The following is a 72,089-nucleotide window of genomic DNA, read 5'->3' as shown; positions in this document are numbered from 1 at the left end:
GATGTCCCATATTTTAGACTCATGGAAAGACTTAACTATTAATAAGCCTTGGTTGAAAGGCTTAATTTGTATAGCATATCTTTGTTTGGGTTAGATTTCAGTAATACCAAAGCCCATATTTCTTTCTTGCTATCATTTTTTGGGGGGATATAGATTTTATGTATGTGGGGATGGGTATGCTTAGAGCTTCTCGGGAGGGGTTAGGGAGACCAGATCTTCATATCTGCAGGCTAATTGCTGAGAGGTTTGCCTGGTCCTCCAGTAAGATCACCTGGATCTAGATTCTCTGTACTCACTTCTGAACAGTTGGGCTGAGGATTAAAATGATGAATGTCCAATTGCCAGACTGTCTCCATGCTTTTAAGGAATCTTGATATTTTATCTTTGCATTCCTTTTTGTGAAACCACTTTAGTCCTCCCGAAAGCCATGAGTGGACTAGTGGGCTTATTTGCTCAGATAACTGTTGTGGGGTTATTTGCATTAAAGTGGAAGGCACAATAGTTCAGGAGAGGAAAAGGGTTTTAGAATATAAAACAAAATGAGATGGCAAGTTACTTTTGCAAAAAAAGAGCTAGCAGTTTAAGGTCAGTTGTAATAGATTGTTGAACAGGTTTCTGTCATTCAGTTTGGGGGGAGATAAATCAAATCAGTGCAAGATAACTGAGTCAGAAAGACCTAGCCCCTGGGAACCCCAGGCCTGTGGATCAGGGAAGGGCAGTGAGATATAGATTGAGGTTAGATCAGAGTGTGCTACTAAATTTTGCTGTGCTCTGACATGGAGTTATCCTTGGTAACGTTAGAGTTATATAACTCTGTATGAGGGAATGAGATTAATAAAACCTTGATGTTCTTAGAATTTAGTATAGTAATTAAAGGTTGCTTATTGTCTAAGTCAACGAAGATACTCTATAGACACCTCATAGAGGCATGACTACCCTAGAGGAAGGGTCTTGTTTCCAACCAAGGACAAAACGATCTTGCTCTGGAACTTGAAGCAGAAGGATTACGACCAGACATTATTCCCAAGTATGCTTTTTCCTCTCCCCCCACCCCCTGCCACCTCCAGCCCCCAGGACTTCCAGAAATTAAGAGCTATTGCTCTTTGTCACAACAGGGTGGTGCTGTCCTCTCTAGGTGATAACTTCTAGTTTGTAATCATAGACTATTAAAATTGGAAGGGATAGTTCAGTCTTATATTTCTGCAGCTGGGGTTGGTAATTCCTGATTGGGGGTATGATGTTGGTTTGCACTGACTGTTTTCCTGAAGAAATCATTTTTTCCTGAAGTATCTTTTCCTTTTGGGGTGTCAGATAATGGGGGCTAGCAAGTAGATTTATTCTAAAGAGGGAGGGATTGGTGCTATGGAAAATGTCAACTGGCTTTCTTGCCCTCTGAACCAGCTGAGTGGTGGTGGGGCATTTGTTTCCTACCTCCCATTTATGGTTATTCCTCTATTACTTACAGCATATTTATACAGAAATCTATGTGAAATGAATGGTTATATATAAATCAAAATGTTTGCTCTTTTTTGCCATAGGTGTTTTTGATATTTTTTTCATGTATTTCTTTTCCTTTGATTTCAACCTCTCCCAAAGGTTTCCAGTTGGCCTCCTTTCTAATCACAGGGGTATCAATAAACATGGTTGTTTGATCTGGTTCTTGTCTTTCTTTTGTGATGATACCATTATGTGCAGCCAACCTGTTTTTACCTGGAGTCAGCTGATTTGAAGGTCAGACTTCATTGACTTTCCTCCTGTTCTCAAAGCAAACGCTTTTGTTTCTTTTTTTCTCTGGTGGTTGCCCCATCCTGTGACCACTGGCCTATGCAACCATGAAGAATAGCCACAAATGGGAGAAATCAGCACCATGTGGTTCTGCCTCTCCATCTGGCAACTCTTCCTTGATGCACTGTCCCTGTGCTGGTGTGTTAGCCCCTGCCCCTGGAGATCCTCAGCGTGACAGTACTCTGCCCTGATTAAAAGATTGGGAGAAGGTACAGTGAGTGCTTATGGATACTCTTGATTCTGCGCTGTGATTATAAACTTCCCTCTAGTCTACAATGGAGATGTATAAGGGGGTGGGGAGGGTCAACCTTGGAGAAAAGGAAACCTAGCATAGTAGTTTTAAGAGCTCAGGCCTTAGAATTAAGTAGACTTAGGTTTAAATCCAAACTCTACCATGTACTACTGTGTGACCACTGACATCTGTGTCATTATTATTGTATCTGTCCGTCACACCTTGGCCCTAACCCACCTTTCCAGCCTCATCTCCTGCCACTTCCCTTCTCATTGTCTACTCTCCCCCACCCCCCAACACTTGTGTTTTAACCAGGAACTACCTGGGAGCTTGTTGGAAAGGTAAAATCTCTGGATCCATCCCAGATCTAATGTATTGGAGTCTGCACTTCATGAAGTAAGTGTACATTCAAGTTTAAGAAGCACTGGTCTAAGCAACTTCCTGGAACTTTGATTCCTGGAAGAAACAATGCCACAGTCTAGCCTATGACTGCAGATTATATGTGAATGTTCTCTGGGAGAGTATGATATGCTTTGCAACTTGAGGTATTCTTTGAATTATTCCCAGCTAAACTGTGTCCAAAATAAGAGGTCCTCACCAGCAAGGAACTTAAGCAGACTCAATCAAATGCCTGCTATATATAATGAAGGATAGTGTTAGGTACAGCATGGGGCATAGAAATTCAAAGACTGTCTGACTCTCAGGGACCTTTTTATTTAGTTGGAAAGACATTAACATTCAGAGTAAAATAATTTTATGCTAATTTTATGCTTTATATTTGAGTAGCCCTTTTTTATCTACCATCACCTCTTTTGAATCTTTGCAATAATTCTGTGATATTGGTAGGAAGGGATTATTAAGCCTTTTTATTTTATTTTTTTAGATAGACAAATAGGATTCAAGAATATTAAGGGATTATTAATGTCATATGGCTATTAAAGAGCTAGGATATGTATCCATATTTTCCAGCTCCAGGTCCAGGTTTTTTTATTTTTTAAATATTGTGCCACATTGTACCATCTAATACCAAATTAATTTAAAATAAAGAAAAAACAGTATAGGATTGCAGAAGTAATTGTGGGAGTTAAAAGGAGAGAAATTATTTGACTGAAAGAGTCTGAGGAGGCTTCAGTGAAGGAAGCACTTAGTAGGACTTTGAAAGATGAGCAGGATTTATCTGGACAGGGAAGGGATAGGCAGTCAGGACAAGAAGCAGAAAAGCACAAAGTCTGTTCAGAGAATAATGATTAGACCAATGTTCTTAGGCTATTTGGAGTCTGGATTGTTCCAATCCAATTGAACGAAGCATCTGAACTTCCTAGGTGTGGGGATTATGTTTAGGATAGAGGGACCACAGTGGGTTCTTCCTTTGTTTCATACTCTTGCAAAAAATCGACCGTGCAGAGAGTCAGGGAGATATGACTGCATATATCTATCTGGTGGGACCTAAAAGTGGGAGTTTCTCGGCCGGGTTGTGTTTTATAGACTACTACACCTACTTTCTAAAGGCATCGTATTACTTGTGGATGGTTGGGAGCAACTTCTCTCACTTTGGAGAATGTGGGTAGATGGCGTGCAGGACCACAGGAAAAATAGTGACCTTCAGAAAGCGGCTGAGATCAAGATCAATGAGAAGTATGAACATAAGAGCAGGAAACAAAACCCTGGACATTATGGTGATTCTTTAGGTCTGCATAGGCTCTGAAAATCCGGATTGGTTTAGACCTAGAAGGAAGTGGCGTCTGATTGGCTATTCAAAGTGAGAAAGACCCGCTACCTGGGTGGAATCTGCCGCCCTCTTACTAGGACGTGACTTACTTGCCTTTGTGACGTGGCCCAGCCAGCCTCAGCCTTAGCTCACACCTTGGTGAGTGAGGTCCAAAGCCAGCGGCCCCGCGGAAGTGGGAGCGGGGCCATGGCTGAGGGGGCCGAGACCACGGGCGAATCCCAAGGTGCTGATGTTAAAACCCAGCAGACCACGGAAAACGTCCTCGGGGGACCGCCGAGGCGGGGCCCGCTCTCCGTGCTCAAAGTGTCCCAGCTGTTGCTCCAAGCCATCGCTGCACACAAAGGGCTGACTCTGGCAGCTCTCAAAAAGGTGCTCAGAAATGCCGGCTACAGAGTGCGCAGGAACTACGGCCACCACTTGCACGAAGGGTCCAGGTCTCGTGTGAAGGGCACCCTCCTCCGGATCAGCGGCAGCGACGCCGCCGGCTGCTTCAGGGTCTGGAAGATTATGAAGTCGAAGAGAAAGCCGGGACGCCAGAGTTTGGAGGAGGGTGTCCGCTCGCCCAGGAGAAGCCCTCTCTGGACGCAAAGCCCACGCAGGCGCTGCGGGAGACGCAGGGCGGCCAAGAAGGCCCAGGAAGTGTGGAGACAGAGCTTGAGGGCAGACATGAGGATGAGGAGGATAAGGCCAAGGGCCAGGGAACCGGTGAGTTCCAGAGCCAAGGAGGAAGGGAGGGCCAAGGCAGTGGACAAGGGGAGAGGACGGACCGAGGAGGAAGACATCAGGCCCAGGACCCCAGACGAGAAGAGGCCACGCTCGAAGCCCAGGGAAGCGAAGAAACAGGCCCCGGAGAAGCCGGTGAAATGTACCATCCAGAAGCCAACCTCCGTTAAAACCGACAGGGCTTCGAATAGGCAGGGGAGGACTCATGACCCAAGGGCTGCTCGCACAAAGACTTCCATTAAATCTGAAGGTCCTCAGAATGCAGCCAGGAATCCATAGTGCGGGAGCAACTTCCCTTCCTCTGGGCACAGATGCCTTTCCCCACAGGCTCCAATGAGAGCAGCTCCACACTCACTGAAATGGGCAAAACTATTTACAAGACCTTTCCACCACATTGTGTCTGTTTCCTCTCTGCCACACCTGGAAGGGAAAGGGTGGGTATTGAGGTGAGACCTGTAGCAGAAGCATGACGGGTGAAGAGAGAAAAAGGAGTTGAGATTCGGTTCCTGTTGCAGGAGCCAAGAAAATGCCTTTCAGAAGGAAAGAAAACAGGTAGAAGAAAGCCAGCAACTTCATGGGATTAGACGAAGTGTTGAATTAATGTTAGATACCCTAGTAAATACATATTGAGTTCTGGGGGGACGGGCATGTAAGGAGAGAAGTGTGGGCATCACTGGGGCAAGAGAAGAAGACAGCCTTTAGGCTAAGTGGTCCCACTGATCCAAAGTGTTCTTACCTGAAATTCCTTTTAGGAAAAAATCCCTTCTCCCAAAATTGATTGTAATGGGTTTGTAGTTTTTGCCCTGATTTGATAATTGTTTTAACTTAGAAAATATGTCTCATATGTTAATCCTTAGTTAAGTAACAGTGTGTGTGAAAGCTAGCACAAGGCTTGACACATGGTAGGTGCTTATCACAGAGAGTTAAATATGAGTATAACTAATTTGTGATGGAGTGATAATGTGCTACAGCAGAAAACTACACTGGATCAGTACTTAATGAGACCAGGATTCTAGTCAGAGTTCTGCCACTCTGACCTTAGCTGAGTTATTCACTTAATCATTCATGGTCTTGGTTTCCTTCTCTGTAAAAAAAAGTTGGAATTGGACTAGGATTATTTTAGGTGGTATTCAGTGTCAGTAAAATGATAAGAGGGACTTAGACATCATGGTATATGCTTTGATTGACAAAATTCATTAAGGGAATTATCAACTGGGAAAGTAATAGCTCCTAGAGAGGAAACTATTAAGATATACAGAATGCATATCAGAAATATAAGACGGAGAAGGCTAAATAATGAATAGCTAGGTCTTTGCTCTTCTTAAAAAAACAACATGTACTAAGCTTTATATACCAAATTGGAGCAAATGTATGATTTCTTTGGGTTCTGAAAGCAGGGGTTAAGCACAGTGTGAGAGTCGTTCTCAGGGCATAGGCCATGACAGGACACAGAAATGATGCCTAGGGAAGTAAACATCAGTGTTTTTTTAGAGTATACCTGACCAATCTTTCCCCAGGAAAGTCTGATATCTTCTACAAGGGGGAACAGGATTTGTATTTAAAACAAACAGACTTAAGTGATGCTGATATTCACTCTCACACCCTTAAATGGGAATCACTGCTTTAAGCCTATACAGTGTAACAGCAAAATGCTTGCAGTGTATCTCATCAATAGATGATTTGAACTTTGAAGTCTGCCCCTGCTGTAGTTAGGTTTATTGTGTACTTGAATTGTCTGTGAGTGGCAGAATGAAGCAAACGGTCAGAAAATAGACACCTGAAAAGAGGCAATGAGAAACATTGTCTATTGAACAGAGAACAAAATTAATCAAATGCTCTTATGATAGCCAGATGTATTGCTCCTTCATAGTCCCAGGATGTTTTTACCTAAAGAACAAGATGGTCTGGAATTGGAAATCCTTTTCCCCTAAGTTAGGATGGGAAGGACACTGACAACAATTTGTTTTCTAGATTTCCTAAGAATCTTCATGCTTCTGTTTGTATTATGATGATTTCTTCATTTAAGCAAACTTCATTCACTCAGTAAACTTATCAAATTTATTAAGTGCCAGACTTATATAACTTACATAGCTAACAATAGTCATTTCAGATTATTTTTCATTGATAAGCTTTAGGGTGGTTCTGATGAAATATGAGAAATGACCTTAACTCATAGGTAGGCTATCCAGATTATCTAGACCATACTTCTGTGGAAGAAATTCCTAAGAATAGCTCATCTCATCCCTGTTGTTCACAAATGACTAAGTGTCTGCAAGATTCTCAACCCTTTGCTGGGACTAAAGATGGATAAAACATAATCCCCACTTTTCAGTGCTCACGTTCTAGTGGCATATTCGGGTATTTAACTTTGGTCAGAGCAAATAGAACATCCCTGACATCAATTCTTTGCTCTTCTTTTATCTCAACTGCCTAGTGTAACGATGACCAGAAAATTGTTGGACTTTAGAATTGTAATGTCCTCTAGCATCAAATATTCAATAGTTGTTGAAAAAACAAATACAAATGGCCTTTAAAAATATGAAAAAAGTGGGCTTCCCTGGTGGCGCAGTGGTTGAGAGTCTGCCTGCCGATGCAGGGGACGCGGGTTCGTGCCCCGGTCTGGGAGGATCCCACGTGCCGCGGAGCAGCTGGGCCCGTGAGCCATGGCTGCTGAGCCTGTGCTCCACAACGGGAGAGGCCACAACAGTGAGAGGCCCGCGTACTGCAAAAAAAAAAAAAAAAAAAAAATATATATATATATATGTATATATATATATACATATATATATATGAAAAAAGTGTAACTTTACTCATAAGGGAAATGCACATTAAAACAATAAGACAGCATTTTTAATCTAAAATGTTTAAGAACCTACTCCATTGGTGAGGCTGTGGGGAAACAGGCACTCACATACAATGCTAGTGGAAGTGTAAATCTCCATGACCCCAGTGGAAGAAATTTGGCTTTCAGAATTACAAATTCAGATGTCCTTTGACCCAGTGGAACCACTTTTAGGAATTTACCTTTTAGATATTAATGCATTTGTGAAAAGACTTATGTCCAAGGTATTTAGTGCAGCCTTGCACTAAATGATATTAATGGAAATATCACTAGGGGACTGGTTAAACTGTGAACCTTCGATACAGTGAAACAGCATACAGCTACAAAAAGGGGGAGATTCTCTATGTATTGTTATGACAAGCTCCCCAAGATACATTAAGTGGAAAACATTCAAGACATTGAGTATACCAACTACCTTTTGTGTAAAATGAAGGAAAACATATCTCTTTGCAATTGTATAAAGAAACTCTGGAAGATTACACAAAAAAAAATCTAAGTGGTTCTCTATTGTGAGGGAAGGTGATGGGAATTGTAGGAAACACATAGAAATGTGTTTCATTTAACACATTTTCAGATTCGTATAAATTGTAACTTGTTCAAAAAAGGTAGAAATTTCCACATAATTGTCAGTTATAGCTTTTCCGTTTATAAGGTGGTTTATACTTTCGCATGCACTATTTCATTTTACTTCACTACAATCTCTTAGATTTTAAATTGAAAAGGTAATGTTTAGAAAATGTACAATTTAGAAATTGACTTTTAACTGCAAATCCAGTGCTCTCTTCACTACAGTTATAGATGTTGAGTGGGGCCTCACCATCTACTCATTAGCTCTACATCTTTTTTTATGTAGGGAAAGGTCGGAAGTTTAGAATTCATTTATACACTTGAGTGTTTTAATAATTTAGCGGTTTCTTGTAGGGAAAGGTGTTCTCCAACACATTGGGGGGAGTGTGTTTTCAGAACATGAAAATATTTCCATTTGTCAGTGGTCTCAAAGCAATAGATTTGTCCTATTCTTCTTTCTCCTCTGAGGACTTCTAACATGGCAAGGCTGTCTGGTTGGGCTGCAGATCCAGCCAAAACCTAAGTGCCTAGCAAGGACAGGAAGACAGGTTGCTTGGGGAATTAATTGATGGACACCATGCTGGAAAGGACTTTAAAAAAGCCAAAGGATTTGGAAGAGAGGAACTGAAGACTGACGGAGTGTCAGCATGAGTCCTGTCAATGCTAGGAAAGACACTGATAGGAGAGTAAGTAAAAGGAAGTCAGGATTTCAGTCGACCACTGGAACTGGCTGAGAGAACAGGCCCATCAATGAACAATCACAGTTGTGTTTCTCCTCCCTCTGTCAGTCCCTTCCCTCTTCCCCTTTTTGGTTAGGGGAAAGATCAGACATGTCAAACGTTTTACTCCAAGTGCCTGGGGGGGGAAGTAAGAGTGAACGCAAGAAAATAATGAAACATATGCAGTACGAGGCAGGTAGCAAAACAGCCTGCCTGGTGTTAAGAAAGCTGAAGAGGCAGATCACCCCCTAAGCGTAGGACTGAAGCTCTTGAAGGCAACTCCCATGAAGAAGAGCAAAGCCTTTGGGCTGCACCCAATGCCTGCAAAGTGATTCCCTCTCCCCACCCCAGTGAAGATCCATAGGTGAGAGGCCATGTCAGTGGGTCACAGGCTGGTGGTTTTACCCAGGCCAGGTTTCCATGTTTTTTCCCCCACACTGTTTCTTACCCTGTCCTCTTGATACCCTCTACCAGATGCCCATCCTCTTCACCCTCAAAGGTGAATGCATCTGGTGGACCCAGTTCCTGTCTAACCCCATCTGTGCAGGTTTCCTCTGGATCCCCCCAAACTTCCAATAATTGCAAATTTGTCTAGGGGGTCAGTTCAGTCACCACCACCACCTCAGGCTCCAGACTCAGGCTCAGCACTCTAAGGGTCTCTCAAGAGTGGATCAGCCCTTAAACGACCCTGAGATGGAAGGCCTCCTTAAATTCATGTGCTAGGCCCTCACTCACCTCACCCTTGGCCCGGCCTGCTCAGCACTCTGCTCCCTGAGTCTCCAGAATGGGTTGCCTCCCTAGCTGATGGGAGTGACATCTGGGAGCCAAGACACTAGGAGGGAGGTGGGGAGACCTAACTTGTGGTATCTTGAGGTGTGTGTTTTGGGAGGGGCAGCGAGGGGGCTCCTGCATGGCTGCGTGACTCCCCCTGGAGCCATCTGGTGTTTCCCACTCTGCTGCAGCCTTTTTATCAGGAGAGAAGAGCTAAGAATGGAAGCGAGAGGAGAGGATGGAGAAAGGAAGTCAGCGACACAGCCAAATACATCCTTTATTCAACTGACAGGGATCGTACTGTATTATAGATCTCTAAAGATACAGATGAAGGTCCCTGGTTGGGTAATCCATGGGAAGTTCACTGTCCATCAGAGGGAACCAAGTCAGACAATAGCTAGAAATCTGGCAGGCACTAGGCTGTTGGGCTGGATGGCCAGTGGGCATACACCCCCAGAGTTGCCTGGAAGAGGGTCCCTTGGCGCACAGTGTCCTGAGGTGTGGCAGGAAAGTGGTGGCAGTGGAGGGGTCGGCTGAGGAACGTGCTAAGTACAGGGGCCATCACCATACTCAGTCTCCCAGGCCTGGGACAGCCAGTGTCTGGGACGTAGTAAGCACGCAAAAAATGGAAACTTCATCAAGGGAAGAAGAGCCTGTAGGGAGGGAGTAAAGAGCCTGGATTTGGCAGTACAGGCAACCTTGGCCAAGTCCAGATGTGTGGAGATGTGTATGAGAGAGGGAGGTAGAGTGGGGAGATGGCAGCTGAGATGCTATAGCCAAGCCAAGAATCTGAGGGAAGAAAGTGGGAACTATGAGCAATGGACTCTACTTAGGCTTGAAGATGACAGAAAAGAAACGGGACAATAGGCAGAGGGACAGGTAGCAAGTGGGCTCACAATGGAATGGAACTGGCTAGAAACTTGAAGTGAGAAAGTATAATGGAAGAAGGATAGGAATCGGGAAGAACAGATACCCTTGGAAAGGTGTGGCATTCCCCAGGCAAAACAAAACAGAAAGCCAAACCAAACCAAACCAACTGAAAAACAGAAGTGGGAGTGAAGAGTGGAGGAAGAGCTCTGCTTACTGGATGGAGGCTGTGGCAGGAAAGGAGAGAGGGAGAGCCTGAGGCCTGGAATTGAAGAAAGCTGTAGCCAACCTTCTCTGCCTTAGGAGACAGGGGTTGATTGCCTCCCCCAAAGAAACCTGGGTTCACTCTAACCTTCTGACGTTGCAGAGCCCCACAGAGGTGGCAGGTTTGCAACTGTCTTCATGGGTATGTCTAGGAGAGGGGGTGGAGGAGGTATCAGGGCCAGGGCCTGCAAGACAGATCCCTTCCTGTAGCCTGAACTGGACAGAATCTTCAAAGCAGGAAGAAGCACTTTTGACATAGGTACCATGGCTTAATTGGTTACAACCTCTACCTAGTAAACAGAGTCTAGGTTCAAATCTTGCTTGTGTCATATCTTACTAAATAAGCCTGGTTTCCTCTTATGTCCTGGGGACTCTCTAATACTCCTGCTGCCCTTGCCCATGATTTGGGTTGGCCAAATCATGGTTAGGAATCCTCTGCATGGCCCCTTATTGGTCTCCAGTGCAATTGTGGGGTAGGAATACGTGGGTCCTTAGGGGCTTGGGACAGATGGCCTTACTCTCTACCTTTGTGCTGAATGCCCACCCTGCCTACCTCCAGGGCAACTTATTAGGCCTGCAAAAGGACCAGATAACTAACAAAGGAGGACCATTTCTTTGGATTTTTCGGTTTTACATTGGATTTACCTTCTTTGAGGTGTCTGCTCCTTTTTGTCTTTTCAGATTTCTAGACCCATGAATTCTCAATACCCATTTAAGAAGCTCCAGCCCCAACCAATTACAACAGCTTGGTAGTTACCCCACCACAGTTTCTGAAATTGGTGACTAACGCAGTTCTTTCACTGACTTAAGGGTGGGGGAATAACTTGGGACTCAAGAGGAATTGAACTGAGGAGCAACTAGCCTAGGATTTTGCAGAAAATAAATCTGAGAACAGGGGTGTGAAGATTCCATCTCTTCCTATTTGAAGATGGTGAGGAACCACTGATTAAAATAGAATTTGAATCTCCTAGCCAGTGGTTCTTAAACTTAAGCCTACATCAAATACCCTGGTTAAAAGGCATGTTAAAAGACCGATTCCTGGGTTCCATCCCCAAAGTTTCTGATTCAGTTTGTCCAGGGTGAGAATTTGCATTTCTAAGACAAGTTTCAGGTGATATTGATGCTTCTGGTCCGAAGATTGCATTTTGAGATCCATGGCCTAGTACAGCACTCTGAGGAATAGAAGTAAACTTTGCCATCTCAGGATCTCTAAGGGGACTAAGGGAATAGATTTCACTTTTCCGTTGTTGCCCAACCCCACTCACCCCCATCCAGTGTACTCAACTGAATAGAGATGGAAAGAACTTGTCTTCTGGAACCTCTGGTTCTGAGTCAGGGCTCACCTTGCCCTTGATAGAAATAGGAAACAATGGTTTGACTGTAGGAGTGCTGGAAAAGGGAGAATTTTGTCCCCAGTTATCACCCCTTTGCTCCCTGAAGGCGTAACATCACTTTAACAAGGGAAAATCTTTTCCCTTTTCCACTTCCACTATCAAAACTACAGCTTAAAATGTAGATAGCTCTGAGAAAGCTAACCCTTTGGTTACAATCTCCATTGTAAGGGATTCTTTGCAGAGATACTCTGATGGGGTGGAAAGGCAAGGATACTTGGGCTCTGAATAGGGTAGAGGCACCACACAGAGGGAAAAAGGTGACAGGTCCCTAAAGATGGACTTCCCTATTTTACATTTTGCTCAGAGAGAACACGGAGATATTTTTTATTTAAAGGGGATAGGATAGGGTAGACATGTGGCAGAGGCAGTTGGGAGGAAGACGGGAGTGTTCCCTGTGGGAAAAATCACTCAAATCTCTTTGCCCAGCTGATGGCTGTTGCTTATTTTATTTTTCGTCCAAGGGAAGTGGTGTTGGACAGAGGTAGAGAAGACAGCAGTACAGCAGAAATGACCTAAAGGGATGCCCCTTCTGCAGAATGCCCTTAGACGCCATGTTGCCTTTCAGTTGGGTGCTATGAGTGCACCTACACTTTGGGGGCTTCACTTTCTCACCTTACAATTACTAAAACAGATCAAAGGCTGGAGGTTAACACCTGGTTGTTAAGAGGCGTGATCTGATGGTACGGACAGTCACCTCATACAAGTCTTTAAAACAAGGTTCGTGAGGAGCTGGATTTGTCAGCATGTCATATGAATTTTTTAAAAAACATAGAGTGTAAGAAATACCCTTCAAGTCATTAAAGACTAGACACTCCTTATATCCTATTGCCTCTGGTATCTTAGTCCTTAAAATGTTTAGTGATCCTCGCCTTGTAATTCTTGACACAAATATATAATGACCATATTGGGACAGGGTGACTCCCGTTCTTTGACCCCTGTTTAATGAATCCATGGATGGGCTCTGAACCTGTTAAATGTGTATGCAAAACTAAGTGAATTACTAATATCTTTTTTTCCTCAAAAGTGAGTTTCTGGTTTTTATCAGATTCTCAAAAGGGCCTGTGATCCAAAACAGGTTCTGAACCATTGCTCACATACAGCTGACTTGTATTAATGAATGAGGCATAGTGGGAGGGTAAAAGAAATGGCGTAGTCCAGTTTTGCCAGTGGAACCCAATATTTTCCTGTGCCCTGGGGCATCTCCTAATACTGATCCTAAGATGCTCCTGTCTCTGAGGACCTGGGACAAGGATGCCTTACAAAGGGCTGGCCATTTTGCTCTATTCATAGGGACATAAGCAAGAGAAGTACATTCTGGGCAAAGAGGGAAGGCTGCTCTGAGTAGAAGGGAGGTAGGGGCTGGGTTGCTCAAGTCATATCCACTCTAAGAAGCCCAGTGAGCAAAATGACCCTATTTTTGGCTCCATTTGGGCCCAGGACTCTAAGGAGCTATGATTCACCCAGTTTTTCCTAAGCAAGTGGAACAGTCATTAAACTAGACTGTTGCAGCTAACTTCCTCTTGCCTCTCTGGTTAATTCCACCAACTGTGGTTGAGAAACGTGTGTTAAGGAAAAACCGGAATCTAAGCATTAAAGAGAAAATATCCTACTTCCATCCTCTTTGCTTTTCTCCCTCCCTAACCCCAAACTGCTCTTACATACAAGGTAATTTTTAAATGATAAGATTGGTATTAACACATCATCAACAAAGAGAAACAATGACCAACTCATCAACTAATGGATGCTAGAATACTTATGCAAGTTCTGGAGTCAAGAGTCTTAGTGCAGACACCTTTCCAGAATTGGGAGGAAAATCAACCAGAAAGCTCATTACCCTGCATCAGCTGAATAGCTAAGCCACAGCCATTTCCCCTAAAGTTCTGTTTAGGGGAATGAGATCCACAAGAATAACTCTGCCCCCTTGATGAGGCAGTCAAGGTCAAACAAGAGTGATGATAACAACCTGCAGGCATTGTGACTCCTGCCTTAATTTCCCAGCACTTAAAACAAGACCAAAAAATCCACTAAGCACAAAGCTTATATGTACATTGCTTAAAATCAGTTAAGAAACAGCTCACCTCACTGAGGATGTCTCTTTCTCCCTCCACTTTGGCAAAAAGAATCTGTGGCCCAGAGATTCAGACCTAGACTTAAATATCCAGTTGTCTTGATCTCAGTGATACTGGGGAAGGCTTTATATCTCAACTCCCACAACTTAACCCTTTCCACTAGGGCTCCCTTGATCACTCAGCTTACTTACCATCTTGAAACAAAACAAAAAAATCCTTACAATCCCCACTACCCTCATCCCCAGAACACAGCCCCTAGAAAATCTAGCTTATACAGTTTGCACTTTGCATGCTCTCTTCAAAGACCCTGCACACAGATACACAGACACATAAAGACACTGTCAAGAGGAAAGGGGTCTGTTCAAGGGGATAAAGTATTTTTCTTCTGTGTGGGCCTGGGTTACTTGGGGGTATAAGGTCCATCTCTTAGCACTGTAGTGTGGTCTCTCAGCTGGATATATGTATACGCAGGGTGAAGGGAGCAGGAATAGGGGTGAGAAGGTTATTGTTTCTGTTTTTCAGCAGGTTGGGTGAGAGGTGTGGATGTATGTTCAGATGATCGGTGTAAGGATGATGGGCCCACACAAGAATGAGGTCGGCCCCTCAGCTTTCATCTGGATAAAAAAGGGGGCTCTGGGTGCCTGATCACTATCTCTTTCCTGTTTCCTCGTTACTCTCTAACCCAGTGTTCACCAGTATGTTTCATGGAGTCACCAGTTCTGTGGGATGTGAGATAAAAAGGATACTGAAGTCAAATAAATTTAGGAAACACTGCATTAAAAGAGGCTTAACCATTTGCTCTACTGCATAAATTTTCAGAGCCTTTAATATGCCAATATGGTCTTTCTCTTCATATATATATATATGTATATATATATATATATATACATATATATATATAGAGAGAGAGAGAGACAGAGAGAGAGAGAGAGAGAGAGAGAGGGAAAGAGAAAGAGAGAGAGAATAGTTATGTTACGGAAGGGTGATACTCAAAATATTTAACGACTGGTATGGCATAAGCTCCAACCAACCAATCCAAGCAGTTTGGGCCTTAGCCAAAAACTGCTGGTACCACTGTACCCTGGAGAATGGGCTCAGGCTGAATATCAGCCCATGCAGTAGGCACTGTTTCCCAAAAGTTTTGCCCAAAGAACTCTATGTGGCATCTCATAGAACTGGTGAGAAATACTCTGGCCAATGCTGGAACCTCATCTTTCTAGGGATGGACTGGGACTCATGACTCTGGCCACGGGGGTGCAGGAGAGGGTCAGCTCTGGCAGAGACTCCTGGTAGCACCGGTTGAAAGATGTGACCACAGCTGCAACAGAAACAGATTTTAAAAGACAGATGTCCCTCTGTCCCAGCTGCTCCGGGGACTCTGTCCCTGGTGGGTCAGCAGGTGCCTGTCCAGGTGATGTTTACGGCCGAAGCTCTTCTCACAGCGCGGGCACTGGAAGGGCTTCTCCCCGGTGTGTGTCAGCCAGTGTCTCACCAGGTGGTGCCGTCGGCCAAAGCTCTTCCCACACTCAGTGCACACGTGGCACTTCGGCACTGGTGGAGCGCGCTGCCGCTTCCGAGCCCCAGGGCTCTCTCCAACCTCTTGGCCCTTGCAGGACTTGCCTTCTGCGTGTACTCTCTGGTGGCTGGCCAGATGGGAGTTGCATCGGAAATTCTTGCCACACTCAGAGCACTTGCTGGGTTTGTCATGTAGGTGGGTTTTCTGGTGTCGGATCAGGTGATGTCTTCTCCCAAAGCTCTTCTCACACTTGAGGCAGCTGTAGGGCCTCTCCCCAGTGTGTGTTTGCTGGTGCCTGGCAAGGTGGGAGCCCCACACAAACTGTTTCCCACACTGGGGGCATGTGTGCGGTCTTAACAGGGAATCCATTTCTGTGCTACACAGAAGGTTTGAGAAGCTATCTTCCTGAAGAAACGGTGGGCCAAGGAGCATGCCTCTGGAGCTCCTGGGCATGGAATCCCAGCTCTCATCCTGCTCTGGGTTCCAGAGAACGGTATCTTCAGACACACTAGATAACATTCTGGGAGGTTCTGCTTCTAGTTCAGGGGTATCCCCTTCGTGCTCACTTCCATCTCCTGTGGAGAAGGGAAAATACCGACCCCAAGAGGGGAGTCACAAGGGAGTACCCCAGGACCTGAGTCAGAGGTGAGGTTGTATGATGCCTATTAGGGCCTAAACCTCACCCGATAAAGGCTGAGAGAACAAATTTTAATGTTGTATAAGACAGTGCAAGAGGTACAGAGGTTAAAAGCCTAGGCTTAGGAGACAGATACCCAATTTTGAATCTCAGCTTTCCCACTTAACTTCTATAGGCTTTCATTTCTTCTTCTTTAAAATGGGAATCATTATAAGATAGATGTTATAAGACAGATAGGATAGTACCTGCATATAGTAAGCACTAGTAAATGGTCTATGCTATTGTTGTTACTTATTTATTACTGTTATTTATTTAGCACTTAAAAAAAACTATTAATCACCATCTTCCTGCCTAAGCATAGATGGAGAGAGTTAAGAAACGTGCTACAATCATCACTGGCTGGGTGACCACCTGTCAGCACTAGAGACATTGTGGAAGGCATTTCCACAATGGGTGGCAGGTTGAACAACAACAATTAACATTTACTGAGTGCTTATTATGTGGCTGGTACTGTTCTACTATGGTTACATATTTAAATCTCACGATAATTTATGGATGAGGAACCCAAAGGTAAGTTAATTACTTTTCCAAGGTTCCACAGGTATGGTCCTGGATCCAGATCCACAAAGTTTAGCTCCAGAGCCTGCCCTCTAAACCACTGTGTTACACCGTCTTGCTTTTGAAGAAAAAGATCTCTAAACCTTTCAGTACTGTAACTCTCTGAGGCAGAGGAGGGATTAGAGGGACATGTAATGATGAAACTCCAAAAGGGGTGAAGGCCGTGGCTGAGTGTATTCTATGTCATTACCTGTATATGTGACCTTCAGAATGTCCCTCTCTTCTAAGTCCTGGGGGTCAGGAACCCATTGCTCTTCCCCTCCTTCTAGTTGAGAAAGCATATCCAGTTTGGGGATTGGAAATCCTGCCCATGGGAAAGGAGAACAGAGATGTCAATTAGTTCAACCGTAATTCTCATTTCTGAAAAAAGCTTCCTAGATTATTCCCTGGAACTCTATAGATAAAAGAAAGGCCAGGGGACTTCCCTGATGGTACAGCGGTTAAGACTCCATGCTCCCAAGGCAGGGGGCCCGGGTTCGACCCCCGGTCAGGGAACTAGATCCCGTGTGCCGCAGCTAAGACACAGCGCAACCACATCAGTAGAGAAATATTAAAAAATGAAAAGATAGAAGGCCAGATACAAGCCTTTCCCTCTTCCCCCCTCCCGTTTCTGTTCAGTCCCTCTTCTTTCTTTCAGAAAATCATACTTTCTTCCCAATGAGTGCTCTCTTCCACTCAAATTTCAAATACTTCCAGTCCAACTGTCTTTTCTGGTCATAACCTCACTTAATTAGCCCTACTGCAGCTGTCTCACCACCTACACTCCCATCTTTCCCTAGGTGGTTTCGGAGTTTCCAAGGACTCAGTTCCATCTCTTAGATGTCCTTCTCTCTGCTTTGAAAGAACCTCCCAATTCCCAACCAAGAAGAGCCTAAAGTTCTCTTCTCTAATAATTCACATCATTTTGTTGTTTTTAAAAATATGACACTTTACTTCCATTCCCTTTGAATTAACTCTAGCATTCTTTCTCTAGTGGAAGCTTAGACAGATTCTCTGCCTAGAAAAGAACCCCAAATAGACGCTCTCCAACAGCCCTGGAGCAGACGACTCCATTCTCCCAGAGTACAGTCATTTAGTGGCTGGGGAAGGTCATGCTTACTTAGAGAGACTACTATCCCACAGTTTTCCTGCATGACGTATTCTCCATAAAAGTCTGTCTGAGAAGGGTCCAGGCTCCGCCACTCCTCCTGAGAGAAACACAGTGACACATCCTTGATGGTTACCAGGCCCTGAAACAAAATGTAGCATCATCTGTCAGCAGCTGTTCCTTAAGGGAAATGGGTTCTCAGTATAAAAGGCTCAGGTAGTAGTAGAGGGGAGAGGGCAAGAGAGTGTCTAGAAAAAGAACTGCCCAGAGGTCCCTGGGCAGGGCACATGGTTTTGGTGAAGAGGAAATGAGGAAAGGGGTAAAGGTAATGGTCCGTGAATGAATGAGGAAAACGGCTGTAGAGGATTTCCCCAAATTGGGACCATGAGAAGTTGGAGGCACCACAAACCCTTTGGTCCCTCTGTTTAGTTACAGGTGTCTGCCCAGTCTCTTCTCACCGGCCTTATTCTTTTCCTTGTAGAAATTGTGTCCTAGCTCCTCCTTTCTCCACTTGACCTTTCCTTTCCTATCAGCACAGAAGAATACAGATAAAGTGCCCTTCCTTGCCCCCTTCCCCTACTGTGCCATATCCTTAGGCAGCACAGCGTGGCAGTTCGCCCAGATTCTGGAGCCAAAGGACTCCTAGCTCTGCCACTTATTAGCAGTATGACCTTACACAAGTGCCTTAATCTTATCCTGTCCAATTTTCTCATCTGTAAAATGGGGATAACTGAGTTTCTCTCAGGGTAAAATGAGTTAATATACCTAAAGCACTCAGAGAACAGCAAGCATGGTAAGCACTTTGGGAGTATGGATACTACTACTACTATTATTACTGTCTTCCCATGGCTCTCCCCTTGCCTTCTGAATCTAAACCTGTTTTCTCTCTCTGGCTCTGCCCCTTTTTACATCTTTCTATCTTCTATTCTTTTCCATAAATGCTCTATCATCCACGCAATCCTGTCTACTTTATGTTCTTCTAAGCTTCCTTCAGGTCCTCTTTTCCTAATATTTCCAGATTTATTTCTTAAAGGACGTTAATGAATTATTCTTAAATTCCCCCTGTGGATAGCACAGCCATCCATTAAAAAAAAAACAAAACATCTAACCTCTAGGAATTCCCTTCTTCTCATCATGCCTCCATTCATTTTTTAAAAGGGTATTATGAGCCCCTTGGAAAGGGGCAGAATCTGTTCAGACATAAAATGGACATACCATTAGTGGTCATGTGAAATGACAAATCAGTGGAATGATGCAAAGGCTGTAGAAAGGCAGCGTTGAGAAAACCCTGAGAGAGGCCAAAGGAAGAACACAGCCCACCTGTGATCCAGCTGCAAGAAGTGCAGCTGCCATCTCCCAATCTCCAGTGCTCCCTTCCTGGGGAATGGCAGGAACCCAGGGAGCCGACTGAGCTGGTGAGGGGAGAGAAGAACCATTAGAGATGGAGCATCCATCCTTTCCCAATTAGAGCCTGGGCCCTATTTTAGAGGGGCTTAAGGGTCACTTTTTTTTCTATATTTATACCCATTGGTAAGACTCCAACGCATAAATGTAGTAGAAAAGACCCTCCCTCAAAATATCCTGAAAGGGTACTGAGTGGTTGTTAGTAGAGCATTTATCTCATCCATTTCTACTCGACTAGCTGTGGTTTGAATTTATATTATTTGAATGTAATTTTCACCTTGTAAAGTGCATTTTACTGAGTTTGTTTTCCAACAGCAGTCAGTGTTTCTGTCACTTCCTTTGTCTCCCATATTTGTTACCACTAACCATGTAGCATGTGGAGGGAGTGATTATGCAAGAAACGGGAGGAGCCCAGTTACATGGTTTGCAGAATCCAGGTGTTCATTATATTAGTATTTCTGTGACCAGAGCCCAGAAGTTCCTTATATTTCTGTGACCTAGTCCTGGTACTGACTATGCTGTGCAGTCAGTCTATGGCGATTTGGGGATTTTTAACTCTACTTTTCAACAGAGATTAGAAGACTATTCTCTGCACTGTGCTTCCCACACACACCCCCTCCGGGCTCTCACCCTTCTCCTGAAGCGACTGTGGCTCCTCTTCAAGGTCACAGCACAGGTGCTCCAGTGGCCCTGGTGCTGTCCTCCATGGCCCCTCTTCCTGGCTTCCCCTTTCCACCTGGGGCTCTGCTCCATCCAGCTGAACACTCATTGACTCCCATCCTGTCCCCAGGGCTGCAGTCTGTTCTGAAAGCATCTTTGCTACAAACCCAAATTGTGACCTGGAACAAATTCATATCAGTTATGCCCATGAAAATGGAAAGGGGTGATATTCCTAAGGGAGTTATGGAGAACAGCCCAGGGATAAAAGATGACACTGGATAGGAGGAGCTTGATGAAAGATGAACTTTAAAAGCTTGATGTGTTCCAATCAATTGAAGCTGAGCCAGAAAAGAGCAGGTGCTACATAGCAAAGTCACAAATGGTTATTTTGGGGCTGGAAGAACTTCATTTTTAAAAAAAAGAACAATCCTGGAAATTCAGAAGCTATCAATTAATTTCAACAACTGAAAATACTTAACTGGAAATTTCAACCACTGAATGTAAGCAATCTGGAAATATGCAGGACTGGATGCAAACAGACTTGCACTCAACAAAAACAGATGTAACTACACATAAGATTTTCTGCCACAAATCCCATTCTCATCAGTTAGTTTAGAATGAAATGATTACTATAGGTAGAAATCCTAGTCAAAGGGTGTATTTTTTATGAGGCTGTACCAAATGGTGCCTTACTTAGGACAAGCCTCAACAAACAGACATATAACTTGTCACTCTGTTGTAGAAAATGAGAACTGGTAGTAAATATGGTAGAAAGATCAATAACTTGGAAAGCAAGTATAAGACTCTAAAGCAACCCTAAAAGATAAGAGAAACTGTTGGTCAGTGAGGAGCTAATGTCTGATTGGGAAAAGAAAAAAAGAACAGAAAGGGTTTGGACTAGGTAGAAAAGGGGAAGCAGGTGCTGCTAACATGACCCTGGGGTGAATTAACAGCCCTGTGATTTAAGACACAGGAAAGAACCTGAGACACAGGATAGAACCAGTCAGATCTCATTATAAAAATGTACTCAATTTTAAAGAAGTGTATGGTCAAGCCAGAGTGTGTTCCATCAGAAGAAACAAAAGTGAAGAAAGGGATGGGAAATATGTACACTGGGGGAAAGTTCAAAACAGTGGACACAGTCTTCTCTTGACTAGGGAAGAAGGCTGATGAATGATGCTGCCAATGAATAAAAAGAGATGTTTTCTATCTCTATGCAGATCTCTTCTCTTGATTGCAAGAGAAGAGATTTAGGTTAGATTAAAAAAAAATTCCTAATAGTCCTGCAGTGCATAGGACCTGGTTGAAGGCTTTTTGCTCTGGACATCTTAGGAGCAGGACAGGTTGTGTTGTGATAGCGGTCTCCCTGCCTTACAGCAGGGCAATAGTCTATGAGACTGTGAAGAGTCCCTTTTTGCTCGGCAACGTCATATTTTTGTGATTCTTACTCAATGCCCAAGCAGTCAGAGCCAGTGAAAGTCTTCCAAAAACAGGTCAGAACCTTGGTAACTGTTCTGGCTCACTCATATCCATCCAAAAACATTTGCAAGAATCCAGGAGCCCAGGATTGGTAATGACAACTGTCAAGTTGTTTATTTTCTTGCCTATTTGTCTTCGACAAAAGAGGTAGGTGGGAACTCTAAGCTCAATGCACAGGAAGGGAACAAATTTCCCTTTCATCTCAGAAGTCCAGAGATGTCTCAGGGCCTCATGGGAGCATCCTGGACTGATTCCCAGCTTACAAGGTTTCCTTTTCAGAGACTTCTCATGAGAAAGGAAAATTCCCAATAAAGCAATAAAGGGAAAGTTCCATTTTAGCTTTTTCCTCTGAATTCCAGCCCCTGTATTCACTTAACTTTTAACATGTAAAGCATGGATTCCCCCTCTTCACCAGATGTCTTCCTCATTCTCTAGCTCCGTTTGAAAGTCCTCCTTCAGGACTTTACCTCTAGGTAAATATCTGGACACCTGAGACCCACTTCTCCATCTCTCCAGCAGCAGAGTCCCTTGATAGGAAGCCTCTTTCGCAGGCCAGATGTGAGCCTCTCCAGACCACTGACAGAAAACCTGTGGAAGTGCTAGCAGAAATATCAGCAAAGGAGGGAGCAGGTACTTGTCCTCAAACTGCATTTGCTAAAATATTTGCTCTCTCAGAGCCAGCATCTGGGCAGTTAAGGTGTCAGCCCTAACCTGGTTTCTCCCGGCTCCAGGATGATCCCAGGCCTACTGGAGTCGGGGTTCTAAGACACTTCCCCCTTTTCCTCACATATCTGGGGGGCATGGCACCTGCAGAAGTTGGTTTCTGCAGCAAGTGTTGTTGGATAGAGAATGGGCCATGCTACCGAAATGAGTAGTCCAAGGACACAGGGACAGTCGCGCTGTCAGAGAAGCCTGGCCCCTGTCCCGGGCGGGGCGTGGGCGGGACGGGCGCCCACTCCAGAGTAAGGTTGCTTCTGCCCTCCTTGTCACAGTGCCCCTGGAGAGGGTCAGATTTCAGAGAACCCGAGAGAGGCAGAGCTGGAGCAGGGGAAGTGAGGTCAGAAAACAGGTTTCTCGTGAACTGGGGCATGAGCAAGTGAAGAAAAAGGAGCCGCGGGGTAACCTGCGAGCGGTGACAGCGGTGGGAACCCGCGGGGCCTGACAGCGACGATGGGGGGACGGGGAGACGGGAGGGGCGAGCACAGAGTGTCAGTGTGGCCGACCCACCCCCCCCAGAATGGTAGCGACCCAGAAGCCGCGACGACCCTCCTCCCCGCCCCCACGGGTGACCGGCCCCACTCACCGCCCCGGGAAGCCAGGCGTCCCTCCCTCCAGCCGCGACTCCCTCCGCCCGGCCCCACTCACCACGGTCCGGTCGGCTTGGCCTGCGGCCCGGTGCCTCTCTCCCGGCCGCCGCCTGCCCCTCCCCTCTGCCCTCGCTTCCTCGGAGCCGGCGGCCGTGGAGCCAGCGACAGGCGGAGACGGCGGCCCGGCGGGCGCGGGCGGGGCGGGCACAGGAAATCCCCGCCCGCTTCCGGGGCTCGGCGGCCACGGCGGCGCCGAGGGGCGTGGGGGCCGGGGCGAGGGACGGGCTGCGCCTCCAGGGCCCCCAGGCGGCCCGGCCCCGCATCTCAGGCGCCCACCGCCCCTGGACGCCGTGGGCCCAGGCGCCAGGATCCCGGCCGACCTTGGCGGCTCGACCCCGCCCTCTCCCTGACTGACCATCTTCCGTCCCGGCCACGCGGCCTCCCGTGGGGTCCTTTGCACACAGGTTCATTAATTATCTCGACATTTAACAACCAATCCTCACATGCCAACGATCGATGTGAGAGAGATTTCTCGAGACAACGGTCTGGAATTCCTCAAGGAGCTCACCTTCTAGGTTTCAGGATAGCCAGGGTGATGATAAGGGGCTGGAGAGAGCGTTGAGGAGGAGTCACTAATTCTGAACGAGGTTGACTTCACCAAGACGTGTGTCTGAAGTCGGCCTTGCGCCTGCATTGTCCAATTTGCTGGAGCCACCAGCCTCCGGATTGAGGTGTGTTGTAACATACACACCTGATTTAGAAGACTTAATTAACAAAATGTACAATAGCTAATAAGCAATATTTTGAATATGTTCGGCTAAAATGTATTGTTGATATTCACTTCACCTACTACTTTCACCTTTTTTTTAATACTTTATTTTTTTAACATCTTTATTGGGGTATAATTGCTTTACAATGGTGTGTTAGTTTCTGCTTTATAACAAAGTGAATCAGTTATACATATACATATGTTCCCATATCTCTTCCCTCTTGCATCTCCCTCGCTTCCACCCTCCCTATCCCACCCCTCCAGACGGTCACAGAGCACCGAGCTGATATCCCTGTGCTATGCGGCTGCTTCCCACTAGCTATCTACCTTACGTTTGGTACTGTATATATGTCCATGCCTCTCTCGCGCTTTGTCACCGCTCACCCTTCCACCTCCCCATATCCTCAAGTCCGTTCTCCAGTACGTCTGTGTCTTTATTCCTGTCTTACCCCTAGGTTTTTCATGACATTTTTTTCCTTAAATTCCATATATATGTGTTAACATACAGTATTTGTCTTTCTCTTTCTGACTTACTTCACTCTTTGTGACAGACTCTAGGTCTATCCACCTCATTACAAATAGCTCAATTTCGTTTCTTTTTATGGCTGAGTAATATTCCATTGTATATATGTGCCACATCTTCTTTATCCATTCATCTGACGATGGACACTTAGGTTGTTTCCATCTCCTGGCTATTGTAAATAGAGCTGCAATGAACATTTTGGTACATGACTCTTTTTGAATTATGGTTTTCTCAGGGTATATGCCCAGTAGTGGGATTGCTGGGTCATATGGTAGTTCTATTTGTAGTTTTTTAAGGAACCTCCATACTGTTCTCCATAGTGGTTGTATCAATTCACATTCCCACCAGCAGTGCAGAAGTTTTCCCTTTTCTCCACACCCTCTCCAGCATTTTTTGTTTCTAGATTTTTTGATGATGGCCATTCTGGCTGGTGTGAGATGATATCTCATTGTAGTTTTGATTTGCATTTCCCTAATGATTAATGATGTTGAGCATTCTTTCATGTGTTTGTTGGCAGTCTGTATATCTTCTTTGGAGAAATGTCTATTTAGGTATTCTGCCCATTTTTGGATTGGGTTGTTTGTTTTTTTGTTATTGAGCTGCATGAGCTGCTTGTAAATTTTGGAAATTAATCCTTTGTCAGTTGCTTCATTTGCAAATATTTTCTCCCATTCTGAGGTTTGTCTTTTGGTCTTGTTTATGGTTTCCTTTGCTGTGCAAAAGCTTTTACATTTCATTAGGTCCCATTTGTTTATTTTTGTTTTTATTTCCATTTCTCTAGGAGGAGGTGGGTCAAAAAGGATCTTGCTGTGATTTATGTCATAGAGTGTTCTGCCTATGTTTTCCTCTAAGAGTTTGATAGTTTCTGGCCTTACATTTAGGTCTTTAATCCATTTTGAGCTTATTTTTGTGTATGGTGTTAGGGAGTGATCTAATCTCATACTTTTACATGTACTTGTCCAGTTTTCCCAGCACCACTTATTGAAGAGGCTGTCCTTTCTCCACTGTACATTCGTGCCTCCTTTATCAAAGATAAGGTGACCATATGTGCGTGGGTTTATCTCTGGGCTTTCTATCCTGTTCCATTGATCTATCTTTCTGTTTTTGTGCCAGTACCATACTGTCTTGATTACTGTAGCTTTGTAGTATAGTCTGAAGTCAGGGAGCCTGATTCCTCCAGCTCCGTTTTTCGTTCTCAAGATTGCTTTGACTATTCGGGGTCTTTTGTGTTTCCATACAAATTGTGAAATTTTTGTTCTAGTTCTGTGAAAAATGCCAGTGGTAGTTTGATAGGGATTGCATTGAATTTGTAGATTTCTTTGGGTAGTAGAGTCATTTTCACAATGTTGATTCTTTCTTTTAACTTTTAAAATTATGGGTACTAAGGTGTTTATATTTGCCGCTTACATTTTATTTCTACTGGACAAAGCTACCTCGAAGCATTAGACAGATTTGACTGGAAAAGATGAGAAAGGGCCTACAAAACAGAATAAACAGATTACTATTAGAATCTGTTTATAATCTACAAATCACATTCATTACTTCATCATCTGAACAATTCTGTACAATTTTATTTTATAGACTTAAAAAATAAGTGACTCACTTAAGGTCATAGGTGACAAACATTCCTTTAATATATATTTATTTTTTGCTATGTGCCAGGCACTGTAACTAAATCCTGGAAGTCAAAGGTCCCAAAGGAATTGTCTGTCTGTGGATTCAAGAACTCAGTCTGTGGAAACACATGTCAACAAATATTTGCAATAAAATGTGACAAATGCTGAAGTAGAGGAATATACTTTGCACTAGGAGCAAAGAAGTAAACATGTATGGGTGGGAGGTCAGAGATAAGCCTGACAGAAGTCTTGAGGGAGAGGAGTGGGGAGGGCTCCATTAATGAAAAAGAGGAGAATGTGGGCTTCCCTGGTGGCGCAGTGGTTGAGAGTCTGCCTTCCAGTGCAGGGGAGACAGGTTCGTGCCCCTGTCCGGGAAGATCCCACATGCCGCGGAGCGGCTGGGCCCGTGAGCCATGGCCGCTGAGCCTGCGCCTCTGGAGCCTGTGCTCTGCAACGGGAGAGGCCACAACAGTGAGAGGCCCGCGTACCAGAAGAAAAAAAAAAAAAAAGAGGAGAATGTGCTAGACATGCAGTTGAGGAAGGGTATAGACCATGTTGTAGAGCAGATCATAGGGTATTTGGGGGAGGTGTCAAGCCAGGATTTGTATCTCAGGTCCTGGAACTAAGTCCAGGGGTTCTTTGCATTTATGTTTCCACAGGTGAGAAATACAAGGTATGTTAATCTGGGTATGTTAACAGTACCAGTGTCTCAGTGGTTTAACATAATAAAAGCTTATGTTTCACATAAGTCACAGTGTGTAGCAGGCTTGTCGGAGCCAGTGGGTGGGGTGTCTGTTCCTTGCAATCATGGAAAGACCAGGTTTCTTCTGTCTTGTGGTTCTACCATCCCCTGTTGCCTTGGAATCATCCAATCTGTGGGCCTCAGATAAAGGAGGAAAGCTGTGGCTGACTTATTGGAGATATCAGGGACAAGCCCTGGAAGTGCTCTACATCATTTTCACCCATTTCCTTAGCCGGAATTCATGACTAAGGTGCATGATCATATGGTTCCACCTAACTGCAGGGGTGGCTGTAAAGTGTGTGCACCCCAGTAGAAAAGGAAATGGGGTTTGATGAACAATTAGCATTGCCTCTGTCACACATATAATTAAATTAAGTTAAATAACCAAGCTGTCTTTACTTGAAAGAGAGATTTGGGGAGAGCTGGCAGAGTATATCAAAAGAGGAAAGAAAAAGGAGGCAAAATAGTCATCTTTGGCCTGATGGCACAATAATGGGTCATTAATATTTAATAAACATCTACTTTATGCCAGAACTTTGTTTTTTAACATCACAGGGAAAAAAATATAAAATACCTTTATATTTAGCTTATTAGCTTTAATGTGCCATCTTTTTAGCTTTCAATCGGCAAACTGTAGATATTATCTCAGCGTGGGTTTAGGAGCATTCAGTGAGCCAAAAGGCAAAGTTAGGAATTGAACCCTGGCCTTAGACTTATAATCTGGTGCACCTGTCACCAGAGTGGTACTTTACCTTTCACAGTAATATATGGACGAGTCCAAACTCCTGTGTAAGGTGGGGTAATTAAATATGCAGTGAGTAGCAGGCAGGTGGTTCCATCTTTTTAAGACTTTCTGGTGGAAGAGTTTCAAGATCAGCTTTGAAGGCAAAATGTAGGAACAGCATCTTGGGTAGAATCAGAAGGCAGAAGTGTACCTGCTGTGGGGTGAAGAACACACAGGTGTGGACATGCCTATCTAGAGTAGAGAAGAAATGGGGAAATTGATAGAAAGATTAGAATAGTGTGTCAAGGACTTTTAATTTGCCATATCAAGTAATAGAGAGTCACTATATTTAGTGTTATAAGGAAGTGATATACCTGGTGGGTCCAATTATATCATTCTAAGGAAACTTGGTCATCCAGGGCTGCCCTGTTGATAGAGTTCAGAACGACCGAATGGGATGAGTTGGACCCAAAGCCAGATTCTAGTGTGTGGAGTACAGTTCCTCAGGACACAGCTGTGTTCTTCCTGGGGCTCAGGGAGAGGTCACAATCATTTAAGGTTCCGAGTTCTCCTTTGGACTTCCAAAGACCTTAAGAGACTCAGTCTCTTGCCTGTCAGCCTTAGCTCCTTCATTTCTGAACTCTTGTTCTGATTTGGTTTGAATAAAAACATATAATGCAGGTGTTCACCAGTTTAGGATTGTGTTATAAGAGTTTCTTTATTAGTCAGTTGATTGCAATGAATTAGCAGCTTGGCTTACAAAAACCTTTTCCGCTATAATAAACCATACCTCCAGTTGCTAATTAGAGTCTAATCACCATTTATAACACTGCTTTTCGGAAGCATTCAAAGTTTTGAAGCTTGATGTCAGAGATGAGTTTTCTACCAACAGGGCAGTGCAGCTGTTTGTGTCCACTATGTCTAGGACTGTAAAAGAAAGAGGAAGGTTGAGGGAAGTGTCAGGTTAGGATTCCTGTGGAAAGAAAGGGTAAGGGTCCCCTAGTCAGTAGTCGATAATTAAAACTGGTATTTGTAGAGCACTTCACAATTTACAAAGTGCTTTTTTGTACATGTGATCTTCACAACTCAGGGAGATAGGTAAATTATCTTTATCCCTAGTTTATATTTAAGGAAACAGTGGTTCAGACATTTAAAATCGTAGAATCTCACTTTTTATTTTTATAATCCTGGGCAGATTTATGTAGATATACCTGTTTCCTAATTAATAAAATGAAAATCATTATACCTACTTTGTAGGGTTGTTGTGAAGAGTAAATGAGATGATGTAAATTGCCGTCACTCGCCATCTGCCTCTACAAGGATTAGGTCACTAGCCACTGTAGTTGCTGACCTTCAACACACCCTAAAAGGAGTTCAGGGTGGAGGTCAGGAATGAGGCACTCTGTGCTCTGGGAAAAACTGACAGAACGGGCCTTCAGATAGTTAGATATTTTTAGGAGAAGGTTTTGTGAGCCCAATTTTTTCCATCTTCTCATATCTAGGAAAGCACTAAAATCATTAATGGAGACATCTACTCCTTGTGACTATCAGCAACCTTCTTGTGACCAGCAGTAACCTTCTGCCAAAATGTGTGCTTGATTGCACGTATCGCCCTTCAGCAAAATCACATATATACTGACCTCCCCCCCCCACACCTCTTCGAAGCAATTCCTCAGAGCTATCTGAGCGGCTGTCTCCCAGGCTATAGTCCTCATTTTGCCCCAAATAAAACTTAACTCACAGCTTTCACATTGTGCATTTTTTTTCAGTTGACAAAATAGACAATTTAATACATAGTAAGAATAGAGTAAATGATAAGACTTAGGAATTGAAGCTGCATAATGGGTGAAAAGAAGACTTTAGTAGGGTGGAACAGAGCAAAGATGGGATGAAAGATCAATTTCATTCCTGAGTCACAGTGAGGTAGACAAATTGGTTGAAGCTGAAGGTGTAGGGGGCAGAGTAGGATGCTTTAACTGGAGATTAGGATGCGGGTTGCAGTCGTTGGTACTAACTAGATATAGGATATGATTGTGCAAGTGGGTGACTGAGGTGGTGGACAAGATCATTTAAGGTAAGAAAAAGTCAAAGAACTGGGAGGCTTGGTATTAGCAAAATATTTAACTGCCAGTACTAGGGTAGGCATGGATCCATCAAAATGAATGTAGCCTATCGTGCTATGCAGGGTCTTGGAGGCACTAGTGGCTATGAAAATGTTTCAGTATTTTAATGATCATACTTGTGCAGTCGAACCCAGGCCATAAGATGGATCGTCCACATGGATATTACCAGGAATGATGATGGGGTTATGGAGAGTGAGATAGCAAGCTAGTTGAGGGAGTCTTTAATGAAAGAAGGAGAATGACCAGGACTATGGTAGGTGATAATAACAAGGAAGGGTAGTGTGTGGAATGGCTTGATGTCTCAAAGGATCAGGACATTATTTAGGGAGGAAGGAGGAAAGTGGTACTTGAGGCAGCAATGAAGAGCAAAGAGAATATTTACTCGATTTTACTGATGACAAATCCTGAATTCCAGAGGTCACAGTGGAAGGAGTTAGATGTTATTTGGGGGGTTAGAGTCTAATTCAAATTAGGCAGTGTAGAGGACTATGATAAGGTAAGAATCTCTATGATGAGGAATGATCTGGAGGCCAAGGATTCTTGTGTTGTAAGCAGAGATATAGGACATGAGGGGATTAGTACTCTCAGGGGTAGGTGGATAATCAGTTCTAATTATAGCCCCCTTCTTGGGACTGGTCTAGTCATCTTGTCAGTGGTGAGGTAAGGTATAAGGGTTGGCTGGGGGTGAGTAGATGAGGTGTGTGTGGTAGAATGAGGATCTCATTAGAAGTGTGCTGCACTTGTGGACCCTCTTCCAATCCTATTGTGGACAGAGTTAAGGCTAGAGAGGCTGTCTTTCCAGAAGTGCCAGAGTTCCGAGGTCCCTTAAATCATGCTTGGCAATGGTGGTGATGGTGTCAAGGCTTAGGGAGTTCTGTGGCTCACCCTTAAGTCCTATTGTCCTTGATATTGAGGGGGAGGAAAGGAGTGGCCTTACAAGGAGTTAACAGTTTCTTGTGTACTCTTTAAATAGGAAAATTTTAATTTAAAAGATAGTGCTAAATTGAATGGTGGGCACAAAGTTGTGCTAGAAATAGCACTAAACTAAGAACCAGAAGATTTGTTTTTAGTTCTGGCTTTGCCTCTGGGTGACAGATTAGAGCCTTAACCTCATCAATCAAATCGGTGTAATATCATGCCATTTTTTCCTTAAAAGCTGTTGTGAGGACTAAATTAAGGAAAAATATAGGCATATGGTATAAAACTCATAAAGCACTATTTAAAGGCAAGAAGTTGGCAATTGGCGCTACTTGGCAGAAATAATCTGTAGTCAGTGTAAATAGTGAACCAAGTACAGGCAGCTGTCAGTTAGTGACAGCTGGTGTTGCAGTCAGGGTAAGACTAGATGTTTTATAAGATTTAAAGTTTTTTTGATGATGGGACACAACTCAAAGACAGATAGATGAAAGGCAGAACACTTTGTTACTTATAGCTCCAAACCAGACAAGGCTGTCACACAGGGCCACACAGGAATTTGCACCCAGGGATAGGTAACAGTAAGCTGGAACTGCAGGAAATGCTTATGTATGGCAAACAGGATGGAGTAGCTAGGTTTCATACGCTTCTAGGGTATTGGGTATTTTGAATAATTCTTCAGGCCTAAGAAAGAAGGGGCTGTCCCTCGGTATAGGTATGGAGAAGGGGGCCTCTGGCAGTTGGGCATATATGTATTATAACCCAAGAGTGGGCACTTCCCTGGTGGTCCAGTGGTAGAGAATCCGCCTTCCAATGCAGGTGATGCAGGTTCATCCCTGGTTGGGGAACTAAGATCCCGCATGCCGTGGGGCAACTAAGCCAGCGTGCCACAACTACTGAGCTCGTGCGCCTCAACGAGAGAGCCTGCGTGCCACAAACTACAGAGCCCATGCACTCTGGAGCCCATGCGTCACAACTAGAGGGAGAAAACCTGCAGGCCATAACTAGAGAGAAGCCCGCGAGCCACAACAAAGATCCCGCAGGCTGCAACGAAGACCACTCAGGCCGCAACTAAGTCCTGACACAGCCAAAAAAATAAAGAAAAAGAAATAACCCAGTAATGTTAGAGCCTGATAAGGGAAGTAGTTGGGATGGGGATTTGACAAATTGCAGGTTAAGTGGAATAGAGGGTTTCAGTCATGGCAGGAAGACTGGGTCAAGACAGCACTTGGTTTTTTTTTTGGCCATGCTGCAAGGCTTGCAAAATCTTAGTTCCCTGACCAGGGATCGAACCCAGGCCCCCTGCAGTGGAAGCACGGAGTCCTAGCCACAGGATCACCAGGGAATTCTAGCACTTGTGAAATATCATGTTACAGGCAGACGGCTTCAAAGTGGTGTAATCTCAAATTGCCATTATTTTATAGTGCAAAAACTTACTCTAAGCAGATTTCTCATTGACATAGTATAGTTTCTTAATTTAGTTATTGTCTTTTTTAAATTGAAGTATAGTTGATTTACAATATTATATTAGTTTCAGGTGTACAGCAATGATTTAATATTTTTATAGATTTTACCCCATTTAAAGTAATTATAATATACTGGCTATACTCCCTGTGCTGTACAATATATTTGCCTTTCTTATTTAGTTTATACCTACTAGTTTGTACCTCTTAATCCCTTTCCCCTATCTTGCCTCTCCCCTCACTCCTCTCCTCACTGGTAACCACTAGTTTGTTCTCTGTACCTCTGAGTATGTTTCTGTGTTGTTATATTCATTCATTTGTTTTATTTTTAACATTTCACATATAAGTGAAAACATACAGTATTTGTCTTTCTGTCTGCCTTATGTCACCAAGCATAATACTCTTCAGGTCCATCCATGTTGTTGCAAATGGCAAATTTTCATGCTTGTTTTTATGGCTAAGTAATATGCCATTGTGTGTGTGTGTGTGTGTGTGTGTGTGTATGTATGTATGATTTTATATATATATATATATATATATATATATATATATATAATCACAGCTTCTTTATCCATTCATCTGTTGGTGGACACTTAGATTGCTTCCATATCTTGGCTATTGTGAATAATGCTGCTATAAACATTGGGGTGCATATATCTTTTCCAATTAGTGTTTTTTCATTTTCTTTCGATATATAACCAGGAGTGGAGTTGCTGAATAATATGATAGTTCTATTTTTATTTTTTAGGAAACTCCATACTGTTTTCCACAGGGGCTGTACCAATGTACATTCCCACCAACAGTGTACTAGGGCTCTCTTTTCTCCACATCCTGGCCAACATTTATTATTTGTTGTCTTTTTGCTGATAGCCATTCTGACAGGTGTGAGGTAATAACCCAGTGTGGTTTTGATTTGCAGTTCCCTGATTATTAGTGATGTTGAGCATCTTTGCATGTGCCTGTTGGCCACCTGTATCTCTTCTTTGGAAAAATGTCTATTCAGGCAATCTGCCCATTTTTAATCAGGTTGGTTTTTTGATATTGAGTTGTATGAGCTTTTTACATGTTTTAGATATTGCCCCTTATCAGACATACCAATGTAAATATTTTCTCCAAATTCGGTAGGTTGTTGATGCTTTCTAAGCTTCTAAGTTTAATCAGGTCTCATTTGTTTGTTTATTTTTGCTTTTGTTTTTCTTGCCTAAGGAGACATCCATAAAAAATATTGCTAAGACTTATGTCAAAGAGTGTACTGCCTATGTTTTCCTCTAAGAGTTTTATGGTTTCTGGTCTTACATTTAGATCTTTAATCCAAATTGAGGGTTTATTTTTGTATATGGCATGAGAAAATGTTCCAATTTCATTCTTTTACATGTAGCTGTCCAGTTTTCCTGGCACCAGCTATTGAAGAGACTGTCTTTTTCCCATTGTATGTTTTTTCCACCTTTGTCATAGATTAATTTACCGCAGTGCATGGATTTATTTTTGGGCTTTCTATTCTGTTCCATTGATCTATGTGTCTGTGCTTGTGCCAGTACCATACTGTTTTGATTACTGTAGCTTTTTTTTTTTTTTTTTTTTGTGGTACGCGGGCCTCTCACTGTTGTGGCCTCTCCCGCTGCGGAGCACAGGCTCCGGACGCACAGGCTCAGCGGCCATGGCTCACGGGCCTAGCCGCTCCGCGGCATGTGGGATCTTCCCGGACCGGGGCATGAACCCATGTCCCCTGCATCGGCAGGCGGACTCTCAACCACTGCACCACCAGGGAAGCCCTACTGTAGCTTCAAAGTATAATCTGAAGTCAGGGGGCATGATTCCTCCAGTTTTGTTCTTCTTTCTCAAGATTGATTTGGCTATTTTAGGGTCTTTTGTGGTTCCCTATAAATTTTAGGATTGTTTGTTCTTGTTCTGTGAAAAACGTCATGGGTATTTTGATAGGGATTGCATTACATCTGTAGATTGTTTTGGGTAGTATGGCCATTTTAACAGTATTACTTTTTCTAATTGTAATTCATTAACATGGCTGTCTTTCCATTTATTTGTATCATCTTCACTTTCCTTCATCAATGTCTTATATTTCTCAGAGTACAGGTCTTTCACCTCCTTGGTTAAGTTTATTCCTAGGTATTTTATTCTTTTTGATATGATATTGAATGGGTTTTTTTGCTTTCTCTTTTTGATAGCTCATTATTAGTGTATAGAGAAGCAATGGATTTCTGTATATTAATTTTGTATCCTGCAACTTTCCTAAATTCATTTATTAGTTCTAAATTTTTTTGGTAGAGACTTTAGGGTTTTCTATATATAGCATCATGTCACCTGCAAATAGTTACAGTTTTATTTCTTCCCTTCCAACTTGGATGCCATTTATTCCTTTTTCTTGTCTGATTGCTGTGGCTAGGACTTCCAATACTATATTAAATAGAAATGGTGAGAGTGGGCATCATTCCTGATTTTAGAGGAAAAGCTTTCAGCTTTCACCGTTGAGTATGATGCTAGCTTTGATTTTGTCATAAATGGACTTTGCTATGTTGAGATATGTTCCCTCTATACCAAATTTGTTGAGGTTTTTTATCATTAGGGATGTTGAATTTTGCCAAATGCTTTTTCTGTGTCAATTGATATGATCATGTGATTTTTATCCTTTGCTTTGTTAATGTGGTGTATCAGATTGATTGACTTGTGAATATTAAACCATCCTTGCACCCTTGGAATAATCCCACTTCATCATGGTGTATGATTCGTTTTATATATTGTTGAATTCAGCTTGCTAATATATTGTTGAGGATTTATATATATTAATCATGGATATTGGCCTATAGTTTTCTTTATTTTTGGTAGTGTCTTTGTCTGGTTGTGGTATCAGGGTAATGGTGAACTCATAGAATGAATTTGATAGTATTCTGTCCTCTCCAGTTTTTTTGAATAGTTTGAGAAGGATAGGTATTAGCTCTTCTTTATATGTTTGGTATATTTCCCCTTGAAGCTGTCTGGTCCTGGACTTTTGTTTCTTAGGAGTTTTTTTCATTACTGATTCAATTTCAATACTAGTAATCAGTCTGTTCAGATTATCTGCTTTTTCCTGGTTAAGTTTTGGAAGATTGTATGTTTCTAGGAATCTATCCATTCCTTCTAGTATGTCCAATTTGTTGGCATGTAATTGTTTGTAGTATTTTCTCATGAATACTACATGAATACATTGCTTGTAGTATTTGTATCTCTGTGATATTGGTTGTAATTTCTCCTCTTTCATTTCTTATTTTATTTGGGCCCTCTCTTTTTTCTTGATGAGCCTGGCTAAAGGCTTATCAATTTTGTTTATCTTTCCAAAGAACCAACTCTTGGTTTCATTAATCTTTTCTATTATTTTGGTCTCTATTTTATTTATTTCCTCTCTGATCCTTATTATTTCCTTCCTTCCCCTGACTTTGGGCTTTGTTTTTTCTCTTTTTTCTAATTTCTTTAGGTGGTAGTTTAAGTTGTTTGAGATTTTTCTTGTTTCTTAAGGTATGCCCATATCACTATAAATTTCCCTCTTAAACTGCTTTTACTGCATCCCATAGACTTGGAAAGTTGTATTTTTGTTTTCATTTGTCTCAAGCTATTTTCTAATTTCCTCTTTGATGTCTTTGTTGACTCATTGGATTTTTAGTAGCATATTGTTTAGTCTTCACTTGTTTGTGTTTTTTCCATTTTTCATCCTGTGATTGATTTCTAGCTTCATGCAATTATAGTTGGAAAATGTGCTTGATATAATTTCTATCCTATTACATTTGTTGAGACTTGCTTTGTGATCTAGCATGTGAGGTATCCCAGAGAAAGTTCCATGTGCACTTGAAAAGAATATGTATTCTGCTGTTTTTTGTTTGTTTGTTTGTTTTATTCTGCCGTTTTTTGATGGAATGCCCTTTGGATATCTTTTAAGTCCAACTGGTCTAATGTGTCATTTAAGGCCATAGTTTTCTTATTGACTTTCTGTCTGGATGATCTGTCCATTGATGTAAGTGGGGTGTTAAAGTGTCCTCTTATTATTGTATTAATTTCTCCCTTTATGTCTGTTAGTACTTGTTTTATATTTAAGTGCTCTTATATTAGGTGCATATTTGTTTATGAGTGTTATATCCTCTTTTTGTATCGATGCCTTTATCATTACATGATGCCCTTCTTTGTCTTTTGTTATAGACTTTGTTTTAAAGTCTATTTTGCCTGACATGAGTATTGCTACTCCAGCTTCCTGTTTTCATTTGCTTGGAGTATATTTTTCCATCCCTGCACTTTCATTCTGTGTCTTTATCTCTGAAATAAGTCTCTTATAGCAGCATATAGATGGGTCTTGTTTTTTATACAAACAACCCATCCTGTTTCTTTTGATTGGAGCATTTAGTTCATTGACATTTAAAGTGATTATTGATAGGTATGTACTTATTAACATTTTGTTAGTTGTTTTCTAGTTGTTTTGGTAGTTCTCCTCTGTTCTTTTCTTCTTTTAGTCTCTTCCCTTGTGGTTTGATGATTTTCTTTAGTGGTATGCTTGTATTCCTTTCTCTCTAGTTTTTATGTATCTATTGGAGGTTTTTGATTTGTGGTTACCATAGAGTTCATATATGTTGACCTATTATAGCTTACCTACTCGTTTTAATCTTGTTATTTCAGTTCAAACACATTCTAAAAGCTCTACATTTTTACCCTTCCCCACTATGTTTTGTGTTTTCAATATCATGTTTTACATCTTTGTGTCTATCCTTTAACTGTTTATTGTAGTTATAGTTGATTTTACAATTTGTCTTTTAATCTTTGTACTAACTTATTTAAGTGGTTGATCCACAGCCTTACCATATATTTGCCTTTACATGTGGGATTTTTCCTTTCCTATAATGTCTTATTTTTGTTGTAGTCTTTCTTTTTCAGTTAAAGAAGACCCTTAAACACTTTGTAAGGTCAGTTTAGTTTTGATTAACTCTTTTAGATCTTGCTTGTCTGAGAAGCTCTTTATCTTTCCTTTAATTCTGAATGATAACCTTGCTGGGTAGAGTATCCTAGATTGTAGGTTTTTCCATTTCAGCACATTAAACATATTATTCCACTCCCTTTTGGCCTGCAAAATTTCTGCAGAAAAATCAGCTGATAGCCTTAAGGGGGTTCCCTTGTATGTGACCCTTTGTTTTTCTCTTGCTGCCTTTAAAATTATCTGTTTAACTTTTGGCATTTTAATTATGACATGTCTTGGTGTGGGTCTTTTTGGTTTCATCTTGTTTGGGACTCTCTTTGCTTCCTGTACCTGGACATCTATTTCTTTCTTTAGGTTCAGGAAGTTTTCAACTGTAATTTCATCAAATACATTTTCTACCCCCTTTTGTCTCTCTCTTCTCCTTCTTGGTGTATGTTTGACATTGTCATAGAGGTCCCTTAAACTATCCTTATTTTTTTTAATGTGTTTTTCTTTTTGCTGTTCTGATAAGATTGTTTCCATTATTCTATCTTCCATATCACTTGTGTGTTCTGTATCATTAAGCTGCTGTTAATTCCTTCTAGTGTAATTTTTATTTCAGTTATTGTATTCTTCAGCTCTGACTGGCTCTTTTTTTACATTTTCTAGTTCTTTTTAAGAATTCTTGCTGTGTTCATTTATTCTTTTCCCAAGTTCAGTTAGCATTCTTATTACTATTGCTCTGAACTCTTTATCAGGTAAATTACTTATCTTTGTTTCATTAGGGTGGTTTTTTTCTTGTCCTTTTGTTTGAAACATATTCCTTTGTCTTCTCATCTTGTTTTTAACTTTCTCTTTCTTTATGAAATTAGGTGAAGCAGTTACCTATCTCAGTCTTGAAGTCATTTCCTTGTGTGGGAGCATCCCTATGTAGTCTGCATGTGCCCAGTGGCTTTGGTAGGAGAGCTGGATATGAAGTGAGCATGGGCCACATCTTACCCTGGGTTCTGCTGGCAACCACCACCTTGGTGGGAAGTAGGGATGGATTTGAAGGGCTAGAGCCAGAGCCAAGTGTGATCAGGATTTTTCCTATGCTTAATGGCTATTACCACCCCATTGGAGGCAGGTTTGGGGCCCAAGGTGCTGGAGCAGGACCCCTGAAGCAGTTGTATTTCTCCTGGGTGTGATGGTAGTCTTTGCCTTGGTTGGGTTATGGCTGGGGCCTGAGGGACTGCACTTCTATGCTGGTTTCACTTTTTCCTCTGTGTATATGCCTTAGTTAGAGGCTGGGTTGGGGCCTCAGTGCCTGGTGCTACACTATTAAGCTGGTTTTTCTCCTACAGGCTTTGGTGGTCTGCACCCTGGAACTAGTTTTGCTCCTCCCAAATGTAGGCAGGGACACATACACTGGAAAGGTTGCTTCTGCCCTGGTCAGAGGCAGGTCTGGAGTTCAAGTCAACTCTGTTCCCTCTATGTGTGCACACTCTTATTGGCAATGGCAGCCTTTGCCTTAGTTTAAAAGTAAAAGGATGGGAAAGGATATAACATTATTTACAATTATGAGAAAGCAAAGGCGTTATAGAAATCTAGGGCAAAGTAGACTTCAGAACAAGCCATAGTATAGGGAAAAGTATACTTCAGAACAAGCCATACTACTAGGGATAAATAAGGACACTTCATGATAATAAAAAAATCAATTTTCCAAGAAGACACAACAGAGCTTCAAAATAATGAAGGAAAAACTAATGGAATTGAAAGAAGAAATAGACAAATTCACAATGATACTTGTGAATTTATTTTAACTCTCCTTTCTCAGTAATTAATACAAAAAGTAGACAGAAAATCAGTAAGGCTATAGAAGACTTGAATAACATAACCACAAACTTTATCTAGTAGACATTTATAGAATACTCCATTCAACAACAGCTGAATACACATGGAACAGTCTGAAGCTAGAACTATGATTATCCATTAAGCAAATTGATCACAATGGAACTAAATTATAAATCAATATTTGAAAGTATATGGAAAATCCCAAAATAGTTAAATGTCAAACAACACACTTTCAAATAACCCCAGAGGTCAAAGAAGAAACCACAAAGGAAATAGTAAATTATTTTTTAACTGAATGAAAATGAAAACATCAACATTTGTGGGGTACAGCTAAATTAATACTTAAAGGGAAATTAAATGCTTATATTAGAAAAGAAGAAAGGTCTAAAATCCATCTTAAGAAGTCAGAAAAAATCAACGCAGACTGAAAATAAATATAAAGAAACAATAATGAAAAGTTGAAGTCAACAAAATAAGAAACAATAAAGAAAATGAATTAAACCAAAAACTTTTTTTTAAAATCAGTAAAGTTAATAAATCTCCATTAGATTGATTAAGAGAAAAAGAGAAAAGACAAATTATCAGTATCAGGAATAAAAGAGTGTATCACTACAGATCCTTCACAGACTTAAAAGCTAATAAGAGAATGTTATAAATGATTTTATGCCAATGAATTTGACAATTTAGTTGAAGTGGACAAATTCTTTGAAAGACACAAATTACAAGAAAATACAGGAAACCACAGTAGTCCCATATCAACTAAATAAATTGAATTTGTAACCATAAATCAGAAGGAAACCCAAGGTCCAGGTGGTTTTCCTGGTGTATTTGATCAAGCTGAAACAAAAGGATAGTAATTCTACAAACATTTGTTTTCAGAAATCTTTATACAGATCTTGTTTTATGACACTAAATATAGTTTTAGTCGTACAAATTCTATACCTGTTTTGGTTAAATTTATTACTAGTTATTTTATGATTTTGTTGTAATGTGAATGGATTTTCTCCTATTTTCAGTTCAAATTGATTATTAATAGGATAGTGAAAGACTATTTTTTGTGTATTTATTTTTTGTGTTGCCAACTTAATCTCTCTTATTAATTCTCATTCTTCCCCCCAACCCTCAGCCTATTGAGTCCAAGAATATAATCATATCATGTGCATACAAAATAAGTAATTTGGTATTTTATAATTATTCTAAGTATTTCATCTTCATGTCTATTACATTAGTTATAACTTTCAAAACAATATTAGGAAATAGTGGAGAAAACAGGCATCTCTGCCCAATATCTGGTTTTAATAGAAATTATTTTAGTATTTCACCATTTATCTTGTTGTTTACAGTTTATTCAAGAAAGTAAAATATGCCATATATACTGAAAAGTACACGCAACATATATGTACAATTTAACAAATAATTGTAAAGCAAAGATCTATGTGACCACTGTATAAGAAAAAATTTTAAAGGTTAAGAGATAGTACATTACCAGCACTGGGACTGTACACAACTCTGCTACAAGAACCCTGTTCCTTCTCCTCTTAGTGATAACACAGGTTGCCCTAACATTCTTACTGACTTCCTTACTTTTTAAATAGTTTTATCATTTATATGTGCAACCCTAAATAATATAGTCCTGTTTGCCTTTATTTGAACTTTATATGAATGGAATAATGTTTTATGTATCATTTTGTTCAATATTATATCTAAGATTGATCCATGCTACCTCATGTGAAAAGGTTTATTCATTTTCTTTGGTTGTATTCACTTCACAGTATGGATATATCAAAATTTATCTTTTAATTTCTATTGTATGTGTCCATGAGTTACTTCCTATATTTGGTTATTACAAACATGGCTACCATGAACATTTTTGTACATTTATTTTGGTACAGTGTGTATGAGTTTCTCTAGGATAAATCCCTAATAGTACAATTTTGGGCCGAATTAACTTTACTACATAATGGGTAACTAAACCTTTCCCAAATGAGAGTTAACATTGTTCTACATTAATGCTCCAACCAAAAGACATAGACTGGCTGAATGGATACAAAAACAAGACACATATATTTGCTGTCTACAAGAGACCCACTTCAGACCTAGGGACACATACAGACTGAAAGTGAGGGGATGGAAAAAGATATTCCATGCAAATGGTAATCAAAAGAAAGCTGGAGTAGCAATTCTCATATTAGACAAAATAGACTTTAAAATAAAGACTATTACAAGAGGCAAAGAAGGACACTACATAATGATCAAGGGATCAATCCAAGAAGAAGATATAACAATCATAAACAAATATGCACCTAATATAAGTGCTGTTTTCTACAGCCACTGTACCAATTTACATTCCCACCAATAGAGTAGATGGTTCCAATTTCTCCAGATCCTTGACAACACTTTTTATCTTTTGTTTGTTTTTGTAGTAGTCATTCTAATACGTTTGAGGTGATATCTCACTGTTTTTGATTTGCATTTCCCTGATGATTACTGATATTTAGCACTTTTTCATATACTTGTTGACCATTTGTATGTTTTCTGTGGAAAATGTCTATTCAGTTCTGTTGCCCATTTTTTTTATGTGGTTATTTACTTTTTCTGATAATCTCTTTATTTATATTGGCCAGTTAAGGTTTTCTATTTCTTCTTTTGTTTTTCTGGAAGACTTTATCTTGCCTTTATTTCTAAGGAACAGTTTTACTGGGTACAGTATTCTTGGTTGTTAATTTTTTTCTTTCAGCACTTTGAATATATCATCTCAATCTTTCCTGGATTGAGAGGTTTCTGCTGAGAAATCCACTGATAGCCTTATGGGGTTCCCTTATATGTGATGAGTTGCTTTTCTCTTGCTGCTTTGAAAATTCTTTCTTTATCTTTGAAAATGTGATTATAATGTATCAGTATAGACTTCTTGGTTTCTTCTATTTGACATCCTTTGGCATCCTGAATATGGATGCCCATTTCTCCCTCCACATCTGGGAAGTTTTCAGCCATTATTTCCTTAAATAAGCTTTCTGCCCCTTTCTCTATCTCTTCTCTTTCAGGACTCCTAAAATGTGTACATTGGTTCAGTTGATGGAGTTCCCTGAGCCCTTTAGGCTTTCTTCACCTTTTTCATTCTTTTTCCTTTTTGATCCTCTGGCTGTATAATTTAAATGCTCTGTCTTTGAGTTCACTGATTCCTTCTTCTGTTTTCTTTCTAAGTCTGCTGTTGAATTTTTCACTGCAGTCATTGCACTCTTCACCTCCAGTATTTTTATTTTATTAGTTTCTTTTACAGGGTACGGCAGATTCTATTTTCTAAAGATGATGCAATATCTCCTTTGACATTCTCACTGATTAGTGGGTCTGCTCTTGACCTCAAATCTGAGTGGGCTTAGACTCACTTGTAATCAGAGTGAAGTAGAAGTGATGCTGGATGACTTCCTAAGTAAGGCCAGAAAAGTCCATGCTACTTTTACCTTCTTCTCTTGAACTCTCATACTCAGAGCCCAGGAATGCCATGCATAAGTCTGACTATCCAAAGGGTACCATGCAGTGATGAAGCCAAACCACTCTGATGGGCATTCTCTGTCATCAAGTCCTCCCAGCCTATGTGTCAGATTCTGTGACTGAAGGAGCATATAGGTAATCTCAGCTCCCAGCTGTTGAGTCACCCCAAGCCTTTGACTCCTCCTAGCTGAAGCCCAGATGGGGTGAAGCACATAAAAGTCATCCTTACTGTGCCCTTTCCAATTTCTGACCCACAGAATCCCTCTTTCTGCTGTGTTGTTTCTGGGACTTGTTCCTGAATTAAAGGAGAGATAGATGCTAGTGAGATTAGGAGGTGGAAGAGAAGGTAAATAATAGAACTTTAGTTCTCTCTGGCTCAGTAGGTGTTTGTTTATGGTCAGCAAAGTACCTGCATACTGGAATTAAATGCAGACAGTGTGGGTAGGGGATGCCAAATTTTCCCTGGGTTTTGACATCATCTGTCATGTTTCAGAGGGAAGGGCTCATGAAAAGTAGTTTAAAAGTATGTTTTCAGTCCATCATCAATGAAACAGTTGGTTGAAATTCCACCTGGATTTTAGCAACTGTTCCTCTCTCATTTTAAATCCATAGTGTCGTTGCCAGTTTTTCTCCTTTTCTGTATCTTTATGGTCATTTTTTAAATGGTGAGGTTTTTTTTTTAATTGAGATATTGACATATAACATTGTGTTCGTTTTAGGTGTACAACATAATGGTTGATATATGTATATACTGCAAAATGATCACCGCAATAAGTTTAGCTAGCATCCATCACCACACATAGTTAACGTTTTTTTTTCTCTTGTGATGAGAACTTTTAAGGTTACTCTCTTAGCAACTTTCAAGTATACAATAGAGTATTAACATATTCGTCATGCTGTACATTACATCCCCAGGACTTATTTATTTTATAACTGGAAGTTTGTACCTTTTGACACCATTACCCATTTTCTCCAACCCCCATCCCCCATTTCTGGCAACCACCAATCTGCTCTCATCTCCAGTATTCCTGAGTAGTCCTTTTTATTGTTTCTATCTCTTTATTGATGTTTTTCATTTTGTTCATATATCATTTTCCTGAATTCGCTTAATTGACTGAGTTCTACTGTAATTCACTGAGCTTCCTTTAGAAGATTGTTTTGAATTTTGTCAGCAAATTCATAGGTCTCTATTTCTTTAGGGTCAGTTACTAGAGATTTATTTTTCTTCTTTGACTATGTTATATTTTCCTGAAAGATCGTCGAATCCCTTGTAGCTTTGTGCTGATGTCTGCATTTTTTGAAGACACAAACACTCTAAATTGCTCCAGATGACCAGCCCTTTTTTTTTTTTTTTTTTAATGGAGGCTGTAATCTCTTATTCCCTCTGGTGTCTAACTTTGCTGGTTCTGTCAACACTTGATGTGAGGCTACACAGAAGCTGGTGCCGTGGGTAGAACCCTGAAAGGTAAAGACATTGGAGGCATGCCCTACTCCTCTGCCTCCCTTCTGAGGGAGAAGCCTCAGTTCTGCACATTTTCCCAATCTTGAAGATCCTTGCTAGCTGTAGGAAGCCACCCTTTGCTTTTCCTTTGTTCTTAGCTGCCCCAGGTATCTGGACTGTGCTAGTTCCTTCAGCACTTGGTGTGAGGTGAGACAGGACCTGGACCCTTGGGGAGTGAGTGCACTGAAAGGCTGGGAGGCTGAGCGCACACTCTATTCTCTTTCCCCCACCATGGGAGAAGTCATTGGCTGAGGAGATCTCTCTTGGCCCTGGGCTGTGCAGTTTGCAGGGAGGGGCTAATGCAGTTAAAGTGAAATTGCTCTTCTTACCCATTTCAACGTGGCTGTTCTTGGTTTTTGTGCTTATCTGGGGTGCTGAAACTTCTTATTTGGAATCTGGAATTCTCATAAAGGTATTTTGGTTCGTGTATAATTTTTACATCACTGTTTCTATGGGGGAACAACGATTGAGTATTCCTATTTCTTCATTTTGCTGATCTCACTCGCAGTTTAGTCTTTAAGGAACAGATTATTTCGTGATACTGTGGTGGAATATGTGTAGCCAGGGTAGCTACAATGACTAGTGGGACAGTGTGCATCTTCATTTAGGGGAAGGTGTAAGAACTTCTTCACTTATAATAACAGTGGTGTTTTAAAACCTGTATGATCATGTTATAACTCTTAATATTGATACATATAACTAGATTGATTTATGAAAGGTTTAGCTAAAATAAAGCACGGTCAACAATGTATACACATATCTGTGTGCCCATTTTATCATTGTATTTCTTGATATTTCTTTATGTTTGTTAAGATAAATATAAAAATAATGCTCTCTTGATGTTTTAATTTGCTTTAATTTACTTCTGCTTTTTTTTGTTTACAGAATGTTTATACATCAAATACAAATGCTGCATTTTATAATGTATGCCTTCAGGCAAGAGGCTGTAGCAGAATGAAAAATCAATTTTTAGCATAACAATATGTTCAATCTTCTTATATATATATTTTTTTATTTTTATTGTGGTTAAAAAACACAAAACATAAATTTTACCCTCTTAACAAATTTTAACTGTACAGTATTGTTAACTATATGCATATTGCTGTGTAGAAGATCTTCAGAACTATTTTTATTTTCCTGACTGAAACTCTATACACAATGAGTAGCAACTTCCCAGTTCCCCCTTTCCCCTAGTCCCTGGCAACCACCATTCTGCTTTCTGCTTCTGTGAGTTTGCTTTAGATATCTCATATAAGTAGAGCTACACAGTATTTCTCCTACGACTGGCTTATCTCACTTAACACAATGGCCTCAAGGTTAATCTATGCTGTCACACATTGTAGAATTGCCTTCTTGTTTTAAAGCTGAATAATACTCCATTGTATGTATATATCACATTTTCTTTATCCATTCACCTGTTCATGGACATTTAATATGTTCATTCTTTGTGTTCACTATTCTTTGACTATTTGCAGGCACACATGCCATTTGATGCCTATGGTGCCACCAGGTCAGGTGAATGGAGGGTGCTGAACTGTCTTATCCTGGAGCATTGTCTGTGTGTAGTTTACTTGTCCTGTGCCCTTCTACTAATGGGTTCCTTTGTGTAACTCCACAGGTAAAAGTCCTGGGCTCAGAATCTTAGTTCTTGTCAGAGTCTTTGTTCTGGTTCAGCCTCCTCAACTGTAGTGAAGTCATTCTTTCTGGATTAGTTTCCAAAGGCTATGGTAGGAGCTAATGTCTGTGAACCTTTCCCCTAAAACCCAGGATGGGCCAAATACTTCTCTGATTATATTGCTTATCTTTTGGAAGTTACTTAACTTTGAATAAGAAATAAATACAGTTGAATTTAATTAAAAATCAAGTTATACATGAGCTCTAAGCTTACGAAGTTCTCAGCCCTTGTAGATTGGTTCTCTTATAGAACAAACATCATGTTGACGTTTCTTACCCTGAGATACATATTTGCTGCCTCAGCATCCTCTGCAGAGCTGCCTTTACCTCCTGGTTCTTGAAGCTGTAAATGAGAGGGTTTAATAAGGAAGTGATCACACCATACCGTATAGAGATAACTCACTACGGGACTGGTCCTGAAGAGGGGCTGATGTACCTGAATAGAGCCATCCCATAGAACAAGAGCACCACGGTGAGATGGGAGTAGCAGGTGGAGAGTAGCACCTTGGCTTTTAGAGGAAGAGATACTTAGAATGGCAAGAATAATTTTTGAGTAAGAGAAGAGAATCAGGGGAAGTGTCACAAGTCCTAGAAATGCAAAAAAACCTAGCCAGCAGGATGGTGTTAGGTGTGGTATCACTGCAGGACAGAGGGAAGTGTGAAGGCAGTTCACAACTGAAATGGGAGATGATATTGGGACCATAGAACTGTAAGTTCTGAACACAAAGATTATTCACTAGTGAGTTCAGAAACCCCATCACCCATGCTGTACCAACCATTGCAGTGCAGAGAGGTCTATTCATGACCACGGTGTAGAGCAGAGGGTGACACATGGCAGCATAGCGGTCATAGGCCGTAGCAGAGAGCAAGCAGCTCTCAGTGACTCCAGAAATCATGAAAAAGAAACTGGGTAATGCAGCCCCACACCGAAATGGTTTTCTTCTGAGATAGGAAATTCTGCAGCATCTTGGGCACAGTGACTAAAGAGTAGCATATGTCTAGGAAAGATAAATGTCCAAGGAAGAAGTACATGGGCATGTGGAGGTGAGAATCAGCCCTGATCAACAGGATCATCATCAGGTTCCCTATCAGGGTCAGGAGGTAAATCCCCAGGAAGAGAACAAAGAGCATGGTCTGGATATCCGGGTCACTAGACAATCCAAGCAGCACAAATTCATCAATAATGCTAAGATTTGTCATGGTTTCTTAGATATCCTATCCCTGGAGAGAAACAAATAGTTATTCATTTGGTGGGACAACGATCTGAGTCACAGTCAGTGAATAGGACTTTTTAATCTATAAAAGATCCACTCTTTAAAGCTAAAGTGTCCCAGTATCCAGTTTTGCTGATTTGAGTCTTTTGGTCTCAGCTAAGAGAATCTGGTACTCTTCCTTATCATTTTACTCTCCTTTTGTCTCCCTCAGTACTGAGGACAGCGCCTGCCCAGTTTGTGTGACTTATATCTCTTTTTTCATCAACTCGTTGGTAATCTTGTGCCAGCTGAGCCCTGGAGACAGGTGTTGAGTAAGAACCGTTGGGAGCCAGGACCAGTTCACTGCCCATGGGAGAGGCAGCAGTAGCCACAGCCAAAGTGGTTCTCAGTCCAGAGAGGGACAAGCTACTAGTCCTGCTGTGGCCAGTGGAGGACACAGGACTGCAGAATGCTTCTGGCTATAAATGGCTTTACTATTAGGGGACCAGGTGAACTCCAATGTGTGAGACTCTGCTTAGAGTCTTTATTCCCTGATAGTCCTAGCATTCTGAAAACACACACACACACACACACACTCACACTCACTCTCTCTCTCTCTCTCTCTCTCTCTGTTCAACCAAGTACATATACTCTCCTTTCTCACTGTGACAAGTTCAGTCATTTCATTACTCTCTTGAAGCTACCTACTCCTTTAACCTCACACTCCTAACTCTCAGCTGATAATTGGCAGAGGACATGTTCCTGTTCCTGTTATGGGCGATCTCTAACTCCCTAATCCCCACACATGGAGTTATTCTTCTTTTCTCCCCTCCAGCGTGGGGAGGAGGCCCTTCTCCTTCACCTCTGGTGAGTGCTTCTCTCTGCTCTGGATTCCATCTTAATCCTTCTCTTTGAGCATCTCTCTGAATCAACCATGCTCTTCCACTTCCCTTGTCTCTCCCTTTCCATCAAGCATATCCACTCAGTTTATATGCAGAACTACTCACATTTATCCATTTAAAATAGAGCAGAAACAATTAATAACCTTCTTTCTTCCATAAGAAGCCTTAAAAATATAATAGAATTTGGCACCCTTCCTTGGGTAATAAAATATATTGCCTTTAAAGTTTTCTACATGTAAAAACACTAAGACTTAGATAACTTTTCGTTTGAGACATAAAGTCCACATTAGTGAAAATTTTACTCACCCATCTAGATTTTAGTATATTTCTGATGTTACCCCAATCCTTCAGAAAAAATTTATATGGAATATACCACATATTATATAACACCTCTGCTGCACCCGGTAGTCAAACATATTACTATTTCTATAATGAAACTTCTGAGTACCCTTTCTACATGGGATTTTAAGAGTCTACAAATAGCCTCATATCAATTAACTTCCAGTGTTTCCTCCAAACTAGTTCTGGAAAAAAAAGTTTGGCTTTTAGAGATTTTTGGAGATTTTGGAATTGGAGATGAGAGCTTATAAACCTGTCTTAAATTTCTATATTCACTGGCTTTTATTTCTAGGTTTCCTATTCTATTCTTTGATGTGTCTGTTTTTAGAGTAGTGCCGCACTCTCTAATGACTGTAGATACGGTATATACTTTAATATGTAACGATGCCAGTTTCTAATGTTTATACTTTTATGTTATTTTTTCATTTATTCTTATAATTTCACTTCATAATTGGATTTTTAGTTTGAAAAATTCCCTTGAGATTTCAGCTGGAGTTGTTTTTTCACCAATAAGTCAATATTACTTTGGCAGTAAGCTTTACAATTTGTTCTACCTTTTCTTTGTTTCAGCCTTTTCTTTTTGCTTACAGTATAATTTTTTATTTTCTTCACATAGGCCCTAGGCTTTTTTGTCTATATTTTTTATACATCAGGTTCTTATTAGTCATCAATTTTATACACATCAGTGTATATATGTCAATCCCAATCACCCAATTCATCACACCCCCACCGCCACCCCCTTCCAGCTTTCCCCCCTTGGTGTCCATACATTTGTTCTCTACATCTGTGTCTCAATTTCTGCCCTGCAAACGGGTTCATCCGTACCATTTTTCTAGGTTCCACATATATGTGTTAATATGATATTTGTTTTTCTCTTTCTGACTTACTTCACTCTGTATGACAGTCTCTAGATCCATCCATGTCTCAACAAATGACCCAGTCTCATTCCTTTTTATGGCTCAGTAACATTCCATTGTATATATGTACCACATCTTCTTTACCCATTCGTCTGTCGATGGGCATTTAGGTTGCTCCCATGACTTGGCTATTCTAAAGAGTGCTGCAATGAACACTGGGGTGCATATGTCTTTTTGAATAATGGTTTTCTCTGGGTATATGCCCAGTAGTGGGATTGCTGGATCATATGGTAATTTTATTTTCAGTTTTTTAAGGAACCTCCATACTGTTCTCCACAGTGGCTGTATCAATTTACATTCCCACCAACAGTGCAAGAGGGTTCCCTTTCCTCCACACCCTCTCCAGCATTTGTTGTTTGTAGATTTTCTGATGATGCCCATTCTAACTGGTGTGAGATGGTACCTCATTATAGTTTTGATTTGCATTTCTCTAATAATTAGTGATGTTGAGCAGCTTTTCATGTGCTTCTTGGCCATCTGTATGTCTTCTTTGGAGAATTGTCTATTTAGGTCTTCTGCCCATTTTGGGGTTGGGTTGTTTGTTTTTTTAATATTGAGCTGCATGAGCTGTTTATATATTTTGGAGATTAATCCTTTGTCCCTTGATTTGTTTGCAAATATTTTCTCCCATTCTGAGTGTTGTCTTTTTGTCTTGTTTATCATTTCCTTTGCTGTGCAAAAGCTCTGAAGTTTCATTAGGTCCCATTTGTTTATTTTTGTTTTTATTTTCATTACTCTAGGAGGTGGATCAAAAAAGATCTTGCTGTGATTTATGTCAAAGAGTATTCTTCCTATGTTTTCCTCTAAGAGTTTTATAGTGTCCAGTCTTACATTTAGGTCTCTAATGCATTTTGAGTTTATTTTAAGTGTATGGTGTTAGGGAGTGTTCTAATTTCATTCGTTTACATGTAGCTGTCCAGTTTTCCCAGCACCACTTATTGAAGAGGCTGTCTTTTCTCCATTGTATATCCTTGCCTCCTTTGTCGTAGATTAGTTGACCATAGGTGTGGTTATCTCTGGGCTTTCTATCTTGTTCCATTGATCTATGTTTCTGTTTTTGTGCCAGAAGCATATTGCCTTCATTACTGTAGCTTTGTAGTATAGTCTGAAGTCAGGGAGTCTCATGCCTCCAGCTCTGTTATTTTCCATCAAGACTGCTTTGTCTATTCGGGGTCTTTTGTGTCTCCATACAAATTTTAAGATTTTTTGTTCTAGTTCCATAAAATATGCTATTGGTAAGTTGATAGGGATTGCATTGAGTCTGTAGATTGCTTTGAGTAGTATAACCATTTTCACAATATTGATTCTTCCAATCCAAGAACATGGTATACCTCTCCATCTGTTGGTATCATCTTTAATTTCTTTCATCAGTGTCTTATAGTTTTCTGCATACAGGTCTTTTGTCTCCCTAGGTAGGTTTATTCCTAGGTATTTTATTCTTTTTGTTGCAATGGTAAATGGGAGTGTTTCCTAATTTCTCTTTTAGATTTTTCATCATTAGTGTATAGGAATGCAAGAGATTTCTGTGCATTAATTTTGTATCCTGTAACTTTACCAAATACATTGATTAGCTCTAGTAGTTTTCTGGTGGCATCTTTAGGATTCTCTATGTATAGTATCATGTCATCTGCAGACAGTGACAGTTTTACTTCTTCTTTTCCAATTTGTATTCCTTTTATTTCTTTTTCTTCTCTGATTGCCGTGGCTAGGACTTCCAAAACTATGTTGAATAATAGTGGTGAGAGTGGACATCCTTGTCTTGTTCCTGATCTTAGAGGAAATGCTTTCAGTTTTTCACCATTGAGAATGACGTTTGCTGTGGGTTTGTCGTATATGGCCTTTATTATGTTGAGGTAGGTTCCCTCTATGCTCACTTTCTGGAGAGTTTTTATCATGAATGGATGTTGAATTTTGTCAAAAGTTTTTCTGCATCTATTGAGATGATCATATGGTTTTTCTTCAATTTGTAAATATGGTGTATCACATTGATTGATTTGAGTATATTGAAGAAAACTTGCATCTCTGGGATAAATCCCACTTCATCGTGGTGTATGATCCTTTTAATGTGTTGTTGGATTCTGTTTGCTAGTGTTTTGTTGAGGATTTTTGCATCTGTATTCATCAGGGATATTGGTCTGTAATTTTCTTTTTTTGTAGTATCTTTCTCTGGTTTTGGTATCAGGGTGATGGTGGCCTCATAAAATGAGTTTGGGAGTGTTCCTCCCTCCACAGTTTTTTGGAAGAGTTTGAGAAGGATAGGTGTTAGCTCTTCCCTAAATGTTTGATAGAATTCACCTGTGAAGCCATCTGGTCCTGGAATTCTGTTTGTTGGAAGGCTTTTAGTCACAGTTTCAATTTCATTACTTGTGATTGGTCTGTTCATATTTTCTATTTCTTCCTGGTTCAGTCTTGGCAGGTTATACCTTCTAAAAATTTGTCCATTTCTTCCAGGTTGTCCATTTTATTGGCATAGAGTTGCTTGTAGTAGTCTCTTAGGATGCTTTGTATTTCTGTGGTGTCTGTTGTAACTTCTTTTTCTTTTCTAATTTTATTGATTTGATTCCTCTCCCTCTTTTTCTTGATGAGTCTGGCTAATGGTTTATCAATTTTGTTTATCTTCTCAAAGAACCATCTTTTAGTTTTATTGATCTTTGCTATTGTTTTCTTTGTTTCTGTTTCATTTCTTTCTGCTCTGATCTTTGATTTCTTTCCTTCTGCTAACTTTGGGTTTTGTTTGTTCTTCTCTCTCTAGTTCCTTTAGGTGTAACATTAGATTGTTTATTTGAGATTTTTCTTGTTTCTTGAGGTAGCTTTTATAGCTATAAACTTCCCTCTTAGAACTGCTCTTGCTGCATCCCATAGGTTTCAGATCATCATGTTTTCGTTGTCATTTGTCTCTAGGTATTTTTTTGTTTCTTCTTTGATTTCTTCAGTGGTCTCTTGGTTATGTAGTAACGTATTGTTTAGCCTCCATGTGTTTGTGTTTTTTACGTTTTTTTCCCTGTAATTCATTTCTAATCTCATCGCGTTGTGGTCAGAAAAGATGCTTGATATGATTTCAATTTTCTTAAATTTACCAAGGTTTGATTTGTGACCCAAGATGTGATCTATCCTGGAGAATGGTCCGTGCGCACTTGAGAAGAAAGTGTAATCTGCTGTTTTTGGACGGAATGTCCTATAAATATCAATTAAATCTATCTGTTCTATTGTGTCATTTAAAGCTTGTGTTTCCTTATTTATTTTCATTTTGGATGATCTGTCCATTGGTGTAAATGAGGTGTTAAAGTCCCCCACTATTTTTGTGTTACTGTCGATTTCCTCTTTTATAGCTGTTAGCAGTTTCCTTATGTGTTGAGGTACTCCTATGTTGGGTTCATATATATTTATAATTGTTATACCTTCTTCTTGGATTGATCCCTTGATCATTATGTAGTGTCCTTCCTTATCTCTTGTAACATTCTTTATTTTAAAGTCTATTTTATCTGTTATGAGCATTGCTACTCCAGCTTTCTTTTGATTTCCATTTGCATGGAATATCTTTTTCCATCCCCTCACTTTCAGTCTGTGTGTGTCCCTAAGTCTGAAGTGGGTCTCTTGTAGACAACATATATATGGGTCTTGGTTTTGCATCCATTCAGCAAGCCTGTGTCTTTTGGTCGCAGCATTTAATCCATTTACATTTAAGGTAATTATCGATATGTATGTTCCTACAACCATTTTCTTAATCATTTTGGGTTTGTTTTTGTAGGTCCTTTTCTTCCCTTGTGTTTCCCACTTAGAGAAGTTCCTTTAGCATTTGTTGTAGAGCTGGTTTGGTGGTACTGAATTCTCTTAGCTTTTGCTTGTCTGTAAAGCTTTTGATTTCTCCATCGAATATGAATGAGATCCTTGCTGGGTGGAGTAATCTTTGTTGTAGGTTCTTCCCTTTCATCACTGTAAGTATATCATGCCACTGCCTTCTGGCTTGTAGAGTTTCTGCTGAGAAATCAGCTGTTAACCTTATGGGAGTTCCCTTGTATGTTATTTGTCATTTTTCCCTTGCTGCTTTCAATAATTTTTCTTTGTCTTTAATTTTTGCCAATTTGATTACTATGTGTCTCAGCGTGTTTCTCCTTGGGTTTATCCTCTATGGGACTTGCTGCACTTCCTGGATTTGGGTGGCTATTTCCTTTCCCATGTTAGAGAAGTTTTTGACTATAATCTCTTCAAACATTTTCTCTGGTCCTTTCTCTCTCTCTTCTCCTTCTGGAACCCCTATAATGAGAATGTTGTTGTGTTTAATGTTGTCCCTGAGGCCTCTTAGGCTGTCTTCATTTCTTTTCATTCTTTTTTCTTTATTCTGTTCCACAGCAGTGAATTCCACCATTCTGTCTTCCAGGTCACTTATCCGTTCTTCTGCCTCAGTTATTCTGCTATTGATTCCTTCTAGTGTAGTTTTCATTTCAGTTATTGTATTGTTCATCTCTGTTCATTTGTTCTTTAATTCTTCTAGGTCTTTTTTAAACATTTCTTGCATCTTCTTGATCTTTGCCTCCATTCTTTTTCTGAGGTCCCGGATCATCTTCACTATCATTATTCTGAATTCTTTTTTTGTAAGGTTGCCTATCTCCACTTCATTTAGTTGTGTTTCTTCAGTTTTATCTTGTTCCTTCATCTGGTACGTAGCCCTCTGCCTTTTCATCTTGTCTGTCTTTCTGTGAATGTGGTTGTTGTTCCACAGGCTGCAGGACTGTAGTTCTTATTCCTTCTGCTGTCTGCCCTCTGGTGGATGAGGCCATCTCAGAGGCTTGTGCAAGTTTCCTGATGGGAGGGACTGGTGGTGGGTAGAGCTTGTCTGTGTATTATATATACTTTTTTTTTTTTGCTCTTTTTCTTATGAACTTTGCAGTTGAGGTTCCCAACTACATAGCTTTGTGGAGAAGTAGCAGCAGCTTCTAGGACTTGAGTTCCATACTTTTATGGAGAAATTTGATTTTATGTGGGCATATGCTGCCAGATAGGGTACACCAGGTAATATTATTCTGGCCTCCAGTACTTATTGTTCTTCCCTGACATCATCAGCCAAAGGGAGGCACTCTCTTCTTCCCGAGCTCTGGTCCTACAATGAAACATGTCACCCAGTTGCAGTTGCCTGTCTGATGCCATGTGTATTTGCTCATGCATTACTCCAACCAAAGTCCCTATTGGTACCCTTTTACTTTCCCCTCTTCCTGGCTTCTACTTGTCTAATCAGGAAACTTTCTGATTTTTCTCCTACTTTTTTGTGTTGGTACTTTTCTGTTCACCCCTGCATACTTCCAAGTTACTATTTCTCTCTTTAGTACCATCAGAACTGCTTTCAGTTTCTCAGTAACTGCTTAATATCTGGTCTTCTAAGTAATCACCCTTTTGATTTGACAATAGGTAAATTCACTTAAAAACCCTCTTTAATATTTTTCCATGGTTTGTTTCTTAAAAGAAATACTGCATCATATGCTCAGTAGACCATTTTATAATCAGAAGGTTACAAGCTATATGTTCCAATTCACTAGAGATGATAAAACAATGAAGCCGAGAGAGAGAGAGCAGGGGAGAGAGAAAGGGAAAGAGATTGGTCATGAATTTTCATTTTGTACTGAAGAAGTATTGGACATCAATCCTGACTCCATCACTTACTGGCTAAGTGACTTAGGCAAGTTAATGGTCTCAGACACAGTCAGTATCTTCGTTTTTAAAAATGGAACTTCTACCTTACAAGGATGTTATAATGAATAAAGACTTTTTTTTAATAGTATACAGAACACTGCTGGCTGATAGCTTGATGAACTTTAGCTCTTTTGTCTATTTTTATGGCAAAAATAAAAGTAGAGAAAGGAAGTTTACAACAAAAATGATCAAATAAGACAGGTGAATAAATTAAACCCATAATTTATAACAGTGTATGTAAAAATCACAGTGGTATTAAATACAAAGTTTTAAGTATCCTCATTAAAAGGCACAGATTTAAGAAACAAAAATCTAATGATATGGTGCTTTAAGCATATAACAAAATGATACAGAAACATTAAAGCTGCCATGATGGGCAAAGATATACATGGTGACTTCTAAAAAAGAAAGAACAAGGTGGAAATATTAACATCACAGAAAGTGAAATTCAAAGAAAAAACATTAAACTATAGAGTTCCATTTTATAATATCATTATAATATAATGATAAGAGGTATAACCCACAGTGAAGACAAAACTTTCATGATCTTTTAAGGCTACAAAATTCAGTTTCAAAATAAATGAAGCAAAAACATGGTAATACCGTGAAATACATCCAGAGGCACAATGTTGGTGTCAAACTTATACATATTTTTTCAGTCTTTGACAGAAGAAATGAAGTGAAAGTCAACACCATTGCAAATGATTTGAGTGTATGATAAATAGAACAAGGACATGATGATGGAGTAGAAGGACTTGAGCTCACCTCCTCTCACAAAACACCAAAATCATAACTAACTGCTGAACAACCACTGACAAAAAAAGACTGGAACCTACCAAAAAAGATATTCTACAACTAAAGACAAAAAAGAAGCCATAATGAGATGGTAGGAGGGGTGCTTTTTATAATATAATCAAATCCCATACCTGCTGGATGGGTGACCCACAAACTGGAAAATAATTATATGGCAGAGGTTCTCCCACAGAAGTGAAAGTTCTGAGCCCCCATCAGGCTTCCCAGCCTTGGGGTCTGGCATCAGGGGAGGAGCCCCCAGAGCATTCAGCTTTGAAGGCCAGTGGGACTTGAGTGCAGGAGCTCCACAGAACTGGGGGAAACAGAACTCCACTCTTGGAGGGTGCACACAGTGTTTCACATGCACTGGAACCCAGGGCAAAGCAGTGACTCCATAGGAGCCTGAGCCAGACCTACCTATGGGTCTTGGAGGTTCTACTGGGGAGGTGAAGGTTGGCTATGGCCCACAGTGGGGGCAAGGACACTGGTGGTGGAGGCCCCAGGGAATATTACTCAGTATGAGATCTCCCACAGGTTGCCATTTTGGCACTGAGACCTGACCCCACCCAACAGCTTGCAGGCTCCAATGCTGGGGTGCCTCAGGTGAAACAACCAACAGAGTGTGAACAGTGCCACACCCATCAACAGACAGCCTGTGTAAAGTTGTCCTGATCCCACAGCTACCTCTAGACATGCAACCTGACATGGCCCTGCCTACCAGAGGGACATGAACCAGCCCCACCCGCCAGTGGGCAGACACCAGTCCCTCCCACCAGGAAACCTGAACAAGCCCCTGGACCAACCTCACCCACCAGGAGGCAGGCACCAGGAGCAAGAAGAACTACAATCCTGCAGCCTGCAGAATGGAGCCTACAAACAGAGAGTTAGACAAAACGAGATGGCAGAGAAATATTTTCTACATGAAGGAACAAGATAAAAACCCAGAAGAGCTAATAAGTGAAGTTGAGATAGGAAATCTGCCTGAAAATGAATTCAGAATAATGATAGTGAAGATGATCCAAGATATTGGAAAAAGAACAGAAGCAGAGACCAGAAGATACAAGAAATGTTTTTTTGGTCACACTGCACAGCTTCTGAGATCTTTGTTCCCTGACCAAGGATTGAATCCAGGCCCTCAGCAGTGAAAACATGGAGTCCTAACCACTGGTCTGCCAGGGAATTCCCCACAAGAAATGTTTAACAAAGAGCTACAAGATTTAAAGAGCTACAAGATTTAAAGAACAAACCAAGAGTTGAACAATACAATAACTGGAATGAAAAATACACTAAAAGGAAACAACGGCAGAATGAATGAGGCCTAAGAACGAATAAGTGAGCTGGAAGATAGAATGGTGGAAACCACTGCTGTAGAACAGAATAAAGGAAAAAGACTGAAAAGAAATTAGGCCAGTCGAAGAGACCTCTGGAATAACACTGAATGCACTAACATTCACATTATAGGGGTCCAAGAAGGAGAAGAGACAGCGAAAGGGCCTTAGAAACTATTTGAAGAGTTAATAACTGAAAACTTCCCTAACATGAGAAAGGAAACACTCACTCAAGTCCAGGAAGTGCAGAGAGCCCCATACAGGAAAAAGTCAAGGAGGAACTTGCCAAGACATTTATTAATCAAAAATTAAAGACAAAGAGAAAATGTTAAAAGCAACAAGAGAAAAGCAAAAAATAACATACAAGGGAACCCCCATAAGGTTATCAGCTGATTTTTCAGCAGAAACTCTGCAGCCAGAAGGGAGTGGCATGGTATATTTAAAGTGATGAAAGGGAGAAACCTACAACCAAGAATACTCTATCCAGCAAGGCTGTCATTCAGATTTGATGGAGAAATTAAAAGCTTTACAGAAGAGGATAGCTAAGGGAATTCAGCACCACCAAACCAGCTTTACAACAAATGCTAAAGGAACTTCTCTAGGTGGAAAAGAAAAGCACAGAACTAGAAACAAGAAAATTATGAATGGAAAAGCTCACTGGTAAAAGTGAAAATACAGGAAAGGTAGGATATCATCTGCAAACAAATATGGCATCAAAACTAACAATCATGAGATAAGGAGAGTACAAATGCAGGATATTGGAAATACATATGGAATTAAGAAACCAGGAACTTAAAACAATATTGTTTATATATAGACTGCTATATCAAAACTTCATGGTAACCACAAAGCAAAAATCTACAGTAGATACGTACACAAAAAATAAAAAGCAATCCAAACACAACACTAAAGATAGTCATCAAATCACAAGAGAAGAGAAGAAAAGTGGAAGGGGAAAAAAAAGACCTACAAAACCAACTTCAAAACAATCAACAAAATGACCATAAGAACATACATATCAATAATTACCTTAAACACAATTGGATTAACTGCTCCAACCAAAAGACATAGACTGGCTGAATGGATACAAAAACAAGACCTGTATATATGCTGTCTACAAGAGACCCACTTCAGATCTAGGGACACACACAGACTGAAAGTGAGGGTATGGAAAAAGATATTCCATGCAAATGAAAATCAAAATAAAGCTGGAGTAGCAATAGTCATATCAGACAAAATAGACTAAAATAAAGACTGTTACAAGAGACAAATAGGACAGTACATAATGGTCAAGGGATCAATACAAGTAGAAGATACAATACTTGTAAATATATATGCAGCCAACATAGGAGTAACTCATATGTAAATCAAATGCTTACAGCTATGAAAGGAGAACTTGACAGTAACACAATAATAGTGGGGGACTTTAACACCCCACTTACATCAAAGGACAGACTCCTGAAAAAAATCAATAAGGAAACTCAGGACCTAAATGATACAATAGACCAGATGGACTTAATTGATATCTATAGAACACTCCATCTGAAAGCAGGAGAATACACGTTCTTCTCAAGTGCACATGGAACATTCTCCAGGATAGATCACATGCTGGGACACAAAGCAAACCTTGGTAAATGTAAGAAAACTGAAATCATATCAAGAATCTTTTCTGACCACAATGCTATGAGATTAGAAGTCAACTACAAGAAAAAAAAAAAACTATAAAAAAACACAAACACGTAGAGGCTACACTATATGTTACTAAAGAATCAGTGGATCACTGAAGAAATCAAAGAGGAAATAAAAAATACCTAGAGACAAATGAGAATGAAAACACGACAATCCAAAACCTATGGATGCACCAAAAGCAGTACTAAGGGGGAAGTTTTTAGTGGTACAATCTTGCCTCAGAAAACAAGGAAAATCTCAAATAAACAACCTAAGCTTACACCTAAAACAGCTAGAGAAAGCAAAACCCGAAGTTAGTAGAATAAAGTCAGAAGAGAAATAAATGAAATAGAGAAGAAAACAATAGAAAGATCAATCAAACTAAAAGCTGGTTCTTTGAAAAGATAAAAAGATTGATAAACGTTTAGGCAGAGTCATCAGGAAAAAAAGGGAGAGGGATCAGATCAATAAAATTAGAAATGAAAAAGGAGAAGTTACAGCTGACATCACAGAAATACAAAGGATCATAAGAGACTACTACAAGCAACTGTATGCCAAAAAAATGAACAACCTAGAAGAAATGGACAAATTCTTAGAAATGTACAATCTCCTAACACTGAGCAGGAAGAAATAGAAAATATGAACAGACCAATCACAAGTAAATGCTGAAATTAAAACTGTGATTTAAAAACTCCCAACAAACAAAAGTCCAGAACCAGATGACTTCATAGGCAAATTCTATCAAACATTTTGAGAAGAGTTAAACCTATCCTTTTGAAACTATTCCAAAAAATTGCAGAGGAAGGAATACTCCCAAGTTCATTGTACAAGGTCACCATCACCCTGATACCAAAACCAGACAAAGATACCACAAGAAACTAAGATTACTGGCCAATACCACTGAGGAACATAGACACACAAATCCTCAACAAAATACTAGCAAACCGAACCTAACGATACATTATAAGGATCATACACCATGGTCAAGAGGGATTTATCCCAGGGATGCAAGGATTCTTCAATATCCACAAATCAATCAGTGTGATACACATTAACAAACTGAAGAATAAAAACCATACAGCCATCTAAACAGATGCAGAAAGAGCTTTTGACAAAATTCAACACCCATTTATGATAAAAACTCTCCAGAAACTGGAGAGGGAACAAACCTCAACATAATAAAGATCATATATGACAAACCTACAGCTAACATCATACTCAATAGTCAAAAGCTGAAAGCATTTCCTCTAAGATCAGGAAAAAGACAAGGATGTCCACTCCCACAACTTTTATTCAACATAGTTTTGGAAGTCCTAGCCATGGCAATCAGAGAGGACAAAGAAATAAAAGGAATCCCAGTTAATTCAAAATTTTAAAAATACCATCTACAATAGTACCAAAAATAAGTGAAGTACTTAGGTATTAACCTACAAAACTTGTGCAGAATGTATATGCTAAAAACTACAAAAGATTGATGAGAAAGACCAAAGATCTTAAAAAAATGCAGAGACATACACTATTCATGAATTGGAAGATTCAGTATTGTTAAGAAGTCAATTCTTGGGCTTCTCTGATGTCGCAGTGGTTAAGAGTCCACCTGCCAATGCAGGGGACACAGGTTTGTGCCCCGGTCTGGGAAGATCCCACAAGCCACAGAGTGGCTGGGCCCGTGAGCCATGGCCACTGAGCCTGCACGTCCGGAGCCTGTGCTCCGCAACGGGAGAGGCCACAACAGTGAGAGGCCCGTGTACCACAAAAACAAACAAACAAAAATTTTATATGAAAAGTCAAGGGAACCAGAATAGCTTAAAAATAAACAAACAGAAAAATTAGAAAAAGAACAGAGTTGGAGATCTCATACTACCTAATTTCAAGACTTATAGACAGTATGATAATGTCAAAAGGATAGGAATATAGATCAATGAAACAGAATTGAGAGTCCAGAAATAAACCATTTTATTTATGGTCAGTGGATTTTTGATAAAGCTACAAAACAGCTCAACAGAGAAATTACAGTATTTTTTAAGAAATGTGCTAGAACATTTGGACATTTAGAAGCAAATTATGTATTATATATGTGTGTATGTGTGTGTGTGTGTGTGTGTGTGTGTATATATATACACACACATACATTTGTATGTATACATAGATAAGAAAGACCTTGACCAATACCCTACACCTTATGCAAAATCAACTCATAGACCTAAATGTAAAATCTAAAACTAATAAAATTCTAGGGAAAAAAACTGTCACTGTTTGCAGATGACATGATACTATACATAGAAAATCCTAAAGATGCTACCAGAAAACTATTAGACCTCATCAATGAATTCGGTAAAGTTGCAGGATACAAAATTAATACACAGAAATCTGTTGCATGTCCATACACTAACAACAAAAGATCAGAAAGAGCAATTAAGGAAACAGTCCCATTTACCATCATATCAAAAAGAATAAAATACCTAGGAATAAACCTATCTAAGGAAACAAAAGACCTGTACTCTATGAACTATAAGATGCTAATGAAAGAAATCAAAGATGACAAAAACAGATGGAAAGATATATCATGTTCTTGAATTGGAAGAATAAATATCAAAATGACTATACTACCCAAGGCAATCTACAGATTCAGTGCAATCCCTACACATTGCCAATGGCATTTTTCACAGAACTGGAACAAAAAATTTTTAAATTTGTATGGAAACACAAAAGATTCTGTATATTCAAAGCAATCCTGAGAAACAAAGTGGAGCTGGAGGAATCAAGCTCCCTGACTTCAGAGTATAATACAAATCTACACTAATCAAAACAGTATGGTACTGGCACAAAAACAGAAATATAGATCAATGGAACAGGATAGAAAGCCCAGAAATAAACCCATGCACATATGGTCAATTAATCTACGACAAAAGAGGCAAGAATATACAATGGAGAAAAGACAATCCTTTAATAAGTGGTGCTGGGAAAACTGGACAGCTACATGTAAAAGAATGAAATTAGAACATTCTCTAACACTGTACACAAAAATAAACTCAAAATGAATTAAAGACCTAAATGTAAGACTGGATACTATAAAACTCCTAGAGAAAAACAAAGAAAGAACACTTTTGACATAAATTGCAGCAATATCTTTTCCAGTCTGTCTCCTAGAGTAATGGAAATAAAAACAAAAATAAACAAATGGGACCTAATTAAACTCAAACGCTTTTGCACAGCAAAGGAAACCATAAACCAAACAAAAAGACAATCCATGGAATGGGAGAAAATATTTGCAATTGAAGTGACTGATGAGGGATTAATCTCCAAAATATACAAGCAGCTCATGCAGCTTAATATCAAAAAAACAAATGACCCATTCAAAAAATGGGCAGAAGGTCTAAACAAACATTTCTCCAAAGAAGACATACATATGGCCAAAACGCACATAAAAAGATGCTCAATATCACTAATTAGAGAAATGCAAATCAAAACTTCAATGAGGTATCACCTCACACTGGTCAGAATGGTCATCATCAAAAAATTCAACAAACAATAAATGCTGGAGAGGTTGTGGAGAAAGAACCCTCCTACACTGTTGGTGGGAATGTAAATTGGTACAGTTGGTACAGCCACTAAGGAGAACAGTATGGAGGGTCCTTAAAAAACTAAAAATAGAACTATCATATGAACCAGCAATCCCACTTCTTGGCATATATCTGGAAAAAAATGTAATTCAAAAAGATACATGCACTATTTACAACAGCCAAGACATGCAGAAACCTAAATGCCCATTGACAGAGGAATGGATAAAGAACATGTGGTACATATATACAATGGAATATTACTCAGCTATAAAAAAGAATGAAATAATGCCATTTGTAGCAATATGCATAGACCTAGAGATTATCATACTAAGTGAAGTAAGTCAGACACAGAAAGACAAATATCATATGATATCACATGTGGAGTCTAAAACAATGATACAAATGAACTTATTTACAAAACAGACACTGACTCACCAGACTTCAAAAACAAATTTATGGTTACCAAAGGGGAAAGGTCAGTAGGAGGGATAAATTAGGAGTTTGGGATTAACATATACACACTACAATATATAAAATAATCAACAAGGACCTACCGTATAGCACAGGGACCTCTACTCAATATTCTGTAATAACCTACATAGGAAAAGAATCTGAAAAAGAGTGGATATATGTATATGTATAATTGTATCACTTTGCTGTATACCTGAAACTAACACAACATTGTAAATCAACTATACTCCAATATAAAAAATTAAATTGAGAAAAATAAGAAAATCTAGATACTGAAACCTAAATATCAATCACTTTTTTTTTCAATCACTTTTAATTATAAATATATGTTAACACTTCTCAAATACATGTTAATTTAATGGTTTATGAAATGGTATATCAATTAATAGGTTTTTTCATGGAATGTAATCTTTTAATATTAGAAATTTTTATAATTGGTCCAACAAGAAGAAATATATAATAATCTCAATAAATTTTGAAAATCCACAAAGTTCAATATCTATTTTGATAATATCTCTTTACAACTAAAATGGATCACTATAACTTGATAAAAACATGGGCTATATGCTGACATCTAACATCATACTAAGTGAATTATCAGAGGCTTTTTTATTAAAATTAGAAACTAAACAAGACTGACCACTCAAACTATTATTCTTTTCCTGTTATTACGGAATTATTAGTATATGTTAAAAGATAGGAGTAAGAAATGGACATTTTAAGGATGAGAAAGGAGGACACCTAACTTGCCTTTTTATCGATAATATGATTGATATCACATTATGGTCATTAAGGGACAATGAGAATGTCAGATTAGTTTAAGAAAAAGAGAGAGGTTGTTGGATTGGAATTGGAGTACATTCAGATTAGAGGCAGCCCTAATCCACTTTCCTCATGGATATTGTTTTTCTAACATTGAGCCTATGACTTTTATCTTTAGTGTCCATAAATTAGGAGACTCTAATTAGGTTGTTTAATCACCATTTCAACTGGAGTATTCCTATCAGCAGCTCCTAGATCAGGTATTTTTCTCTGGTCTAGTGGATATTTCTGTATTTCCTTAGAACAACTTTTAATTGTTTTCACATCAAAACAATATAAAACTATTTTAATTCTAAATCATTTGGATAGTGGAATCTGATTTTAGCACCTGATATGCATTCTGATTATGGCAAGGATGCCAAATTAAAGTGAAAGCAATTAAATTTGATGTCCTATTTGGTAATGGCAGACTAGTGTATTGAAGACCAAATTCCCTCCCCAAAACAACTTTAAAAATTAAGCAAATGTAAATATATAAGTATATACTTTTTTGAATTTTGATACTACCAGAGATGTACCAAAACAGCTGAAATTTGAGGGATCAATATAACTGAAGAGAAGTTATGATGACATTTGATACTGCTTTCTGCCTTAAGTCGTCCATTGATTTTTAACACAAAATCAGAAGCAGAGTAGTTAAAAATCAGAACAGTAAGTGGCATCTGAGCAGAAATGCTAATTGTCCTATAAGTCTGAGAGGACAAAAATTGGCACTTAACACCACCAAAGAAGAGAGGATCTGGTAAGCACTTCAGATTTTTAGTTAGGACCTCAGAAGAGCTACATGCTAAGAGAGTAAGTATAAACTGAAAATAGACCAGCTATCATTAAAGGCTGATGGTCAGTTTCAAAGCAGCATAAATCTGATTGGATTAAGGTTATCTTTCATCTACCTTCATTGCTATATCTTCTCTGAAGAAAGAAAATATCACATAGGGTAAAATTATTTCTATAATTTGTTAAACAAAATGCTCAGAATTCAGTTTAAAAAAACAATCAGGGATGCCAGGAGGCAATACCACATGATTGGAAAATAATAGGAAAATTAGAAAGCAATAGATCCATAGGAGATCCAGATATTGACATGGACTCGCATATAACTAATATGTTTAAGAAATCTGATGACTAAATGGACATTTTCAGGAGACTTGAAATCTATAAAAAAAATAAAAACCACATTTGAGTTTTAGAACAGAAAACAAAAATAACCCAAATTAATAATTTAATGGCTATGTATAAGAGCTATTAGATATAACAGAAGAGAGATTTGATGAAGATGGGTTTGAAGAAAATATCCAGACTTAAGTAGTGAGAAAAACATGACAGAAGATATAGAGAAGAGCATAAAAGACATGTAGCTAATGGTGGAAACATCTAATGCACAGAAGGAGAGGGAGGAGAGAATTAGGCAGATGCAATATTTAAAGATTATCCCAATCTGACACAAGCTTCCATCAAGCTACTGATTTAAGAAGAACTCTAAACTCCAAACAGGATAAATACAAAGAATTCCACAACAAAATATATAATGAAATAGCTGACCAAGAGCAAAATAACAAAAGCAGCTAGAATAAAAAGATATAGTACCTTCTAATTAGCAATACTAAAACTTAGAGCTAACCTCTCAGTGGAAGCTGAAGGACAAAGTCATGTGATCCTCAAAGCACTGGGAGAAAATATTTGTCAAGAATTCTACAGCCAGTAAAAATATTCTTTAAAAAAAAGGCTAAAGAAAGATACTTTTAGACAATCAAAAAATTGGAGAATTCATCACCAGCACATTTAATAACAGTCCTTCAGGAAAAGGGACAATGAATCAAGCCAGAAGCAAGAGGGAGTGAAGATCAATAAGAAAAGGTAAATACCTAGAGACAAATGAAAATGAAAACATGATGATTCAAAACCTACAGCTTGCAGCAAAAGCAGTTCTAAGATGGAAGTTTATAGTGATACAGGCTTACCTCAGGAAACAAGAAAAATCTCAAACAAACAACCTAACCTTATGCTTAAATCAACTAAAGAAAGAAGAACAAACAAAACCCAAAGTTAGTAGTGGAAAGAAATCATAAGGATCAGAGCATAAATAAATGAAATACAGAAGAAAACAATAGAAGAGATCAAAGAAATTAAAAGCTGGTTCTTTGAAAAGATAAACAAAATTGATAATCCTTTAGCCAGACTCATCAGGAAAAAAAGGGAGAGGGCCCAAATCAATAAAATCAGAAATAAAAAAGAAGTTACAACTGACACCACAGCAATACAAAGGATCATAAGATACTACTATGAGCAACTATACTCCAATAAAATGGACAACCTAGAAGAAATGGGCAAATCTTTAGAAATGTACAATCTTCCAAGACTGAAGCAGGAAGAAATAGAAAATATGAATAGACCAATTATCAGTACTGATTGAATCAGGGATTATAAAACACCCAACAAGCAAAAGTCCAGGAATAGATGACTTCACAGGTGAATTCTACCAAACATTTTGAGAAGAGTTAATACCTATCCTTCTGAAACTATTTCAAAAAACTGCAGAGGAAGGAACATTTCTGAACTCATTCTGTGAGTGCACCATCACCCTGATACCAAAACAAGACAAAGATATCACCAAAAAAGGAAAATTACAGGCCAATATCACTTATGAACATAGCTGCATAAATACTCAACAAAATACTAGCAAATGGACTCCAACAATACATTCAAAGGATCATACACCATAATCAACTGGGATTTATCCCAGGGATGCAAGTATTTTTCAATATCTGCTAATCAATCAATGTGATAACAAATTAAAGAATAACATTAATAAAATGAAGAATAAAAGCCATATGATCATCTCAATAGGTGAAGAAAAAGCTATTGATACAATTTAACATAAATTTATGATAAAAAACTTTCCAGAAAGTGGGCTTAGAGGGAACGTACCTCAACATAATAAAGGCCATATATGACAAACCCACAGATAAGATCATACTCCACAGTGAAAGGCTGAAAGCATGTCCCCTAAGATTAGGAACAATACCAGGATGCCCACTCTCACCACTTTTATTCAACACAGTTTTGGAAGTTCTAGCCACAGCAATCAGAGAAGAAAAAGAAATAAAGGGAATCTAACATGGAAAAGAAAAGGTAAAATTGTCACTGTTTGCAGATGACATGATGCTATACATAGAAAATCCTGAAGATGCTACCAGAAAACTACTAGAGCTCATTAATGAACTCAGTAAAGTTGCTGGATACAAAATTAATATATAGAAATCTCCTGATTTTCTATATACTAACAACAAAAAAGGAAGAAAACTTAAGGAAACAATCCCATTTACCATCACAGCAAAAATAATAAAATACCTAGGAATAAACCTACTTAGGGAGCAAAAGACCTGTACTCTGAAAACTATAAGATACTGGTAAAATAAATTGAAGACAAAACAACAGATGGAAATATATACCATGTTCTTGAATTGGAAGAATCAATATTGTTAAAATGACCATACTACCCAAGGTAATCTACAGAATCAATGTAATCCCTGTCAAATTACCAAGGGCATTTTTCACAGAACTAGAACAAATATTTTTTTTTGTACAGAAACACAAAAGACCCCAAATAGCCAAAACGATCTTGAGAAAGAAGAATGAAACTGGAGGAATCATGCTCCCTGACTTCAGACTATACTACAAAGCTACAGTAATCAAAACAGTATGGTCCTGGCACAAACACAGACATATAAATCAGTGGAACATGATGGAAAGCCCAGAAATAAACCCACACACTTATGGTCAATTAATCTACAACAAAGGAGGCAAGAATATACAATGGGAAAAAGACAGTCTCTTTAATAAGTGGTGCTGGGAAAACTGGATATGTAAAAGAATGAAATTAGAACATTCTCTAACACCATATACAAAAATAAGCTAAAAATGGATTAAAGATCTAAATATAAGGGGCTTCCCTGGTGGCGCAGTGGTTGAGAGTCCACCTGCCGTTGCAGGGGACATGGGTTCGTGCCCCGGTCCAGGAAGATCCCACATGCTGCGGAGCGGCTGGGCCCGTGAGCCACGGCCACTGAGCCTGCACGTCCGGAGCCTGTGCTCCGCAACGGGAGAGGCCACAACAGTGAGAGGCCCACGTACAGCAAAAAAAAAAAAGATCTAAATATAAGACCAGATACTATAAAGCTCCTAGAGGAAAACATAGGCAGAACACCCTTTGACATAAATTGTAGCAATATTTTTTTGGATCTGTCTCTTAGAGTAATGGAAATAAAAACAAAAATAAACAAATGGGACCTAATTAAACTTAAAAGGTTTTGTACAGCAAAGAAACTGTAAACAAAATGAAAAGGCAACCTACAAATTAGGAGAAAATATTTGCAAATGATGTGACTGACAAGGGATTAATTTCCAAACTATCCAAACAGCCCATATAGCTTAATATCACAAACAAAACAACCCAATCTAAAGATGGCCAGAAGACCTAAACAGACATTTCTCCAAAGAAGACATACAGATGGCAAACAGGCACATGAAAAGATGCTCAATATTGCTAATTATTAGAGAAGTGCAAATCAAAACTACAATGAGGTATCACCTCACAGCAGTCAGAATGGCCATCATTAAAAAGTCTACCAATAATAAATGGTAGAAAGGGTATGGAGAATAAGGAACCAACCTACACTGCTGGCAGGAATGTAAATTGGTGCAGTCACTATAGAGAACAGTATGGATGTTCCTCAAAAAACTAAATATAGAGTTACCATATGATCCTGCAATCCCACTCCTGGGCACATATCTGGAGAAAACTCTAATTCAAAAAGATACATGCACCTCAGTGTTTATAGCAGCACTATTTACAATAGCCAAGACGTGGAAACAACCTAAATGTCCATTGACAGATGAATGGATAAAGAAGGTGTGGTGTATATACATATATACAATGGAATATTACTCAGCCATAAAAAAGAATGAAACAATGCCCATTTCTTCCAGGTTGTCCATTTTATTGGCATATAGTTGCTTGTAGTAATCTCTCATGATCCTTTGTATTTCTGCAGTGTCAGTTGTTACTTCTCCTTTTTCATTTCTAATTCTATTGATTTGAGTCCTCTTTTTTTTCGAGATGAGTCTGACTAATGGTTTATCAATTTTGTTTATCTTCTAAAAGAACCAGCTTTTAGTTTTATTGATCTTTGCTATCATTTCCGTCATTTCTTTTTCATTTATTTCTGATCTGATCTTTATGATTTCTTTCCTTCTGCTAACTTTGGGGGTTTTTTGTTCTTCTTTCCCTAATTGCTTTAGGTTTAAGGTTAGGTTGTTTATTTGAGATGTTTCTTGTTTCTTAAGGTAGGAGCGTATTGCTATAAACTTCCCTCTTAGAACTGCTTTTGCTGCATCCCATAGGTTTTGGGTAGTCGTGTTTTCATTGTCATTTGTTTCTAGGTATTTTTTGATTTCCTCTTTGATTTCTTCAGTGACCTCTTGGTTATTAAGTAGTGTATTGTTTAGCCTCCATGTGTTTGTATTTTTTACAGATTTTTTTTCTTGTAATTGATATCTAGTCTCATAGCATTGTGGTCGGAAAAGATACTTGATACAATTTCAATTTTCTTAACTTTATCAAGGCTTGATTTGTGACCCAAGATGTGATCTATCCTGGAGAATGTTCTGTGTTCACTTGAGAAGAAAGTGTATTCTGCCACTTTCAGGTGGAATGTCCTATAAATATCAATTAAATCTATCTGGTCTATTGTGTCATTTAAAGCTTGTGTTTCCTTATTTTCTGTCTGGATGATCTGTCCGTTGGTGAAAGTGGGGTGTTAAAGTCCCCCAGTATTACTGTGTTACTGTCAGTTTCCCCTTTTATGAACATTAGCATTTGCCTTATGTGTTGAGGTGCTCCTATGCTGGGTGCATAAATATTTATAATTGTTATATCTTTTCTTGGACTGATCCCTTGATCATTATGTAGTTTCCTTCCTTATCTCTTGTAACAGTCTTTATTTTAAAGTCTATTTTATCTGATATGAGTATTGCTACTCCATCTTTCTTTTGATTTCCATTTGCGTGTAATATCTTTTTCCATCCCCATAGTTTCAATCTGTACATGTCCCTAGATCTGAAGTGGGTCTCTTGTAGACAGCATATATACGGGTCTTGTTTTTGTATCCATTTAGCCAGTCTGTGTCTTTTGTTTGAAGCACTTAATGCATTTACATTCAAGGTAATTATTGATATGTGTGTTCCTATTACCAATTTCTTAATTGTTTTGGGTTTGTTCTTGTGGGTCTTTTTCTTCTCTTGTGTTTCCTGCCTAGAAAAGTTCCTTTAGCTTTTGTTGTAAAGCTGGTTTGGTGGTGCTGAATTCTCTTAGCTTTTGCTTGTCTGTAAAGCTTTTGATTTCTCCAGTGAATCTGAATGAGGTTCTTTTCTGGGTAGAGTAATCTTGTTTGTAGTTTTTTCTCCTTCATCACTTTAAATATGTCCTGCCACTCTCTTCTGGCTTGCAGAGTTTCTGCTGAAAGATCAGCTGTTATTCTTATGGGGATTCCCTTGTGTGTTATTTGTTGTTTTTCCCTTGCTGCTTTTAATATTTTTTCTTCGTATTTAATTTCTGATATTGATTAATATGTGTCTTGTAATGTGTGTCTTGTTTCTCCTTGTATTTATCCTGTATGGGACTCTCTGTGCTGCCTGGACTTGTGAAACAATGCCATTTGCAGCAACATGGATAGACCTAGAGAGTATCATTTTAAGGGAAGTAAGTTAGAGGAAGACAAATATCATATGACATCACTTGTATGTGGAATCTAAAATATGATGCAAATGAACTTATTTACAAAACAGGAAAAGACTCACAGACAGAAAACAAACTTACGGTTACCAGAGGGGAGAGTGGGGAGAGTGGGGCAGGGAGGGATAAATTAGGAGTTTGAGATTAACATGCACATACTTCTATATCTAAAATAAGTAAACAGCAAGGACCTACTGTATAGCACAGGGAACTGTACTCAATATCTTGTAATAACCTATAAAATGGAAAATAATCTAAAAAGGAATATCTATACATATATATAAATAACTGAATTAGTTTGCTGTACACTTGAAACTAATACAACATTGAAAATCAACTATACTTCAATAAAAAAATAAAAGATAAATACGTGGGTAAATTTGAAAGAATATTGACTGCATGAAGTAACAACAGTAATAATAAAATAACAACAATATCCTGTACTCCAATAAAGATGTTAAAAAAACAACACTATCTTGTGATATTATATATATGTATATATATACAGTTATCTACATACAGAAGTTATATACATATGTGTATATATATATATACAGTTGATCTTGAATCAAGAGAGAGTTGGAGCACTGACCCTCCATGGAGTGGAAAATCCACATATAACTTATAGTCAGCCCTACATATATGCAGTTGGGTTCCTCCACATCTGCTGTCCCACATCCCTGGATCAACCGACTACAGATTGCTTAGTACTGTAGAATTTCCTATTGAAAAAAATCCATGTATAAGTGGACCCACACAGTTCAAACCCATGTTGTTCAATGTTCAACTGTTTATAAATAATATATATAATCAAAATATATGCTAGCCGTAGAATAAAAGGCAAAAAAAAAAAAAAAGAAATGCAGTTAAAAGGTTCTAGGGTCCTTCTGCTATTTAGAAAGTAACAAAAGTACTACTCTACATTAGACTTGAATAAAACAAGAACACATGTTATTTCTGGAGCCACTCCTAAAAATAGTGGAAAAAATTTATATCTAACAAGTTAGTAAAGGGGAAAAATAGAATAATAAAAATTCTTAGTAAATTGAAAGCAAGGAAATAAAAGGATAGAAAAAGGAACGTAGAACATATGGAACTTAAAGAAAACAGTCTGATAGTCAACTTAAACCAGAATGTATGAATAATTATATTAAGTGTTAATCTACTGAACACTCCAATTAAAAGATAAAGATGATCATATTGGATTTAAAAACAAAACTCCAGTATATGCTACTTATAAGGGACATGTTTGAAATATAAAGACACTTAGGATGACATTAAAAGGATGGAAAATTATATATCAAGCAACACTAACCTAAGGGAAGTTGGTGAAACTATATTAATAACAAAGTAGAATTAAAGCAAAAAAAATTTACTGGAGATAAGACACATTTAACAATGATAGAGGAGTCTATCCAATAGGATCATATAAAATTGCTAATTGTAAGCACATGTGGATTAGATCATTGTTCAGCAAATATCTACTACTTAACCCTTCCTCACCACCTCCATAGAGAAATACACTTCTCTATTCCATTGAAGTTAGGCTTGTCCATGGGAATGAATTGCTTTGTCCAATGGAATGTAAATAGAAGTGCCAGATTGCCAGCTCTGAGCATGGGCTTTAAGAGGGAATGCATATTTCCATTTGTCTTTCTGAGAGTTTCTAACCTCCATGATGAAACTAATAGCCCCAGGAAGGCACTGCCCCTTCAACCTAAGCCCCAGAATGAGACATTTGGAATAGATTACAGCCAGGAACCAAGTCCAGCCAATCTGCAGCTGTGCTACCTCAGCTGATCTGTATGCCCACGAGAGAGAACTAACTAAGTAGTTACTGCTGTATGCCACTAAGATTTTGTGGATGCTTGTTGTGCAACAACAAATGACTGATAGATCACCTAATAACAAAACTTCAATATACATACATATATATATAAAGTAAAAATGTAACTAAAAAAAGAAATAGACAAACCCCACCCTTAATAACCATCTGATAGAAAAGTAGACCAAAACCCAGTAAGTATGTGAAAGATTGGAAAAGAATGAGTAACATCTTGACTTCATTGACATACACAAGTCATTGCAGCTCACAACTGCAGAATGCTCACTGTTTTCATTCTTAGGCACAGGAAACATTTTCTAAAGTTCACCATAAGCCAGGACACTGCTATATTTAAAATAGATAACCATCGAGAACTTACTGTATAGCACAGGGAACACTGCTCAATACTCTGTAATAACCTAAATGGGAAAAGAATTTGAAAAAGAATAGATACATGTATATGTAAAACTGAATCACTCTGTGTACACCTGAAACTAACACAACATTGTTAATCAATTATGCTCCAAGATAAAATAAAAATATTTTAAAAATCTAAATAAATTTCCAATGGATTGAAATCATACAGAGCATGATGGTCTCTAATTTAAGTACAAATCAATAAAAATAGCTAGAAAACCTTAAATGTTTGGTGAAAAAGCAATATAATTACATGTAACCCACAGATCAGAGAAGGAATAACAATGGAAGTTAATTTGATATGTTAAGCACTCTGGTGGCCATTAGGTTTGCATGTTCAATGTAGAAACCCTACAATAAAAAAAAAAAAAAAAAAAAAGAAACCCTACAATAATCCTCTCCCAT

At 39.4% G+C, this 72,089-nt stretch overlaps 3 protein-coding genes and 1 long non-coding RNA gene across 7 annotated transcripts in view; 1 reads left to right on the top strand and 3 right to left on the bottom strand.

The window, feature by feature from the left end:
- Positions 1 to 3,585: 3,585 nt before the first annotated feature.
- On the top strand, positions 3,586 to 4,748 carry LOC116761188 (testis-specific H1 histone). The gene is made up of 2 exons (XM_032646952.1): positions 3,586 to 3,693; positions 3,858 to 4,748. Exons 1-2 carry the CDS (start codon positions 3,586 to 3,588, stop codon positions 4,746 to 4,748), a joined length of 999 nt encoding a protein of 332 aa, XP_032502843.1.
- A 7,572-nt stretch (positions 4,749 to 12,320) lies between these two features.
- On the bottom strand, positions 12,321 to 23,384 carry ZNF641 (zinc finger protein 641). Of its 4 annotated transcripts, none has more exons than XM_032646395.1 (6): positions 23,239 to 23,384; positions 19,855 to 20,063; positions 19,141 to 19,232; positions 17,833 to 17,962; positions 16,924 to 17,037; positions 12,321 to 16,053 (listed from the first exon to the last, which is right to left on the bottom strand). In XM_032646395.1, the coding sequence occupies exons 2-6, from the start codon at positions 20,036 to 20,038 to the stop codon at positions 15,299 to 15,301; spliced, it is 1,275 nt and encodes a 424-aa protein (XP_032502286.1). In that variant the 5' UTR covers positions 20,039 to 20,063; positions 23,239 to 23,384; the 3' UTR covers positions 12,321 to 15,298. The 4 variants fall into 4 exon arrangements, with proteins under 4 accessions (XP_032502286.1, XP_032502284.1, XP_032502287.1 ...); XM_032646393.1 differs by lacking the exon at positions 23,239 to 23,384 and adding an exon at positions 22,729 to 22,843; XM_032646396.1 differs by lacking the exon at positions 23,239 to 23,384 and adding an exon at positions 22,667 to 22,699.
- Positions 23,242 to 46,169, bottom strand: LOC116761187 (olfactory receptor 8S1-like). The gene is given in 4 exon segments (XM_032646951.1): positions 23,242 to 23,434; positions 45,247 to 45,367; positions 45,643 to 45,869; positions 45,871 to 46,169. Coding segments are annotated over 4 exon segments (840 nt in total).
- A 23,348-nt stretch (positions 46,170 to 69,517) lies between these two features.
- The window catches only part of LOC116760903, a 14,325-nt gene continuing 11,753 nt past the window's right edge, over positions 69,518 to 72,089 (bottom strand). Inside the window, exon 3 of the long non-coding RNA XR_004351885.1 lies at positions 69,518 to 69,710. This is a non-coding gene — a long non-coding RNA (uncharacterized LOC116760903). The remainder of the gene's footprint in view (positions 69,711 to 72,089) is intronic.

Source organism: Phocoena sinus, chromosome 10, assembly GCF_008692025.1.
Source record: "Phocoena sinus isolate mPhoSin1 chromosome 10, mPhoSin1.pri, whole genome shotgun sequence".
NCBI lineage: Eukaryota > Metazoa > Chordata > Mammalia > Artiodactyla > Phocoenidae > Phocoena > Phocoena sinus.
The sequence above is the reverse complement of the archived record's forward strand: the minus strand, read 5'-3'. Positions and strand labels throughout refer to the sequence as shown.

Coding starts and splice junctions, on each gene's coding strand:
- LOC116761188 (XM_032646952.1), top strand. CDS start 3,586: ATGGCGTGCAGGACCACAGGAAAAATAGTGACCTTCAGAAAGCGGCTG. Junction 3,694..3,857: donor ACAAAACCCTGGACATTATG/GTGATTCTTTAG, acceptor GACGTGGCCCAG/CCAGCCTCAGCCTTAGCTCA.
- ZNF641 (XM_032646395.1), bottom strand. CDS start 20,038: ATGCTTTCAGAACAGACTGCAGCCCTGGGGACAGGATGGGAGTCAATG. Junction 19,233..19,854: donor ACAGTCGCTTCAGGAGAAGG/GTGAGAGCCCGG, acceptor TCCCCTCACCAG/CTCAGTCGGCTCCCTGGGTT. Junction 17,038..17,832: donor TGGGATAGTAGTCTCTCTAA/GTAAGCATGACC, acceptor TCCCATGGGCAG/GATTTCCAATCCCCAAACTG.